At 40.6% G+C, this 60,948-nt stretch overlaps 2 protein-coding genes across 2 annotated transcripts; both read left to right on the top strand.

Moving 5' to 3' along the window:
- Positions 1-409: 409 nt before the first annotated feature.
- Positions 410-27,430, top strand: Boule (boule protein). The gene is made up of 4 exons (XM_028170903.2): positions 410-1,158; positions 23,133-23,195; positions 24,918-25,071; positions 25,900-27,430. The coding sequence occupies exons 1-4, from the start codon at positions 787-789 to the stop codon at positions 26,043-26,045; spliced, it is 735 nt and encodes a 244-aa protein (XP_028026704.2). The 5' UTR covers positions 410-786; the 3' UTR covers positions 26,046-27,430.
- A 6,108-nt stretch (positions 27,431-33,538) lies between these two features.
- On the top strand, positions 33,539-43,072 carry LOC149499452 (uncharacterized). The gene has a single exon (XM_089739791.1). It carries the CDS (start codon positions 34,063-34,065, stop codon positions 34,927-34,929), a length of 867 nt encoding a protein of 288 aa, XP_089595917.1. The 5' UTR covers positions 33,539-34,062; the 3' UTR covers positions 34,930-43,072.
- Positions 43,073-60,948: the final 17,876 nt, after the last annotated feature.

Genomic DNA, 60,948 nt, shown 5'->3' with positions numbered 1-60,948 from the left:
CAAACAATGTAGGTATATATAATTCACTGGATTTTGTTTACACTAATGTTTTAGTTACGCCTGTTGTCATTTAATTATTTAATATTCGTAGCGTTTTGAAGATAACAAAAAGCGTCTTGCTGCGTTGATATTAAAAAAAAGCATCCATCATAAAATGATTAAATGCACACCATTGAAATATAAACCATCGTGCTCTGACAATACTGACCATAACGTCTTGTCATTTACTAATATACGCCGCAAGTTTATTCAATTTACCACCAATAACTGTACGACAATCAAAACTGACACTTAAGCGTTTTTAAATAAAACTCGAAATTCCATTTTTCATATCGAACACTCGCTTCAGGGGTGCGATAAGATGTCAACCGAAAGATACTGCATGTCAGAAAAATGATAAATGATCGAAACACGTCACGGACTTAATCTCTCCGATAATACAAACCACAGCGCCACCTGTGCGCCACGAAACGAAAAAACCGAACGGCAAAGTCGCCTGTAGATGTCCACAACTGACCCAGTTACCTCGCTGGGCGAAAATAGCCAGTCACAATAGCTCACCAACTATTTTTAGTGTTCTTAAACATTTAAAAATAAAATAAATTAAATCGTTTTAAAATCAGTTGTGTGGTGTACTGTGGGGCGAAGCGGCGGCCCGTCTGGACTTGCGCGTTTCAGGCAGTCGTGATCGATACCTCGACGAGGGCACATCCGGACCCACGCCGCTTAGTAAACGCTAGATAATAGTTTAGTAAACAAGGGAACATGCACTAGTTTGGTTATAAAATGGAGAACGTAAAACGTTATATACGAAGCGAATCGGCGAGTTGCGCGCATATGGTCGAGGAAGGCTCCGCCAGCAATAGAAAGAGCGCCGACCCCCATGAAAAGCTGAAGGCTCTATTGAATTCCCCCGAAGACGACACAGAAGACACCTTGCCGCCCACCGATGCCCCTAAATTCGGGACGGTAATCCACAATCGGATATTTGTGGGGGGCTTCTCCCTGACGACCACTGATGAAGACCTGTGGAAGTTCTTCTCGACTTTCGCGACAGTGACGGCCGCGAGGGTCATCTACGATCGGGCAGGCGTTTCCAAGTGTTACGGGTTCGTGACATTCGCCAGTCCAAGAGTTGCGAAGCTCATCGTAAAGCAGGTTAGTACCGACTTAATGTTGTAAAATTTCAAGTAAAAGTATCAAGGTTTTCCTTCGCAATAGACCAATGTATTTAATTCCTTTGCCTTCACGAATTGTACCCAAGATTAAAATACGGCTTAATATACCGCTTATGTACCAATGTCGCTCACCTGATACAACGGAGCACTGAAGTCTTCAAACGTGGGATTAAAACGTAAATAATATAGACACGAAATTAAAACTCATAATTATCTTTTAATCAGACCTAAGATTGGGCCATAAAAGAAAATCACACTTAATTTGGGCAAACATTTTGCTCCGATCACGTGGTCTTTACAACAAAGAGTTTCACCAGTTGTTTGGGCGTATTCACTGATCAATATGGATGACTTTTTAACTCAATATTATCAATTTAATAATTTGAATTATATAGTAGTGATGTTACAAATAGCTATATTTATGGACTACAATAAATATAAGAATCATAGCACATAGTAATTAGTGGCATCTCATCCGGTAGGACTATTGGTAAATTTTAAGTGATTTTTTCTAGATTTAAACTGTTGTACTCAACATAAAGCTATCAATCAAAGCTTAGCTCAAAGAAGTCCTGTCAATTTCAAACATTTTAATGTATAATGATTTAAAAGACAAAGAAACTAAACGCCGCTCTAAGCTCGTGGGGGTTGTAAAGAACGTGCTTTTAAGCTCGGGGCTTTTACGTTGGGCTCGTCTTTAATCGTCGGCCGTTAGCCTACTGAAAGTAAGTTCGGACAGCTTGTCCTAGATAATAGAACTTTCTTATGTTTTCACTACCGGTCGATGGTATCAAAGTTAAAAAGTAAGATCAAGCTTAAACTATAGGTAGATCATTGTCTAGATTACGAAGTTCATAATCCAAATATTGCTGTAAACATCCAAAAGAAAAACATTTTTAATAGAATACTACTGAATAGTAAGGTAGTCATTTTAAATCGAATCAGGCAGCTAACCAACTAACCAAACTATGCACCGCGACCGGCAAAAATATAGGCATAGTCAAACTCATACACCTACCCATACGGGCTTACACGTCCGTCGATACTTACAATATTCCTATCTCCAGAGGTTTTTTATTGCTTATATGGGTGGACGAGCTCACAGTTCACCTGGTGTTAAGTGGTTACTGAAGCCCATAGAAATCTACAACGTAAATGCGCCACCCACCTTGAGATATAAGCTCTAAGGTCTCAAGTAATAACGGCTGCCCCACCCTACAAACTACCCGTGCGGACTCACAAGAGGTCCTACCACCAGTAAAAGTTGGAGTTTAGGGGTATAGGATACATAGGTGACTGCAATTATCAAATCGGTCTCTGCAAATAGAGCCGGATTCTATACACTTGCAAAGATGTCAACCATTTAATGACAAGCATTAGAATCGCCAAAAAATCACGTTCGACTTAAGAACTAACGGCGAATCTTCATCATGGAAACAAATATGAATAGAAGCAGAATCAAAACCTCAACACCGAACTAAACTGAAACTGTCTAAACATTGTCAATGTCCTTTACCATATAGGAGATAAAAAAAACTTTAGAAGAGGACCACAGGTTTAGACGAGTCATAAAGAATCAAGGGTATCTTGAGTAGGACATCATGGCAAAAGCCTAGATAGCCAAAAAATAATAATAATAATAATAAGATATTTTTTTTATTTGTTGGTTATATGGGTGGACGAGGAAATGAGTTCTAAGATCTCAGTATAGTCACAACGGCGCTGTCGCTCCCTTCAGACCGAAACGCATTACTGCTTCCCGGCAGAAATAGGCGGGGCGGTGGTACCTATCCGTGCGGACTTACGAGAGGTCCTACCACCGGTAATTACGCAAATTATAATTTTGAGGGTTTGGTTTTTATTACACGACGTTATTCCTTTACCGTGGGCGTCAATCGTGAACATTTGTTAAGTACGTATTTTGAACACCGGTGCATCGCTAGATACGAATTTATTAATACACTAGCTGTACCCTTCCGCTTCGCTGGGCATTTAAAATTAACATTATTATTTCTCACCCCCACAAAGATTCTCATCATTAACGCCCCCGCAGCTGGTGTAGGGAGTCCAACACTCATATAAATATTAGCCTATCCATTAAGTACAAGTGTTTTCTACATGGATACCAAGTTTCGAGTCAATCGGATGCACGGTTCAGTAGTTATAACGGAACATCCGTAAAAACCACTGTAGATTTATATATTAGTATAGATTTACGCAACAATTATAATTGCAAGGACAAGTTTGTGTATCGAGTGCTTTCGTATCGAGCGAGGCACTGGGGTTCGAATCCCGCAGGCGGGTACCAATTTTTCTAATGAAATACGTACTCAACAAATGTTCACGATTGACTTCCACGGTGAAGGAATAACATCGTGCAATAAAAATCAAACCCGCAAAATTATAATTTGCGTAATTACTGGTGGTAGGACCTCTTGTGAGTCCGCACGGGTAGGTACCACCGCCCCGCCTATTTCTGCCGTGAAGCAGTAATGCGTTTCGGTTTGAAGGATGGGGCATCCGTTGTGACTATACTGAGACCTTAGAACTATATCTCAAGGTGTGTGGCGCATTTACGTTATAGATGTCTATGGGCTCCAGTAACCACTTAACACCAGGTGGGCTGTGAGCTCGTCCACACATCTCAGCAATAAAAAAAAAAAAAAAGTTTAGTTAAATGAGAGCAATAATTAGTTTTGTTTCGGCGCTATAATGGCATTGAACTTCATTAAAGCTAAAACGTTATCACACTGTTATCTCTTATCACTGATAAGAGTGCTGGCAGCGCACCGCTCTAATGCAGATAAGTAGGTCAAAACACTTTTTTGAAGAATAGTTTCAGATGCTTTTAAATAAACGTGATTCGTGTTTGAAAATTCACGACCCGTTCTCAGCGGTTCTCAAGATAAGCATAGTGTCTAACTTTTTTATTTTATTGCTTTGATGGGTTGACGAGCTCACAGCCCACCTGGTGTTAAGTGGTTCTGGAGTCCATAGACATCTACAACGTAAATGTGCCACTCACCTTGAGATATAAGTTCTAAGGTCTCAGTATAGTTACAACGGTTGCCCCACCCTTCAAACCGAAACGCATTACTGCTTCACGGCCGAAATAGGCAGGGTGGTGGTACCCACCTGCGCGGATTCACAAGAGGTCCTGCCACCAGTAACTGATGGGAAATCGTCACCCTTGCTTATGGACATCAACAATGACAAGTCTCCTTACATCTCGTCTAAAGAAGCACATGTGGTAGCCCTCAGGAAACAACGTGGAAGGCAGTATTTATTTCACAGGTTATGATTAGTTTTTGTTTTGGTATGTTTGGTATGAAAAAAAAAAAAAAAACTACAATTGGGCGCGCGTGTTACTTAATTTTTCCAAAAAATTACTAAAATACGAATTAATATTTATATTGAAATTGCTAATATATATATTCGTTTTTATTGCCCTTGTAGGCAGACGAGCACACGGCCCACCTGATGGTGAGTGGTTACCGTCGCCCATGGAGTTCAGCAATGCCAGGGGCAGAGCCAAGCCGCTGCTTACCGATGATAATATTATTAGTATAAGGTGGTCTAATTATTTTGTTTCTTGCTATCGGGTTTTTCTGTCTATACTGCTACACTTTTTTAAAAAAAAAACATTAGTTTTACTGTGGCTCTATTAATGTTAATGAAAATGAGATGAACGATTTTTTGTATGCAGATATATGCCTCTTTCTGTACTTCTCATAAAGATACCTAGTGTTGAGTGATTACTGGAGCCTAGACATCACCTAGAGACATGATGTCGGTTTCGCGATAACAATTGATTGATTTAATCAATAACCAATCAGCTCAGGCATGGGCAACTTATAGTGACACTATTACGATCATAAATATCCACTAGTTCACAGCAGATCCGTAGATTTATTTTGCCGTAAAACAGCACCATTTATTTGGTAGAATTAGGGATACTATTGCCACTATAGACGGAACGTGGATAAGGGGCGGCAGTTCGTAAGGGCCAGGGTATTTTTTTCTACAAGCATGTTTCCAATAGTAACTTTACCTACATGGACTACACTTTAAATAGTGTGGTCGGAGACCCATGATTAACAAACCTGAATTATTCTTCAACGTACAACCTATTTCCATATCGAATATCGTCAAAATCGATTCAGCGTAACACAAAGTTAGAGGAAGTCTGAAAGTGGCGCCTGTGCCAGAGAAGTTGAGAAGTGCGCGTTTGGGAGGGTATGGACATGTGATGAGACGAAATGAAAATGAGGTTCGTAAGAGAGTGTTAACTATTAATGTGGTAGGAAATAGAGGAAGAGATAGACGTAAGAAAAAGCGGATGGATTGCGTGAAAGACGATATGGGTAAGAGAGGAGTGAGCGAAGATATGGTTTATGATAGAGGAGTATCATAGGAGAAAACATGTTGCGCCGACCCCAGGTGATTAGGAGAAGGCCAGGAGAATGATGATGAATCATGGCGTGAGTGTAAAAACGTGACAGCAAACACAGTTCACTCTCGTATTAATAATTTCGCTTTTATCTATCTGTGACATCTCTTACTATTTGAGATGGCTTAATGACAAGGGGAAGATTTTCCACCGAGCGGGCGATAATGCTCAGTAGAAAAATGGTTCGAATGTTCTTGTTTGGAACTTGTATTTATGTAAGCTAATGTTGTTTTTAGGAAGATTCAGGCATCTGTCAAATATCTTGTGTTCAATGATGGCTACCGCCAAACTATGTGTAGCATACATATCTGAAGTTGTCGTGGCCTAAAGGATAAAGACGTCCGGTGCATTCGTATTGAGCGATGCAACGGTGCTCGAATCTCAGGCGGGTACCAATTTTTCTAATGAAATACGTACTCAACAAATGTCCACGATTGACTTCCACGGTGAAGGAATAACATCGTATAATAAAAATCAAACCCGCAAAATTATAATTTGCGTAATTACTGGTGGTAGGACCTCTTGTGAGTCCGTGCGGGTTGGTACCACCACCCTGCCTGTTCTGCCGTGAAGCAGTAATGCGTTTCGGTTTGAAGGGTGGGACAGCCGTTTTAACTATACTTTAGACCATAAAACTGATATCTCAAGGTGGGTGGCGTATTTACGTCGTAGATATTTATGGGCTCCAATAACCACTTAACACCAGGTGGGCTGTGAGCTCGTCCTGCCACCTAAGCAATAAAAAAAAAATACATATTATATATATACAAATTTTAAAAAAATTAAGAAAAATGCCAGCGTAAAAGGTAAGACATTCAAATGCATCCCGCCTAAGCGAAATGCCAATCCGCTTGAGTGTACTGAAGTGGGTGCTTCCAGAAACCGCTTTGAACCACCAGTGAGAGCGACTCTCGGCGTCCCGAGTGGCATTCAAGCGATCTCTTCAACGGAGGCTTCGCATGGCATACTTATAGAATAACTTGTCGAAATAAAACAAGACGTGCATATTTTTGATCAGTAGACATGAAATTTTTGGACCATGGAAATTTGCGGTAGGCAGCGGCCTGGCTCTGCCCCTGGTATTGCTGAAGTCCATGGGCGACGGTAACCACTCACCATCAGGTGGGCCGTATGTTCGTCTGCCTACAAGGACAATAAAAAAACGACAACAATACATATTTACAGCAAAAAAATTTTTTATTAAAACACCACGAAATTAAGCCATAAAAAGTGGTTTTAGTAATCACGAAAGCCAAAGGAAATACTACACTTTCATCTCATGTTCGAAGGTGTGCGATGCCACTGCCTTTCTTACGTATTTTTTGTGTTATATTAATAAATACAAGCGCGAGATCAAACAATACAGTTTAAAATTACTATGTAGTACACACATGGATTTGTTGTTGTTTTCTGAAATAAAATAAATCATTCATTCATTTATTCAAAACATGAAGGACGGGGGGCAGCCGTTGTAACTATACTCGAGACCTTAGAACTTATATCTCAAGATGGGTAGCGCATTTACGTTTTAGATGTCTATGGGCTCCAGTAACCACTTAACACCAGGTGGGCTGTGAGCTCGTCCATCCATCTAAGCAAAAAAAAAGTAATTTAAAAATGGCGATACATATCTCGATGTTTTTTCTTCTGTTTTTGGTAAAACCACTTTTCCCGTGTTTCCGAGATTTATATTGTTTCGTTGTATACATCTGAACAGTAATCTTGATAAATTTGATTAATAACTAAGGCGTTCGTGACGCAGCATTAACAGCACGCAGCAGCAACGCATTAAGGACCATACCCACAGACACAGCCCACTGAATTTCTCGCCGGATCTTCACAATGGGTCGCGTTTCCGATCCGGTGGTAGATTCTGCGAAGCGCTGCTCTTGCTAGGGTCAGTATTAGCAACTCTCCGGTTGAGCCCCGCGAGCTCACCTACACGATAGGGCGAAGCTGATATAGCATCTCAAGGCTATCAGCATAGGTAGGAAAAAAAAGGACCATAGCCCACGTGATATTCGGCCATTACGTAGACAACAGGCATATAGACACAAAAACGCAAATTTCATTATCCACGTTGAGAGCTTAAATCATTATTGTATCAAGTAGCTGTAGTAACGTATTTTAAACCCGAATTATAATTTAGATGTTTAACTTATACCCGGGAAAAAAAGATTAAAAAAAAAAGATTTTCCGATACCCTGCGTCGAAGAATTCTTGAGTTTTTTGGTCGCGATGTTCAAAAAGATCTGTAGGTAAAAGAAGACCAAGAGGTCGCAGGTCAAACAAATAGACCGACCAAAGTCGGCAGTCAACACCGAGCTCCATTGTGCTCTCAGAGACATCAGTTGAAGTTTCTTCATCAAAGTGGAGTTAATCTCTCATCGAGGAATTTACGAACCTTAGTAATGAGTGTCTCTCTCGTTTCTGAAGCGAGGAGTGATGCGAGGCAAGCGCGTAAAATAAATCATATTTAGTTAAAGACTTACCCGACAGAGATATAAAAGAATACATCTTTTACACCCACGTGTACTCACGGAAATCTTTTAAAATTGTGCTACACAGAAGAATGTGCAATTTTTTATATTGCATAGATGGGTGGACGGATCCCACCTGTTAAGTGGTTACAGGAGCCTATAGACATCTACAACGTAAATGCCACCACCCACCTTGAGATATGAGTTCTAAGGTGTCAGTATAGTTACAACGGCTGCCCAGCCTTTCAAACCGAAACGCATTACTGTTTCACGGCAGAAATAGGCAGGGTGGTGGTATCTACCCGTGCGGATGGCCAGTCCCGTCGCATTTTGAACGTTTTGTAGCCTTTCAGTTCTGTAACGCGCAGCATGTGTTTGGAAAAAACCAGATTCTGATTTCATAGTTTGTTGTTAGTTTATCTCTGCAGTAAAACTGCAATGCAAATCAGTAGTATTGGTAGTTTATATTGCCTTTAGTGGCAAATGAGCGTATCTGCTGGTAAGCAGTCTCCGTCGATCATGGATTTCAATGCCACAGCCAAGCTACAGTAGCTTGACTGTGTCTTGCTGCCTACCACTCAGGAACACTCGGGGCACACCAAGGAGGGAGTTCTTTCGAGACCCGAATGGTATGTGGGAGAAAGATGTCTGGAGATGCACTGCTAATGAACGCAGCGATCCCTAATAGTATGTGTGCACTCTGCTTCGTTGGCGGAAGGTTGATGGTAAAAAAAAGTGCTAGCCGATAGCACATATTAGATTAAAAAGTTTTAGTTCAATTCAAATAATGCTTTTAGAGAAAAAAATACACTTCGATAGCATTACAAAATCTAGTATGCCTCGACCCAAGAAGTGGAAACTAAAATTCGTGGAGCGAGGTCAACGACACGACGCCGTCATGGCGGACCGGCCAACAAAAGTTATGTGTAGTCACTGTGATGGAATATTGGAAAAATAATTACATGCGGTACGAAATACAATAGTGAGCACGTTACTAGAGCAGAATCAATTTTCATTTTTTCGGAAATTGAAAATAGCGTTACGAAATAAAAAAACACTTTAGCTTTTTGTTTTTTCAAATCATGTTTATTACTACCACTACAGTAGGAATGCTTTCTGGTTATAAGTAATTATGATTACTAAAAGCCATCAGTAAACACGGGGATGATCTATACTAATGTTATAAAGCTGAAGGGTTTGTTTGTTTGAACGCGCTAATCTCAGGAACTACTGGCCCGATTTGAATTCCTTCAGTGTTAGATAGATAGTGATAGATATCGAGGAAAGCTATAGGCTATATAAAATCACGCTAAGACCAATGCAGGCGGGATTTTTTTCCCTTTTGAGGGCTTCCATTGCGTGCGCTGCGGAAACGGTTAAAGTTTCGCTAAAGAAATGTATGAAAAAATTGTTCCCCTTTAAAAGATCTAAAAAAAGTCCGCGACAGCATATGTCTATATGTTAAGGTTGGCTCACTGTAACGTTCTTTGATGCTAACCAAATTTGTTCTAAAATAAAGCATAATTGAACAATTTCTCAAGCATTTTTTGTCATTATTTATCAATTATTTTTTTCAAAACTCGAACAAGGTTGTCGATGAAAATTCTAGGAATACCCCGGAAGGCAATTCATTCCAGTCAGTGAGGAAGAGCTTTGTTCCAATGTCAAGGCACGTGATAGCAAGACGGAATCATCTTCGACAATTTCCTCAAAATGTGTTTGTTCAAGACAAATATTTCCTGTAAAGTATGAAACGTATTACCATGGTATTGTACTGGAGTTACTTGGCAACGTGCGGGCAATTATTTACATTGTTAATAGTAGGGAGACGGTTTCGCTAAGTCTGCTCGTCTGGTAAGGATATAAATATAAAGTAGTGGATATCAAGATGTTGTGTACGAAAAATACGCCGCTACGATGAAGGAATAACATGGTGTAATAAAAAACAGAAGCGGCGTCCTTGTTGCTACTAGTTTTTAGCGATAGTAAAAATATATGTATATAATAGATTAGGCTGGTCCCTGGATATTTTTAAATTGATGACGTCAGCGTTGCTGACGCCATTCTCTTCAATCATTGTCATTGCCTTCCATAGTGACAGTTACTAAGACTCACTTTTCCAATGAATTCCATTTATTACATTTCAAGTGTACAGCGATAACAGCCGAGAGCTCCGCTCCGTCCGGCTGCTCGAGCCAGAATGTTTTGTGCGACAATAGTCACTCATATTTATAGTAGAAAGTGGTGGTAGCTTAGTGATGAATTCTCTTGAATGCCGTCATAAGTAGTCGTTGACATGCGTAACATTAAGGAAACAGTTAACTTTAACTATTTTTAGTCAACTAAATAGTGACGTGCGCCCACATATATATTTTATATAGAAAGTGAGAAAAAGAGTATAGATGCTCTTGAAATGTGGTGCTGGAGAAGAACACTGCAGATATCCTGGACGGAGTTCACAACGAATCATTAAATTCTACAGGAACTCGGCATCAAGCAGCGTCTGTCCTCCATCGTTTAGGGTAGCATTCTCACTTTCTTCAGACATCTGTCGCGGTGGGGAGACGACTCAGTTGATCGTCTTGTGGTGCAGGGCATGATAGAGGGTACAAGACCGCGTGGCAGATCATCGTTACGATGGACCGATCAAATAAAGGCAACTCTAAGCGGTCCCGTCAACAAGTGCCCAAAAAAGGCCGCGGTACGCGAGGAATGGCGACGTCTGGTAAGCACACCACCACCTGAACTGATGACCACGACCACTCTGCTAAGAGTAGAAACGACCAAGAAAAAAATGTATTTACTGGTAGTAGGACGTCTTGTGAGTCCGCACGAGTAGGTACCACTACCCTACCATGAAGCAGAAATGCGTTTCGGTTTGAAGGGTGAGGCAGGAGTTGTACTGAAAAAAATGAGACTTCAGAACTCATGTCTCGAGATGGGTGGCGGCATTTACGTTGTAAATTCTATGGGCACCGGTAACCACTTAACAACGTACACCCCTCCAAGCAATAAATAATATGTATATAGTTGAAAAACCAAATAATAATGCTTAGGTCGCACTGGATTAACAATTACTTTCATTTTTATATTATGCAGTTAATATTGATATTACAGCGAAGTTATAAAATTATAGTATTGTCATCAGTGTATGATTATGACGCAATTTACACGTGTTCACGAATGACCTAAACTATGAAGGAGTAGCATCGTCTAATAAAAACCAAGAGCATCGCATTCCCTAACTGGCGTACTTTTCAGTATCACCATACTATTATGCCAACTATTGTTAAAGACACCAACAGGTCATTACGTATACTAAAGCACTTCCGTAAGTCTGCGAAGAACAGGAAAAAATATCCTCTACAAACGTAATGTAGGATTCCAAAACTTCCCACATTTATATACACACACGTTCTCCTTCTTGCTGTCCCGGACTATAAATACTCGACCGGGTCGAAATCTGGGCGGTTTTGATAATACAACGCTCACGGTTTGATATCGACCCGTCGTGCTGCTTAGGTGAAATCTGTAAGGTCGCTCCGTTGTTGGTCAAAACGTATATGCTTCGTATGAACTGCAAAATCACTACTGGAATACAGTCGATGATTCCGTATAATCTAGCTTGAGGCTTATTTTTTTTAATACTGTTGCTAAATTTTATAATTATCTGAACCGGATTCCAGTGGTTGTAAAGCCTTTTTAGACTCTCTTTTTAGGTTATTATTTTGGTGTTAGTGTGCATAATTTTTTTTTTATTGCTTAGAAGTGTTGGCGAGCTCACAGCCACCTGATGTTAAGTAGTAACTGGAACCAATAGACATTTACAACGTAAATGCGCCACCCACCTGGATATATAAGTCCTGCGATCTCAGTATAGTTACAACGGCTACCCCACCCTTCAAACCGAAACACATTACTGCTTCACGGCAGAAACAGGCAGGGCGGTAATACCTACCCGTACGGACCCACAAGAGGTCCTACCCCAAATAAATAAATCCCTCAACCCTCGGCTTTGTATGTATGTTTTTTTCATGTTGACAAGTCATTCCTAGCTTGCTCTACTATAGCTCCTAGTGAGTGACATGACGTGAGATCGCACTACTACCACCGTTCTCCCTAATCCTGCTATAAAGTAGAGTAGTTAGCACAGCCAGGTTACTTAGACTTGGTATTTCCAGCGTCTTGTTGTGGTTATAAGGACCCTCTACCTATAATACGGCTAAATATCACATGAGCGTGTATGCCCAACAGTGTGAGCAGAAAAAAACACATGTGATGTATCCTAGCATGTAACTTTGCAAGACTTACTGATCATTATTTAATGACACCACAATTATTGATTGGAAGCCACAGGAAGGAATAGGATTGAGTTTTAATAAGAACATATCAGAGTGCAGTTTTCACTGGCAACAAGGTCGGATATACGCGATATAATAATATGTTATAACAAATTATAATTTAAGTGTTCAGTTTGAAAAATTTTAATCCTGTATTTCCGATATTACGCCCCTGAAATAACTACATTGTGGTAAACAAACAGTATCGTGCGAAACCCTACATAGTTTGCCCATTTTGCAAGTGTCGTCAGATTCAAACGGGTTTGGTCTGAGTTTTCTTCACGGTAATTCAATTTGAATGTGCTTTTTAAAGATATGAAGTATAGGCTTACATACATATATAACTTATGTGGTTGAAATCACTATACAATGAGGGTAACTTTGAAATTTAAGCGTAACAACATGTGGTCCCTTTTGCCAAATATATGATTCGTAAGAGCTTACTGAAAATTTTAGCAAGTCTGAAATCCCGACAAGAAAAAGCTACGATAACTCCAAAAATCTCGTATATTTCATATTAACAACTCGAACAAAGCTTTTGCCCATTTCCCTCCGCTCGGTATCAAGTCCGCTCCGATTCCCTCGGGTTTTTAATTTCTTCGGTCGACCTTTTCCCCGTTTAAAGGTTTTTTTCATAAAATTTCAATAACGTGCTTGGTAACTTGCCTTTTTATTACAACGAAGCTTCGGAGAGAGTTTTCATCCGATTTTATTTGCTGACCAATTTTCGGAGAAGATTCCATGTTAACTGGGAATGAGTTCGAATTGCACAAATTTGAGGTGACAGAAATACTTCGATTTGACGGATTTTGCCACGATTTTTAAACTTTTTGATGTCGAGATATTTAAGCTTTGTTCTAAGAACTACAATTACAAGGACGTTCAGTATCTCGGTGTTATCAATGGAAATAAATAGCAAAAATTAACTCGCAAATTCACTTTTTCCTAATCGAAAGGCCAAATCATTGGAAAATCATATTAATAAGAAAATTATAATGAGGATTTGTATGTAGATCTAAGACTAACCACGGTAATATTTAATATAATTGTTTGTAATATGAGTATCGAAAAAAAAAATTAACATATAGAATTTGCTAGCGTTTGCATAAGTTCGAGAGCGTTAACTTTAATAATATTAGCTAAAGCGCATTTATTTATATCTAGATTTTACATGAAATCCAAGTTGAAAATTATTTTGAATCTTAATTACCGATATCCGAAAGAAAATTAAGTGAATTTTTTTGAAAAATAATTAAACGGAACTAGTTACACAAAATCTGTCGATTTGGTCTATGTATCAAAAATTTCTATTTTAACTAAGGTTGTCAGGGTTGGAATTATTCTTTTCGTACTGTCTTCCAGAAGGCTTAAAGGGAGGAAAATACTAAAAGGCTATCCTTTAAGTTTCTAGATTTTTCCTTTTAAGAACTACGCAAGAAACCAAATAAATATAAATCAACATTAATCCGTAATCTAGCTGTATTGCTGAGCTATTCCACATTTAGATAAATCGTTAGTCTGGTCACGTTTCGAACAAGACGCGTGACGATTCTCGGAGCGTCTACCCTCAAGATTTCTCTCAGCAAAGTCTAACAGAAACCCGTTGATATTATGTTTTCCTGTTATGACTGAAACACGGTTTGCTTGAGCCGGTATCAGCCGTTAGAATGTTTTGTATTTCCTGTATACAGAGACCCTTGAAGGTTCTGGATTTTAACGAATTAACTTCCTTACTAGACTCGTTATGTTAGTAGCTTTATACGTGCCTGTTTCAACGGTGTCTTTGTCATCAGTAAATTCGCAGATTCAAGCACATAATGATATTGTTTCAGTTCCTATAAAAAGGTGATGCAGTGTTATTTCTATAAGTATTATGTAAAAATTCTGACTTCTTCGAAATTCTACGAAATTTATATCTTCTTTCTTACAATTGTTGGCCAACTGCAGATCAAGATAAGACAGTCCACACTCTGCTTTCGCCGCGCACTCGAGTGCTTCGGTTATATTGCTCGGAAAGTACCGGATTGCTTAGAGAGACCATTCGTGACAGGGATGATCGCGCAGTCCGACAAGGTGGTTCGACCAAATCCGTACCACACTAGAGATCTTATTGCACGAACACGTTCATGTGGCTAATGATCGGAGGCGCTGGAGGGACATTACAAGGAGTAAAATCCTGTCGAAATATGATGGTTACGATCCTCAGCACTGAGGAAACGACGCGTGGATGTGGACAATTGTGAGCATAAATATACTTATAGCATGACTATAGTGACGTAAACTATTTTCCATGTTTTATGAACGGTTTTCTTGAATATCTCTAAACTTTTTGAGCGGCTTCCTGATTCTCAAGAAATTTGAAATTTATAATCTTCCCCCTCCAGTACCGCATAACAATCACGACCACTCTCTCAAGAGTGAGACGGATAAGAAGAAGAGGCAATTAAAATTCACTTAATGTATAGTCATGTTCTGAACAGTTTTTATTTTCCTGTTTCATAGCAATTAGAGAGCTCATGTTCCACTGGGTACTTAGTAGTTGTCAGGCGCTTGGACGTCGTAAAGTGAAATCCACGGTCCATCTTAGAGACAGGCTGGTCTCAAGTATGGGGGGCGCAATCTCATTGCCCTTTCCTGCTCCCTACACTGGATCGCAATGATGCTTGTTGTATAAACAAGGTTTGTTGAAAATAATTTAACTTCCAGAAAACTAATCCGACTAAAGGAAGGGGAAGGTACTCACAAAATGCGTGTTATCTTGATATGGTGGTCTTCTGTCCCCGGCGCACAAATTTGAATAGCAAAGTTCTTGCGAAAACAGTATTTTTTAATTATATCGATATTTTTTTGTTGCGCGCGCGGTGCGTAGCATCGACTTAGTTCATCTTCTTCGCCCGCTAGGAGGCGCTTTATAAATCTTCACAAAGCCGATAGATGGCGTGGATCAGGCAAAGGGATTTTTAGTCAGCTCCCTAACAATGTTTGATGCGAAAAAATATTTATTAATAAGGCCGTATAAGTTTACATTTCCATAATTCACCAGCCGCTTCGCAACTTTAAGTGGCAAACGAAAATTAAACACCGAAGTTGGCACGGAATCGGGGTGGCAGAATTTAAATTGCAATGTCTCGGAGAATCTCGCTGACTGAACTGAGAGTTTTTGAGTTTAACAATAGCCTGTTCGGTACGTGCTGCGAGCAACTGTTATTTCTGAAGTTTGACCGGGAGAATTTTAATTTTAATGTTTTTGCACACAGCTTATACTGCTGTGCCGAACTGATAAGTTCATAGCTCAGTTAAAAAAAAAGGGTAACAGTCCGAAATTCAGTCAAATTAATAAGATTTCATCATTTTGGCTGTGTTGTCTAAAATAACATTGCAGCTCCTCTTTCTGTTCTAAGAGGTTATTACTTCCACACATATAATATTTACTATCGGTAGGGCGTTTTAGAGGAGGTGCTTGTTTGAGTGGGTATCCCTTATTTTCAACATTGAGGCTTCCAGCGAGACCCTCACTCTTTTTATGCAAACTGCTCCGAAAAATGGCGAATGAGATACACAGGGTCACTAGCTGAACGTCCATGAAAAAAACTGTGTTAGGTCACTGGTCACCTAGTTTCTGGGTACTCTAGGAGATGAGTATTAGTCACCTACTCCATTACCTTGAACATCAAGTGAGCTATTACGATAGGCCTTATTGGGTCCAACCGGTCAATCTTCTTGGGGATAGAGTCTTCCTTTTTTACCCTATTTTCACTTCTTGCTTATAATGTATGAGTGTATTTTTTTTATGTCCTGCCTAACGTCAACCCTTCTTGGGAATGTTTTTTTTGACCTTGGGTCTGGGTTGTATTGGCTTTGGTCAGGCTTTGGCTCTTAGACGCCTTCTACGATACCCATGAGCTAAGTTTGGCTTGGGGGTACTCTTAGGTGCCCACCAAACGCACTAGAAAAAGAGGTACCTAGACCTAAGAAAAAGTGGATGGATTGCGTGAAAGAGGATGTGCGTAAGAGGGAAGTGAGCGAAGAAATGTTATATGATAGAGGAGTATGGAAGGAGAAAACATGTTGCGCTGACCCCAGGTGACTCGAGAAAGGGCAGGAGAATGATGATGATGATGTCTAATACTTCCTAGTACAACGATTTACCAGTCCGGCCTGGTAATACGAAGTGAACCGAAACCCTAAGACATAAAGTGGAAATTTCAGTAGATGTAATAATATTGTTTTAATGTTCAGACTGCTATGCATATCCCAAGCAGCAGGCATAATAGAAGGCTTAAAGGTCACTGCTGAAAATGACGGCATACTATTATCTCTGTACCCACAGAACGTCGCCACAATATCATTCCGAAGAAACCTTCCTTTGCAATATAGAAGTTCAATTGTCAGATCGGAAATCTCAATGATTTATTGTCTGGCTCGGATTTGTGAGCGTTTATTGTTCATCCAAGAGTTTTTAGCTCACTTGTGTTCGCTTCCAGAGAGACCGATTTTCTGTATGCGCAATCAATTTGGATTCTCGTACAGTTTTTTATGTCACGTCCCTGATAAAGTATATTGTAAGAATAACGTGTCGTTTATGTACGATGTATATTGACTCGGTGGTGTAATAGTTAGCGCCCTGATTGTTGCGCCGAGGGTCGTGGGTTCGATTCACATTTTTTTCCTACCTATGCCGATAGCCTTGAGAAGCCTCTCATCAGCTTCACCCTAACGTGTAGGTGAGCTCACGGGGCTCAAACTGGAGTGTTGCTAACACTGGCCCTAGCAAGAGCAGTGGTTTGCAGAATCTACCACCGGATCGGAAACGCGACCCACTGAGAAGATCCAGCGAGAAACTCAGCGGGCTGTGTGTCTGTGGGTTAAATAACATATTCCCATATCGGGCAAACTTTTTGTTATGAAGAAAATTGTGTTCTCTTTGTCTGGGTGCTAATTATTTGTATACGTTTTTTTTTATTGCTTCGCTGGGTGGACGATCTCACAGCCGACCTGGTGTTAAGAAGTTATTGGAGCCCATAGACATCTACAATGTAAATGCCGCCACTCACCTTGAGATATGAGTTCTAAGGTTTCAGTATATTTACAGCGGCTGAACCGCCCTTCAAACCGAAATGCATTACTGCTTCACGGCAGAAATAGGGAGGGTGGTGGTACCTAACTGTGCGGACTCACAACACGCCCTACCACCAGTAATTGCGCAAATTATTATTTTGCGGGTTTGATTTTTATTACACGATGTTATTCCTTCGCCGTGGAAGTCAATCATGAAGATTTCCTAAATACGTATTTCATTACAAAAATTGGTACTGTGGGATTCAAACACCGGTGCATCACTAGATACGAATGCACCGGAAGTGTTATCCTTTAGGCCACGACGACTTCAAAACATATATAAGTATGAATATATAACACAGAGAATCCTAATTTCGGCCCGGACAACCGTGCGTGATTTGTTTCCAGTTATTATTATTATTATTTTGACCGTTTTATTTGGTTGTCGATCGGTCTTAATATATTAAATATACTAGAGACGCACAATCCCGCCGCCGTCGAGCGGGGGCCAGGGAGGCGGATCTCGCCCAAGCCCTGGCCCTCTAAGTGTTTCGGGTCCCCCCTCATATGTCGTTCTGGGGACCGGCGAGGGGGGCCTAAGAAGACGACGTGCAAGCTGCTCTGCACGCGTTTTACGCAAGAGCATCCGGGTGATGGAAGGCCGGCTATCCTCGACCCACGCTGGTTCTGGTCCAGCGGGGTATTCCGTAGGATAGCTCACTCTAACCGGCGCCATCTAGGCGGGCTTCGGATAGCCTGCCGACCGAGAGGGCTGGTGGTCGTGGCGCCGACGACCGCCGGTCCGGCGTCCCGAGGGGGAGGGTGATGGGAGAGATGTGCTCCGCACTAAACGCTTCACTTTCCCCCCTTTGCCTCTTCATGAGTTCTGTCTCATGCGAGGTTTGGACGTTGGTTGTTGAGCGACAGGAGGTTTTAGTCAGTTCGACTCTGACATGCCCCGCCCTCTATCCCCAGTGGAGGGCGGAAGTCCGGCGATTTCCTCCTGACCAAAAAAAAAAAATCATATCTCATATCTCAAGGTGGGTGGCGGCATTTACATTGTAGATGTCTATGGGCTCCAATAACTTCTTAACACCAGGTGGGCTGTGAGATCGTCCACCCATCTAAGAAATAAAAAAAATATTTTTTTTTTTTTTTTTTTTCGTAATATGTTATTTTATCATTATGACATATTTAGTTCCTATCACAATCTGTTCTTTTCTGCATATTAAGCTTACAAAATAATGTATAATATGTTTCACATCTGCCAGGCGTCCCGTGACGGCTCACATTTTTTGTTACACAAAATCTGTAATTGATTGTGTATCCTAATAATTGTTCAAATTCACATTTGCTTTTTTTTAAATATATTAATAGTGAAAGCGTAATTAATATACCAAAAACCAGATCCAATTTCTTATTTATAATATTAGCCTTTTGACGTATGAATTATGGAAAACCCGTTATTACTGTATTGCTCAGTTTGAAGCTTAGAACAGTGTGAAATAATTTCTAAATAAATCTAACAGCAAAACGGAACATTGAAATGTCTACCAGAATTATGTTAGGAGCCAAATTCTGTGGGTAAGTATTGATCAGAAATGGGTCTGTACGATGCCTTCCTATCGATACCCTTCCGGCGGAGACGGGTCCGTATTTGGGAACACTTGAATCTACCTTCAGATATTCATGACACAATAATGTTATTTTCAGTGATTCTAACGAAAGAATTTGAGTTGGATTCAATATTGTTACAGTTTAATATCAGATTTTTATTTATTTATCACATTCTACGGGTATATTCTACCCTTATAGAGTTCTTTTTTTTAAATTATGAGCCAACTACGGACCGAGATACTTTTTTTTTATTGCTTAGATGGGTGGACGAGCTCACAGCCCACCTGGTGTTAAGTGGTTACTGGAGCCCATAGACATCTACAACGTAAATGCGCCACCCACCTTGAGGCATAAGTTCTAAGGTCTCAGGTATAGTTACAACGGCTGCCCCACCCTTCAAACCGAAACGCATTACTGCTTCACGGCAGAAATAAGCAGGGTGGTGGTACCTACCCGCGCGGACTCTAAAGAGGTCCTACCGCCAGTAAACGATAAAAACGTAAAAATACAAAATATTAAATTATGAAGTCCGTCCCTGTACGTCTGATATTTGGCGACGAGAAAACTAATCTCTTACTACAGGAATCGCTGTGGTATTTTTGCGATATTACAACGTTATAGAAAGGTTCCAAATTTTTTTATTACATTTTTTACCTTAGTTTTCTATTTTTCTGTCGGAAAAAGAATACAACCCTGGAGTACCTTCTAATGACGCTGCTTTTAACTTATGTAATAACTAAGTTGGCGAATAAATGATTTATTTATTTCTTTAAAAGTGGTCATGGTTTCTTGCGGACACAGGTATCAGAAAAATCACTACGAAGCTTTTGCTAGGGACTTTTTTACCAAAGTAACTACTGAAGGCGACTTCGGAGCTCGTTAAATTCCACCACCCGCCTATTTCTGGCTTTGAAACAGTAAGGCGATTCTGTTTGAAGGGTATGATAATTAGTCAACTGAAACTTAGACCTTGTGTTCTAAGCTATTAAACAAGCTCACCCAGAGCTTTTTTATTGGCTAGATGGGTGCATGAGCTAACGGCCCACCTGGTTTTAAGTAGTCCCTGGAGCACTTATCTTCAACGACATAAATTTCGACTTGGGATATGAGTTCTAAGTGTCAGTGCCATGGCTACCCCATCCTTCAAACCAAAAACGCATTACTGCTTCACAACAGTAATAGGTGGTACCTACCAGTGCAGACGAATTGTAATTTTTGCGGGTTCGATTTTGATCACACGATGTTAATATTCCTTCATCGTGGAAGTCATTTGTGAGCATTTCTTAACAGGTTAAGGACCAAGATTTTTTAACGATTATTGCTAAAAGTAATTAAATGCATATGGATAACGAATTACTCAAATAAACTATTCCTTCTTTTAGTTTTTTGATTATACAATTATATTATCGAATAGTCCCCCTTCAATATGTTATAGCTACTAGCCTAGATGAGCCATTGCGGTTCGCGTTTCTAACATATTCAATAGAAAACTTGCGGTCAGGGGTATTCTAGGAAGGTGAGTTGCGGCGGACCCAAGGGACCGCTAATTTTGTTTTGGCAAAGTAATGGTATCCACCCACAGGGAAACTCTCAGACACTGCCCACTGAGTTTCTCGCCGGATCTTCTCAGTGGGTCGCGTTTTCGATCCGGTGGTAGATTCTGCGAAGCACGGCTCTTGCTAGGGTTCGTGTTAGCAACGTCGTCAGGTTTGAGCCCCGTAAGCTCACCTACTAGTTAAGGTTACGCTGAAATAGCCTCTCAAGGCTCTCAGGTAGGTAGGAAAAAAAAACCACAGGGACCGCTCCGGTCCTTAACTTGTTAAGTACTTATTTCATTACAAAAATTAGTACTCATCTGCGGGATTCGAATACCGCACAGTCGCATCGCTCAATGCGAATGCACTCGACGTTTTATCCTTTACAACACGACGACTTCATCTGCCCATTTAATAAATAAAAGTAGGTAAGCATGGACTCAGACATGAGGAGGATTTACTTACAGCTGCTCGATTACCTCCGAATGAGACCAAACGGCTCAAGGGCAAATGCTTCAAATAAATGGACATTCGATGAGAAAGCGAGTTAATGTATGAGTTAGGTTTCATGTGGAACTCTCTGGCGAGTTCAACGAGTACGCTTACAAGGGTTCCTATGCTGACTTCTAGTGCTATAATTACAATGTTACTGGGTGTATCCGCAAGGACGTACCTAGGTTTCGACGGTTATGGCTCCTGCGTGAGCCAGAGTCGAGGATTAGTCAGCGGTGGCGAAAATGAGGCGATTTTCATGACGCATCGCTTTTTCGAAGTACCATTCCAACGCTAACTTCAAGCGTTTTCTGATGAATTCGAAACCTAGATCGTTTGTGAAATAGATGTACATAATGAATAACGATACTCCAACGGCTCTACTTGAAAAGTATGTAAGTTTAAAGTGTCTCCTTATTGCGAATGGACATTTTACTTCGCTTGCAGATAATGGGGTAAAGTTTGCCGAGGATAAACGTTACGCGATCGCGTACCGATTTTTTGTGTAGGCGAAATGTCACGGATCTGACGATTCTACTACTTCAAGAGGACGATCGGGGGTGTAAGATTCTTCGTCTAATGTGGGAGGAAATTCGCATTGGATTCTCTCTTTAAAAGAGCACGGCGTAATATCGAAGCGCCATTTTCGGAGCCACTGTCTGATTTGTGTTTAGAAATGTGTTTCTACTCAGTCCTCGTCACAGAGGGCTAGCAAAACAGTCATGCGCTATCGCAAAAAGAGTGGTATAACCATTAATTAATATAAGTTTGAAATTGACCTATTGTTTCAACGTATGCCACTCACGTTCTTATGTCGGTGACCATATAAATTGCATCCTATTTCGACACAAAAAATAATGTACCGAATACCTACCTGTGTTTCGGACACTGTTGTAAATCTCGTACAGCAGAAAGCACTTGGGGCCTTTGTCAAAGCGAAACCGAGGTCACGTACGAACCTCGGAAGTGGGCCTCGCCTTGAATACCTTAGAGGCCTTTTTTGTGGGGCGTATTGATACTTTTATACCTCTCAATTTTATGAGAATATAAGTAACTCCGGATTGGAGCACGACAGCTTACAATACATTGGTAAAAATTCCAGACTTCGTTTAAGTGAGAATTCGCAGTATACAATTTTTTTTTACCTACTTCAAAAAAGAGGAGGTTCTCAATTCGACTATTTTCTTTTAATTTTTTTTTATTGATCAGATATGTGGACGAGCTCACAGCGCACCTGGTGTTAAGTGGTTACTGGAGCCCATAGACATCTACAACGTAAATGCGCCACACACCTTGAGATATAAGGTCTAAGGTCTCAGTATAGACAACGGCTGTCCCACACTTCAAACCGAAACTCATTACTGCTTCACTGTAGAAATAGGCGGGGTGGTGGTACCTACCCGTGCGGACTCACAAGAGGTCCTACCACCAGTAGTAAATGTATGTATGTTTGTTACCTCATGACTTTTGACTGGATGAATCGATTTTGATGATTCTTTTTTTATTAGAAAGCTGACGCTTTCCGTGTGGTCTCATTTCGATTTAGTTCAGTTCTGATAATGGTATCCATGAGAAAACCATATAAGTCTTAAATTTGTATTAAGTACCTGCGTGACAAATAAATGAATAACTCAATATTGAACCAACCGATTTTGATGATTATTGTTTTTAGTGTACATTAATTTGTTTTGGAATATCATAACTATACTGAGACCTTAGAACTTATATCTCAAGGTGGGTGGCGTATTTACGATGTAGATGTCTATGGGCTCCAGTAACCACTTAACACCAGGTGGGCTATGAGCTCGTCCACCCATCCAAGCAATAAAATTTAAAAAATCTTTTTTTTTCTATTTGAAGTTAGTTCTTGTTAAAGCCTGTTTTAATTCCTGCCTTAGTTTTCTCACTCAACTTCAAAAGCCATGTAGCAAACGTATTTTCCATCAACATATTTCTCAATTTACATTCGCTCATTGTTTCAGAGTGGCGGAGTAATGTTTTCTCCGCTGGGGCGTTTGAGAGTCGCGCAGGCTGTCAGGAAACAGGTATGCACGACCTATTTAATACACCGAGGAAGTTTTATAGCCTTGCCGAGTTTAAAGTTGTTTGATTTATCTCTTAAGTCTAAAGATTTGCTTGTTATAAAGTTGCCGGGTAAAAGTAATTTCGAAAAATGTTGTTCTCGAAATGCAAGATTTAAGAATGTTGTGTTTCGTGTGAAGAACACCTAAAATCAATACACAATACACAACCTACCATCCTCTACCAATACTCTATCTACCATCCTGCCAACAGTAAACAGCACATATTATGTTTATATTACGACCATTAGCGGCATCAGCGTAGAAAAACAAAGCAACATGTGTTTGAAGAAAACTTAAAGTTTTTTAATACGCTTTTGTTAGCTTAGCCTGCCGACCCTTCTGTGCAACGGAACGTATCAAGTAAATTTTTAGCTTCATCTTCATCTTCAGTCCTTTGATACCGATTACCTCCATAGGCCTCCCCATTTTATGTGCCATAATATTTGCCCATAATATATTGCTTTATATAATCTCTAATATATTTATGCCATAATATTACCGGTCATTTTCATTCACGTCTGCTTCGAGTCCCGACTGTCATCGTTCCGTAGTGCTATAGGTCTTCCGGCGCCTCCACGACCTAATCTTGACCACCTTTCGGTGACTGTCCTATTTCATCTGCTATCATTTCACCTTGCTAAATATCCAGTTCAACTCCATTTCAGATCTGTTACTCTCCTACTAGTATTTGTAATTTTTAGCCGGCATCTAATCTGGGTATTTAGCAACTTCAAGATATCCCATTAATTTGAATTTAGCAATTAAGACTTGATGATCAGACGATTTTTTATTTATTTATTTATTTATTACACTTCATGTTAAAATTTACATTGGCGGACTTAATGCCTAAGGCATTCTCTACCAGTCAACCAAAGGTAGTGCAGAGTGAAAAGTGGTAGGTGCAATGAAATTTATTTTAAGTTATAAATACATACACACATACATACATATATACATACATACATACATACATACATATAATAGTTTTTTTTTTAGTTTAGTTTAGTTAAATTTTGTTAGTCGTTAATTTCTAACCTGGTCAACAAGGATCAAAAAAGATCCTGTAAGTTCCATTTGCTATTCAAGCATCTTATACTATATTTAGGTGTTTTCCAGGAAACAATATTAGGTACCCTAATTAAAATTAAGTAGGATATTTACGTTGTAAATTGGTTTCTCCTAATAACCTGTTGGGGCATGACATCATTTGCTCCTACAAACTATTGGTAGATCTTGTATGCACCCCTAAAATATATATAAATAAATAATAAATAAATAAATAAATAAATATATATTTAACAAACAATCACGCCACGTTAACTGGTCCCGTGCTAAGTTCGTAAAGAACTTGTGTTACAGGTACCATATAACGGAAATAAATGTAAGATTTTTATTATCAAATCAAATCGAAGATTTACACACATACATATAATATGTAATATACATCCAAAACCCTGGAAAAGACATTTTATATTTATCATACAAATATCTTCCCTTGGCGGGATTCGAACCCGCGACCCCTTGTGTAGTGACCATGTCACTTACCACTACACCGATTTGTTATTTGTTAAAGCAAATTCCCAATTACACGAAATTAATACGACCCAGATCGACCGACCAATATAGGAAAGCAATCTGGAGTTTATGGGAATCGCGTGCACCAAGCTACTATGAAATTTTCAGATAAGTCAACTCCCAGTCCTGGGAACTGAAGCTGCCCCACTACAAGCTCCGTTGTGCTACCAGCTGCTCTGTGCTCCACCTCTAGCTCCGCTCCCAACGTGTGGTCCATGCGAACTGCCACCACCGTATGCTGTGTATCCTTTGCCATTTGAGAGTGAGTAGACTTTAATCATTAATCAAATATATTTTGGAATTAGTGATCCCTTTCTAAATATCTGAAGTTGGTTTTAAAATAAGATGTTACAGTTTGAAGTTACTAAAAATAATAATAATTTAAAATTTATCCTATAACCCATAAGAATAGACTTTCAAATTACATGATTTTGGTGTCACTTAAATAAAGAACACACTTTATATTAAATTAAAGTATTAAGGAAACGTATTAAAAAAAACTATGTTAAAAATACACGTACAGACAGGGCAAAAACTTCGAAGTATTTAACGACATTTAAGTTTTGGCAGCGTGAAAGTATTTAAGTTACAAATGAAACATTATAGAAAAGAAGTGTACACGTATTTTATTACTATATCATGAAGTTAAGACTTAGGTACACTTATTAGTCAAATTTGGCGCATTATACTAAACAATTACAAAGATCTTTAGTACACGTTTCGTCTAATAGTTTAACTATTAATAATAAGGTCGAAATAAAGTCGGTCATCGTCCTCGTCGAACCCGTCGCTTGCGACGAAGGGCTCGGCGAGCAAATTAGCCCACAGACTCACTGAATTTCTTGCCGGATCTTCTCAGTGGGTCGCGTTTCTGATCCGGTGGTAGATTCTGCGAAGCACGACTCTTGCTAGCTAGCTTCGTGTTAGCAACAACGTCAGGCTTGAGCCCCATGACCTACTCGCCCGGTGACGCTGATATGGTCTCTCAAGACCATCAACTTATGTAGGAAAAAAAAAGAGTGTTTTTTTACGACAGAGAACGCGTCTAATTTTTAGATAATCTCCACGCTGTGGCTATTTTTTTCAACAGCTCCGGCTATATATGGTCCACCAGCCCAGTACACCTTGGTACCGGCCCCATATAGCGCCCCGTGCTGTGAGCCCACCTGCTGCACTCCACTCGATAAGCAGCCCAGGATTGCTCCGGCACCACTACATCCGGCGTTCATTTACTGAAACCTTCAGTTCCTTACGTCATTTTCATTTCGTGCGAGTCAATGATCGTTGATGTCATCCAAGCAACTTCAGAAATTGTGTTTGACGCATCCATGAATGACGAAATATCTACTTCGAAAGAATAAAGTTAATAGTGAAATGACAATTTGAGAAATTCACACTAAAAATCTTAATCGGTAATACAATCAAGTTAATGGTCAATCATCAATACGACAGCTTGAAGCTACAAAGTGCTTTAAAAAACAAATGATCATTGTCTCGCAAAACTTCTGGTACGTTTATAAAATAATTTGTATATTTCGCTTTGAACTTTGCTTCTTATTGTAAACGTTCGCAAGAAGCTTTTTGTAAAATTCCATATTTATTGCTCAAGTCTTCCAACCGATTCATGCTCAATACTATCTCACTCATAGATTGTTTCTTGAATACACGAAAACAAAATACGTTTTCTGGAGTGGTAAGCGGTAATAAATGTGTTCAATCTATTGTGGGAATTATCGATGAATTTTGGCCATTGTGCTGTTATTTTTTAAATTCTATCAGTTACTTTCGTAGCTCATTCAAGCGTTATAACATTCTCAAAGTGGTTTTAGATTCATCGAAAGAACTTATTGAACTGTTTTTCCAATAAGCCTCCAGTAAAAGGTCATAAAAGTAATTTAAGTTTTTAGAGTGGAACACTTTTCTTTATCTGATTTTAATCAATTGACTCACTTTAATAATGCCGAATTAATGTGTTTCGATACAGCAATGATAGTAGGTTTAATAAACTTTACTTCAAATCGGAACACAAAAATGCAAAAGAGTTTGATGAAATCCTTGATTAAGTGAATGAAAAAGATCCAAACTATGTGAAAAACGAAGTTGACAAACTTGTGCAAGAACCGGCACAAAATGATTAGTTGCTAGTTGTGTAGATAAAAATATTACCTCTCGTAAAAGACAAATATATTGCTTGTTATCCTTTTGAAGGATTTTGTTTCAATTTAGTGGTTAAGATTGATTTTTTAGGGTTCCCTCATAATCTAGAAAGCATAGGAGAAATAAATATTTTTTGTAACATATTCAGTTTTGGAAATGTTGCTGTTGTTTATATCTGGGTCCAAAGTGTGAGTGGGAACCGACTTAGGTTTGCAAAGTAATACAAAACTGGTTTGAAAATAAATAATAGATAATTATTGGTGTGATATTCATTGTGGGGACGGAACGTAAGCAATAACTTCCTAGCTAATAAAATAATACGTTGATGGGTTTGTTGTTTATTTGTGTGAATTTGAAAAACAAAAATATCGAGCTAAAAACGCGCTACACAAATATCGACAGCTTAGCAGCTGCACAACTTCAAGCTAATGAATAATTCAAGCTATTTAAATTGAAAAAGAAAACACAAGAATTTCGTTAATCCAACAATTTAGGACCAAAATTCTTGTTTCGAGTCGAAATATCGCGTCGTCATTTAAAAAAAAATCTTTTAATACGTAATATCGTTGTAATAATCATTTTTGATATAAACTATCTCTGTGTGCTACTTTTAGTGCTGTATGTGATCCATTTCCAGCTTCAAGAATTATTTTAATCTTAACACGCTCGTTATCTGTGTGTTGAACTTCAATGGATCAATCAAATATCATAGCTGGATCATGCGTACTAAGGCCTTTTGCCTGTAGTTTAAGGCTTTTGTCTCAATTATTACATTGTACATCATATACGACTAATTACTTGAAATTACGGTCAATTTAATGTCTTGAATTTCGATTACTATTTATTAGATAAGTCTGTAGCGTAAAAGTGATGCTTTGATGCCCAAAACATAAAATCGTTTCACAATAGGCTTCTATTGCGTTTCCTCTTAAATAATTCATATGGAATCTGAAATTTATGAAAGCAATAAATAATAAAGGTGAACATGTATTTTTGTGTTTTTAAGATATCGTTAGTAATTAGCTTATTATGAATCGTCTGATGTTTATCACTATTTACTAAAATTTCTAAATGTATAAATCACTTTTTTAGATTCTATTCTCGAGTACAATATTGATGTGTTGTAGTTTATAAGCTGTTTAATCTTATCACTGCTTTTACAATAACTTATATGAATATATAAAAAATACGCACTGGACTGTAATGTGAGCTTTCGGGTTTAAGCCTGATCGTAGTGTGAGCACGCTACTTAATGGTGCGTGTGTTGGATGATAATGGGAAATGATAGCGTTGGCAGCTTCAATCTGTATTCTAATTCAGAGGAGTTTGGATATATTTTCCAGTAGCACTATTTTTAATGCAGAGGCAAAAGTACGGGAATATATTTAATGTTATCTGATTCGCGAAGTATTAAATGATTCTTTTCTTAAATTCAAGTCTATACCCAAGCATAGACTTCTCTCCAAAGACAGTTAATTCGAAAGTTTACTGATGGTAGGACCTCTTGTGAGTCCGCGCGGGTAGGTACCACTACCCTGCCTATTTCTACCGTGAAGCAGTAATGCCTTTCGGTTTGAAGGGTGGGACAGCCGTTGTAACTATACTTTTTTTTTTTTTTTTTTTTTTTCCACAGGAGAAAATCGCCGGATCCCCACCCGCGCGGCAGGTGGGGTATGTGGGAGTTGAACCTCACTAAAAACTCCTGCCGCTCACAACCGGCGCCCTACCTCGGACCGGGCCGGAGCCCAGTCGGGGCTATTGAAACGGCGGGACAGGGTTGACGCAGAGCACATTACATCCATCCCACCGTCCCACGGACGCCGGACCGGTGGCCGCCAGCGACACGACCACCGGTTCCCTCGTTCAGCGGGCCGAGAGCCCGCTTTGATGGCGCCGCGTTACACCTTCCCCCAGAGCGGTCGGGGGAACGCGGTCTACCATCACCCGGCTTCCTATTGCGGGTGAGCGTGCAGAGCACGCCACCCCACGTCTGGGTCCCTCCCCGCACAAAACGGGTGGGACCCCTAGCTCTTAGGGGGCCAGGTCACGGATACGACCCCGGTCCCGACCCCCTGCTCGGCGGCGGCGGGTTTCTGCGTAGTGAGGAGAGCTTTCCCTCACTCGCCCCGCCGCCTCCTTCTGCGAGATGGTGCACTCGCAGAAGTCGAGCATAGCCTTCCATGACTCATCGCTGCCAAGCATCGACGCCACGACGCCAGGCAGCGACAAGTCAGGTCCTATCTTTGCGACCAGGACACGGCGCTGCACCTCCCAAGCGGGGCAGACAGCGAGCGTATGCTCCGCCGTGTCCAGGTCGTGTCCACAATGGTGACACCTCGTCGTCGGCTCAGCCCCTATCCGGCGCAGGTACTTCCCGAAGCATCCGTGCCCGGTCAGCACCTGCACCAGACGAAAGGTGAGACGTCCTTCGCCACGATTCACCCAGTCATCAAAGACCGGGTAAACCGCCTCGACGGTCCGTAGCCCCCACGTGGGGTTGGCCAATCGCCTCGACCACGACTCGAGCACGGACCGCCGAGAATGGGCCTTCCGCGCCCGCAGCTCACTTTCGGGGAGACGCGCCACGCCCCGAGCACGAAGCTCGCTGCGCCACCGATAGTCGGCAGCGAGCGACTCCGCCTCCAGCTCCCATGGCGGCGTCCCCGCCAAAACACACGCCGCCTCGAAGGAGACGGTGCGATATCCGCGAATGACCCTGATGGCAACGGTGCGTTGCGGCCGGCGCAGGAACCGAGCCATAGTGGCCCGGTTGCGCGGCTCAGCCCACACAGGTGCACCGTAAAGGGCCATCGATCGCACCACCCCCGCGTAGAGGCGGCGCACAACCTGATCCGGTCCCCCAATATTCGGGAGCAGCCGGCTCAAAGAACCGGCCGTCCCCATCAATCGGGGGACCAGCTCCGCAAAGTGAGCACGAAAAGCCCACCGGCTGTCCAACACGAGGCCGAGGTACTTCAACTGCACCCCGACCCCTATCCGGACGCCTCCAACCACGATGTGGGTGTCAACGGGTGGCGCCCCCGCGGCCCGTGAAACCACAGAGCCTCGGATTTATTGAGCGCCACGTCGAGACCCAGCCTCCTTATCCTTCCGACGACGAGGGCCACTCCCGCTGTGGCGAGACGGGCAGACTCCCTATAATCATCCCCCCGGGCCACGACCAACGTGTCGTCCGCGTAACAAATAACGCGGAGGCCCGGGAGGAGGGCGCCCCTCAGCACCCAGTCGTACCCGATATTCCACAAGAGGGGGCCGAGAACCGACCCCTGCGGAACACCACGCACGACCGGAAAACGATGAAGGGTCCCACCGTACCCGGTACATACGACCGACCTGGCCCACAAATAGGACCCAACCAGCCGGCGGAGGTAGAGGGGCACTCCATGCCTCTCCAGTGCCCCCCCTATCACGGTCCAGGGCAGAGTGTTAAATGCGTTGGCGATGTCAAGAGACACCGCCAGCGCCACCCCACCCCGAGAAACGGCCTCGTCCGAGAGGGACCGCACGCGCAGAATTGCATCCACGGTCGAACGGCCCTCCCGGAAGCCGTACTGCTCCGCCGACAGGTCAGGCCCCACCCCGACCAGGTGCCGAACGATGCGGGCAGCCAGAATACGTTCCAGCAATTTTCCCGCCTCGTCCAGCAGTACGATAGGACGATACCCAGCGGCTGTATCCACCGGGCGCCCCTCCTTCCTCAACAACACAAGTCTACCCGTCCGCCAGAGCGACGGAAACCGTCCCGACTCCAAGCAGCCATTATATAGCTCAAGGAGCCGGTCCCCCAGGGCACCGAGGGCCAAGGCCAATACCCGGCCGTGGACTCCGTCCGGGCCGGGGGCCGTGTCTTTCGCAGTCATCTTGACAACGGCCACCCGGAGCTCTGCCTCGGTAATACGGGGCACCTCAGCAGGAGCTTGGCCGTCGACGGTGTCAGACGGCCCGCCCATAGCGGGAGGGACAAAACCCTCCCGCTCCTGCGGGAACAACGCCGAGACGATGTCCCGCAGCTGCTGAGGCTGGAGGCGCTCAGTCATAGAGGGGGCCCACGGGCGTAACTTGCCGCGTACCAATTTGTATGGGCTCCCCCACGGATCCGCTTCGAGCGCCTCCAAGAGTCTCTCCATGCTCTGTTCCTTGGCCCGCCTGATGGCCAGCCGCAGGGCGTCCTTCGCAGCGCGATATTCGCGGTGCAGCCGAGCTTCCTCCTCCGCGAACGCGACAGGCTCGTCGCGCCGCAGGCGGCGGCGACGGCGGTGTCTAGTGCACTGGCGGCTCGCCCGAATGGAGACCGCACGCAGTCTTGCAATTTCGGGCGACCACCAGGGCGACTGTCGCCGTCCAGAATGCCGAGGGCCGACCCGGGGCATCGAGGCATCACATATGCGGTGCATCGCGCCCCGGAACCATTCGGCCTCGGTTTCCACATCGACAGGTTGTGGGCGCTTGGGCGCCCACGCCGCCACCATAGAGGCCTCCACCAGGAGCTCCCTGTTCAGGAGCTTCAGTGCCCACCTAGGGAATGACCGGGATGCACTCTGCGGGGGTCAACCCCGCGGGCACCTGCAGCCGGCGTCGGCGCGGGGGCAGAAAGATCGTACCGGATATACCGGTGATCGGACAACGATTCCGCCCCCACCACCACTCTCCAGCCGAGGATGCGCCGTGCGACGGGCGAGCTCGCGAACGTCAAGTCCACGATAGACTCGCCCGTCCACCGCACGCAAGTCGCGATCGAGCCCCTATTAACGATACAGAGACCGACCGCGACCGCCCACTCCTCCAGCAGCCTACCACGAGCGTCCGTGAATGGGGAACCCCAAGCGACAGACTTCGCATTGAAGTCCCCCGCCAGTATCACTGAACGGGGAGCGAGTTGACGAGCGATCACCTCTAGCCCATCCAGGAACCGCTCGAACTCGACGGTAGGCCGATTCGGAGAAAAGTACACCCCGATCACGACGATATTCTCTAATTGTACCGCGACGATCCCGGGGCCCCTGGTCACCATCACCAGGGGGGGAACCATCGCGGTTCTTCTGATATGTATGGCCGCCAAGCCATCAACGTCCCCAAACCAACAGTCATCCGCTGGGGGAACGAAGTATGGCTCGGCGACCACAGCCACGTCAATCGACCACTCCGCCATGGTCTGGAGCAACATATCCTGAGCCCCAGCGGAGTGGTTCAAGTTTCCTTGGAGGAAGCGATAGGTGTGATCCATTAAGGCTGGCCCACATCCATCGCCTCCTCCCCTACTCCATTGCCCCCGCTATCGGGCGCGAACGCCTCAGCGGGGGACAAAGTGCCGGCCGGTGCTCCCCCGGCCAACCGCTTCTTTTGACGCCGCTTAGCTTGGCGGCGCCGATTTCTTTCCGTGTTCTTGCTAGCCGGAGGGCAGGCCTTGCCCCCGGCCCGGTGGTCAGCCTTGCGCCCGGCCGCCGCACATAATAAGCAATGCGGCGCAGCCGAGCACACGGCCGCCTTGTGTCCCGGCTGACCACAGCGAAAGCACAATCCGCTGCGGTCAACCGCACTCACGCATTTAGCGAGGCAGTGCCCAGTGCTGAAGCATCTGAGGCACCGCCAGGCGCGTGGTTCGAGAAGGCGCACGCGGGCCGCTATCCAGCCCACGCGCAACCTGCCCGGTTCCCCCGACGGTCTCCCGGGCGGAGGAGCAGCCAAGGAGGTGGCCGCCTCTACCGGGCAACGCACCCAAACAGAGCCAGCCCCGGTATAACCGAGGCGCAGCTCGCCTACAGTTATATTCTCCAGGGCGCAGTTGCCCCGGGCAGCAATAGCCGCCGCCACCTCATCCTTAGTGGTGCAGTCGTCCAGGCCGGTCACTCTCAATTCAGCCATTTTGACCGGCCTGTGCACTCGAACCTCCTCCTCAGGCAGAACCGTACGGAGCTTCGCCGCCAGACGCTCCGCGATGCCGGAACTATCGGCACCGGGACACTCTAGTAGCTTGGCCCCATTGGCCGTCAGCCTACAGCGGAGGCCCTCCCCCGCCCCTATCTCGTCCAGATCAATAGCCGCGCGCGCCCGGGAGACTACATCTCCGTATGACATGCCCTTGGCCTCGGCGGCCGGCAGCAGCGTTAAGACCACTGCCGCCGACCGCGGCGCGCGCGACGACTTCTTCTTTGTCTTCTTTTTCTTGGCGGCCACAGGCGCTCGACCCTGTTGGGGAGCAGCCTGAGACGCCGCGGTGGCCGGTGCTCCGTCCACTTGTGGAGCTGTCGGTACGGCCCTCTTGGCACCCCGCCGGGCCACCACATTCCACCCCTCGTCCATGTTAGACGGGGGCGGAGGCAGCGGACGGGGTTGAGGCGCCTGCGATGTGCACTTCGCATTAGCGCCGCCCCCCCGCTTGGCTCTGTCTCGCCCCGGGCCCGCCCTAGTGGCTGGAGCCTGTACGGGGGTGGAGCGGGTCACCGCAGCACCCAACACCGCGGCAGGTGTAGGCGCAGGCCGCTCAGCGTCACCAGAGACAACACGCTTCGCCTCGAGAGCCGCCAGCCCGCCACCCAGCCTTTCCATTACAGCCTGGACGGTGCGGTCGATAATCTCGTCCAGGCTGTAGCAATTCGGTTCCGGCAGGCCCAAGATCCTTGGCCCCGCGGATCCCTGCTGCCGCTCGACGGCCGTCGCCTCTCTAGACCGCGGCGACGGGAGACGCGAACGCCGCTGTACCTCGCGCGATGGTGGTAGCACGGGCCACGGGTCGCCAGCCGCCGCTGAGGGACAGGGACCCCGAGGGACCCCGGAGACCAGCGGCGACACCGCCGGCACAGATGCCGGAGGAGTCCGCGACCCAGTGGCACGCGGCAATGCGGGCGACGACCTCGTCGCGGCTACCCGCTTGGTAGCAGCAACCTTGCCATCGGGCCGCTGCCGCGCCTGTAGCTGTGCTCGGAGCCTCGAATTCTCCGCCATCAGCTGCACCACCTGGTCATTGGCGGAAGCAACCGAAGGCAGAACCTTCGAGACTCGCGAGACGACTTCCCGCAGCCTGCGGCCAGCAGCTTTGGTTTTGGCACTGGTCGCCGCATACGACTTGACGGTCTTCATGGCCCTGCCTATGACCAAGGCAGGGTCCCGAAGACCGCCCTCCTCCTCGTCTGTCGTCCGCCCGTCCAGCGAGGCGACAGACATCGACGCCGATGACGGCGCCGGTGACGGTGCGCCCTTCCCCCGAGCGGGTCTCCCTTTAGGGGGCGGCATCTCCTCCGCGGCAGAGGCCGAATCGGAGACTACCACCACTTTCTCCGGTGGGGCATCCGTGTCAGAGGACGACGTTTGCCCCCCCTCCCCTTCGCGGGAAGAAACTCCCCTCGACTTTCTCTTCCGCCTAATTTTTCCTTTCGGGCCAGCCGCCTCGCAGTCGCTGACGAGCGCAGAGCGCGTCGAGCCAGCGCTGGCACACCTCGGTTCGACGGGTTTTCCGCTGCCCGTCGCACAGCCCCCTTCATCGTGGCATGCTTTGCCCCCCCCAGAATACGTGGGGCAGCATGCTCCCACCGAAGTGGAAGCACGGAGGGATTCTCCACCTAGAGTGGTACCCTCCTGGGGTAATGTTTTTTGTAAGTTTGCCATCATTCATTTCGTTCCTTTGGTATTTAACCAGGGGTCGGTCCCCTGGGACGGCCCTCACGACTGGACACCCTCCAGCCACTCATCCCATCACCGGGCACGTCACAGGCTTAGGATTAGGGCATTTTTTATAGAGGTTTGCATCCTCGCGGCCCCTACTAGGCAGCGGCCCCCGCCCCCCACCAAGTGGGGATTACGGTATGGGACAACCCTTGGGACTAGACTCCCTCCAGCCATTCATCCCATCGTCAGGTGTCAAAAACTTGGGATTGGGGCATTTTTTATAGAGGTTCGCATCCTCACGGCCCCTGCTAGGCAGCAGCCCCCGTCCCCTACTCGGTAGGGATTGCGGTGTGCTTCTTCGAAGCCACGCCGGTAAACCGGTACCCCCCCTTTGGGGGGCCTTCCCCTGTAGCCGCCAAGAGGCAGCCGGGGACATGGCAACCAGCGACCGGAAGGGAGTGCCCTCCGGTTCACTTCTCATCCACGTGGGGTCTACCATTACTGACAGACCCACACGTCTGACCACGGTGTGGCCACGCCGGCGTACCGGTACCCTCCTCTGGAGGGCCTTCCCCTTTAGCAGCCAAAGAGCTGCCGGGGACATGGCCTAGCATCCAAGAGGGCTCCAGAAGGAAGCCCTCTCCCGCTTCACGCTCCCTTTGTCCAGCAAAGGTGGGAAACGGGAACACGGTGTGCAGTCTTCTTTGTTCACGGCACCCCTGTGCAGACAACGCTGCTCCACGGTATCGGGGTGCACGCTTAAGCCCCACCGCCGCGACAAGGCGAGACCACGTTCGGTGGGGTTGTAACTATACTTGAGACCTTAGAACTTATATCTCAAGGTGGGTGGCGCATTTACGTTGTAGGTGTCTATGGGCTCCATTAACCACTTAACATCAGGTGGGCTGTAAAATCGTCCATTCACCTAAGCAATAAAAAAAAAGTTGCTTATTTCTTACATTTCAAATCTAATTCAGTAATTTATTTATTTTCTGCCACGTGGTCCTACTCTTCAATCAGATTGGCTCTGAACCGTAGATCGTATTACCCAAGAGGCGAAGCGTACATAAAATTCCCAATTTTCTATATATTCATATATTTAATTGTTCAACTGATATTATGTGGCCTAGTATCTATACTGCCTGACATATCGAGAAAATCAAAACGCTATAATAACTTATATTTTCTATGAAATCCTGCTCAGGATTTTCCTTTAGTATTGTGAGGAATGTAAATTAGACAATATTAAATAAAATATATAATATATAAAGATTTCATGAGTATTTACGTCACACGCGAATGGCTTACATATTTTATAGATGATAATGATTGTTGTACTTGTGTTAAGGTTGATGTACGTAGTTTTTCAATGTATTATAAGTGTTAAATGTTGTATTTTAATAGATATTTGTGATGTCAGCTTCTGTGTGCAGATCTTCAACGATTAGTATCTCAGTGTATACCATTGCTGTTTCTTGGAGCGTCTAATGGACTTATTCCTTCTGGTTTTGATAATTAATTTCAAAACAAAATATTCGAACGAAAAATTTTAACTGATTCCCAATTAAACTTTCGTCTTCACACTATGGGTATTCATTACAATGCCTTCAATAGTCAGCCGCTGAATTTTGGTGGAACCATGAGATCACCTAATCTTAAATAGCACAATATTAACAATTCCTGCCCCTAGAAACACGTATATCCTTACAAAAGCATAAGGTAGGCAGCGGCTTGGCTCTGCCCCTGGAATTGCTGAAGTCCATGGGCGACGGTAACCACTCACCATCAGGTGGGCTGTATGCTCGTCTGCCTACAAGGGCAATAAAAAAAAAGATTATTTGTGTTCTAATCCGAAGGTATAAGTCTTTTGAGATTGTGACATACAGATGCATCCGTCTCCTCACTCTTTACATTATCATACAGGGACGAAGACAATATAGTCAAATTTTAAGATATTCGGTAGATGTCCTCCAAGGATTAACGTGGGTCGAATAGTGACGTCCATTTAAATTCATTAATAACTAATTCAAATCTTGTTCTAACATCGTATTGAAGATATTTAATACAAAATGTCAAACCTCAAAAAAACTGACTACGACTATTATTGGTAGCAATGAAGTAAATTTAAAAAAGTAATTACACACTTAACCTCTTTTACTATCTAACAAAACCAAAGTTGTTCGAAATCCTGAATTATAACAAAGAAAAAAATTACTATGTTCCAAATTAAATAATGACATGAATAATGGTTATTGAAAGTAATGCTTCTGTATCTAATAATATAAGTAGAACAAGATTCTGAAAAAAAAAATTATTCAAGGCAATGTTATGATTTAATTTATTACAATAACTGGCATCATTTAATAACGCTTATCTAAAACGGCACAGCAGTCGCAGTGTTGAAAATTCGACGTTACACTATGTTACTACTTCTAATAATAAATGATTTATTTTTCATAATCTCCTTTTAGATGCTGATATTTTTGGTGTTCGTTTTTCTTTTACAGTGACCATTAAATTAATGAGTGTTGGACACAAAGTGACTTGTAAGATGGTGGTTGACTATTACCAAAGTCTATAGCTCAGCTCAGCTATAAACGGAGATATGATATTAAAAAATGTTTAAAAAAAATTATCGGTTTTCATAGTAAATTTCCCACTTTGGAAAAAAAACATGATTGTTAAGGGTATTGCGCTACTGAGAGACAACTACTCTTGACTTATTTCAATGAAATACAAATGTGGCACGTGAAAGTAACTTCGTCTTCTTCGTACTTTTTTCTTGTTCTAATTTCTGAGTCTAAAGAATGATATTTCGAAGTAATTCCAAAAGGAAAAATAAACTTAATCCCACAGGATATAACGTTTCTTATCATTTGAATGGAACCTTCAATGCCGATTGTTCATAAACAAATCTCAATTGCAAGAAAACCTGAAGGCTCTTTGAAAAATAGAACAAAATAATAAACAAATACAATAACCCCAAATGGTCACTCTAAAAAAAGAACCAGCAATCCTTTTGATATAATATTTACAACAGTCCAAGGAACTTAATTTAATAATAGTTGAGAATTTGAAAATTAAAATCATATATAACGTTGTTGAATTATTCGTCTTGTTACATTTTACATTTTTTATTGTTAACTACTTTTAAGAGATAAATTAGAACGCTGTACATCAAATTTATTACGACTCATTTAGTAGGGCGCGTCGAGCCCGTGTGGGCTGATAACAAAGTCCTGATTATTTCAATTTGAAAGTCATAGGATATCTGAAGGAGGAATGGCCAGTGATTAGTATAATGAGACCGATATAATTGAGATTTCTAGCATGTGTTATGGAGTCAGCCATTTTGTTTAAAGGCCCCGGTAACTCCTTAGTACTGAAGGGTAAGCTCATCTTCCAATCTTCACCAGTAAACAATATAACCGCATCCAAAATGCCTAAAGCTAAAATTAAACCTTTTCAGATATATCTTATTAGATTAATGCTATCTTCTCTAACTTACTATTTATAATAATTATTATCACAATGGTGTCTGTGAATTCGCTATTCTGTACGTACTTTATTAAACTGTGTGTTTAGTGATGTGATTCATAATATGTATGATAATCTTTATTAAATAAAAAAACATTTAATAATAAATTATAGTCGGGCTGTCGCTATCGTTATTCATGTATTCACGCACATTATTGTAATGATTAAATTATATTTTAAATATTAAAAATAATCACACAAAAATCGTATCATCGAAATAATAAAGTAAATAGGTATATTATTGTTGTAGTATTGTATTACGTAACAACAGGTATTGGCGCGATCATCAAATTTTTGCCAGAGCCCTCCAAATTTTACTTAATTGTGATTACAAATGGGTGCACAAAAATTTCGAACAGTTTTTAATTTTTGACAATCATTGTCAATTTTTGATTATTATTCAGTCCTATCACACCAAATGCTAAATACATTGTCGCTTCAATTATTTTGTTTTTATTGGTGATAAGACGTATTGTGAACTTGTACGGATAAATACTATCATCCAACTTGTTTCTGAGATGAAGTTATCACACACTCTAGTTTGAAGGGTCGGATATTTGGTATTACAATACTATTGTAATAACAAATCTCGTGTCGCCTGCCTGTATACGATAATCATTAAACACCAACACGATGGAAACAGGGAATTCGTATTGGATGTCGTCTTTAGAAATCCATGAAGCCATAATTTTATTAAATCCCTTCCGTATTTAATGATATTCATTTGCAATCTCACTATAAGATAAAAATAACAATGCTTCCGTTAACGCGACATGTCCTTTTGTAATGCGATACAATAATAACAACAAAACGAAAATTTATTATTGTTGATTATTATTATTATAATAAATGTCTAGTTAAAATATTAATGTATGTGATATTGTTATTGGAATGATAGATTTAAATGAAAATGCTATACATAATTCGATTATTAATGAACTATAAATTCTTCTTGTTGACGTGTGTATTAGGTGTAATGATATAAGAAGACATTAGTTTATAAGATAAATGTTTTAAATGATAAATGATACAATATGTTATTGGTATGAAGTATTTATTATGTAATGCTGATTGAATTTAATGGCGGCATAGTGTTTTCAACAAATAGATCCTCAAGAATCGTGTTGTTTAAAGAGTTTTTGTGGTACTTGTAATTTCATTTTAAAAACTATTTTTTGCATCTAGCTTTAAAAATATTTAGATATTTTTATGAAATCGTGAACCGTACAGACGAAACAGTATTTTTCATTTGCGAAGACTTTAATAATTCATGTTCTAACAACATGTTCTGTTTGTTTGTCATTGATGGAAGAGTTAAAAGTTAAAGTATCGAAAAACTGTCCTGTGTATTACCAAATTATACACAGACACTCATATCATTTTTTTTTCTATAGAAGTACCTACCTAACGCCTGCCCAAGGATGACTGCCATCATGAAGTAATAAAAAACTTTTTTGAACTAGCCTAGCAGCCGCTGGTATTGTGGGCTCGCCCATGTAGGTGAGACGGTACCTTTAGGTTTTAGATCTACCTCAAAGCAGTCTTTTCGGTTTGAATAACTAACTGTTATTATTATAACGCAATTGAGACTCCGACCACATGATTAATGGTGGCTGGTGGCATTCACGTTGTGATATCTATGCGCTTAGTGCGAGTTTTTTAACGGTATCGATAGCGTAAAAGTTAACTCAAATTTGTATGGAATTGGAACGTTTGCCTACGTTTGCCGCTAGGGGCGTTGTTCCAACTCCATAAGTTAACTTTTACGCTATCGAGAACGTTAAAAAACTCGCACTAAACACACTGTACACTCCAATCGACAGCCACTCGATACCAGTTTCAATATTTATGTTTGTTTTTAATATGTTAATCACAAACACAACTTCAAGTTATTTCATATATTAAGAATGAAGTTCCGTCACTTATCTAATCACTACATAAAACAAACTCGCTTTCTCTGTCCCTATATCTGTCCCTATGTATGCTTAAATCTTTAAAACTACGCAACGGATTTTGATGCGGTTTTTAATAGATAGAGTTATTAAAGAGGAAGGTTTATATGTATAATAACATCCATTAAATAGTGGAGAAATCAATAATAAATTACAGTTTCCGAAGCGAAGCGAGGGCGGGTCGCTAGTTTATTATATTATATCATAGAAGTAATGTAGCTTCCCAAAATGTCCCTGTTGAATTCATTCAGCATGACGGGCTGCGAAGAGTCCATTAAAATTGCTTAGCTCACATTATTATTGATGTGTTAATCTCTCGGCGTTGCTGACATAATTTCAATAACTTCAACCTACAAAACTAACATCGGTTCAAAGGTATTGTTTCTATTCGTATTCTTAATACAAAACAGTCAAGTTTTTTGTTTCTTTTGAGTATTTATCTTTTCTTATAGCTATTGAAGAGTTTGATTGTAATCAATAAATTATTTATGGAAATAAAAAGTTTGCCTCAAATTGTTAGTAACGAAATAGGAAAAGAAATTTATTGTATGCAATGATACGAAATTTTATGGTGTAATGATTTTGTTCTAAAAAGATCGAATGCCCAAGACAAGGCAAGTGCAATTTAAGTGAGATTTTTATTTCCAAAGTATTCATCCGACCTTACGGTTCTAATGTGGTAAACTACTACTAAACTGGTCCTACCACCAGTAGTTTACTTAGTAGTTTACTACCACTTGTGAGTCCGCGCGGGTAGGTACCACCGCCCTGCCTATTTCTGCCGTGAAGCAGTAATGCGTTTCGGTTTGAAGAGTGGGGCAGCCGTTGTAGCTATACTGAGACCTTAGAACTTATATCTCAAGGTGGGTGGCGTATTTACGTTGTGGATGTCTATGGGTTCCAGTAACCACTTAACACCAGGTGGGCTGTGAGCTCGTCCACCCATCTAAGCAATAAAAAAAAATAAAAAAAATTTAACCTATGGAATGTCATAAAACAAAACATTTCCAATTGATATTAATATTGTACTGCAATAGCGTGGTATTTATTTACGTTATCTACTTCGCAAGATCCATTTTCGATTACATTAGAAATAAAGACTATAAGAAATAAAAAAATGTTCTTAGACAAACGTTATGACATATCCTTCTTCAAACGAGGCTTGTGGAGAGTACATAACGGTAGGCAGCGGCTTGGCTCTGCCCCTGGCATTGCCGAAGTCCATGGGCGACGGTAACCGCTTACCATTAGGTGGGCTGTATGCTTGTCTGGCTACACGGGCAATAAAAATAAAAAACATTAGGGCGTGGGTCGAGCGACGAGTATGGTTTGATTTTGTAATCACTGAAACATCATTGATTAAGTAATCGAAACTATACTCCCTATAATAGCAGTTAAGGTATAAAATCCAATGACAGTCCTACATCAGCTCGTCCTCCCATTATCTTATCGGATATAAGTAGAGGATATCACCGCGTCTACGGGTAATCGGCTGTCGAAACAGAATGGCATCGACCTATAGGTCAATGTTTCATAGCATTATCCCACATCTGTCCGAATCATCGTTAGTCTGTAGTTAAAGGATAAGACGCCCGATGCATTCGTGTTGAGCAATGCACCGGTGTTCGAATCTCAGGCGGGTACCAATTTTTCTAATGAAATACGTACTCAACAAATGTTCACGATTGACTTCCACGGTGAAGAAATAACATCGTGTAATAAAAATCAAACCCGAAAAATTATAATTTGCGTAATTGTTGGAGTAGGACCTCTTGTGAGTCCGCGCGGGTAGGTAGAGTGGTGGCACCCTGCCTATTTCTGCCGTGAAGCAGTAATGCGTCTCGTTTTGTATAAAGGGTGGGGCAGCCGTTGTAACTATACTTGAGACCTTAAAACTTATATCTCAAGGTGGGTGGCGCATTTACATTGTAGATGTCTATGGGCTCCAGTAACCACTTAACACCGGGTGGGCTGTAAGCTCGTCCATCGATCTAAGCAATTAAAAAAAAATAGTTCGCGGCAAAATGGAACCGAAAATCCCATGCTCACAAAACACTTATAAGTCAGTGAGCGAAGTATACTTATAAATACACGCTATTGCATTACAATCATTACAATACTGTTTCTGTTTATTTTATCAGCTTAATGCAAACATTCAGGCTGTAATAATTGCACTGAATAATGACTGACTTAGTGGTGCGGTAGTTAGCGCATTGACTATTGCGCTCAGGGTCGTGGGTTCGATACTCACATCGGACAAACATTCGTGTGATGAACAGTTTCCTTTGCTCTTCGTCTGGAGATTTATTATTTATATATGTATACATAACCTATATATGTATAAATACATACATATTTTTAAACATATGTATGTATGTCAATCTCTGGTGGTCATAACACAAGGAATCCTAATTTGGGGCCGGATGACCGTGCGTAAGTTGTTCCCAATTATTTATTATTTATTTTAATAATATAATTAAGGCTATAGGTTGGTTTGTTCTCAGGATGTATTTATCAGAATTAGTAGCGTTGTTCCTCAAAGAAAGCGATCGTGAAGCATAATGTATAATAATTATAAGTTATCTTAAATTTTAAATAATACTACAAATAATTATTTTAATTGTAGGTATGTATGTAATTTTTTTTTAAATCCAAAAACGTAAATAAAATTTATTGTAATGAACATTTCGAATGTAAACTCAAAAACGGGACGATTTCATGTTTTTAAATAATGTTAACTGTTAAATAACGTTATTATTTATAACACTATTTAATAATTAACATTTTATTAATGTTTAAATAACAATTCTATTCGTTTTAATGATTATTAAAAGAGACAACGACTTATTTATTGTATTATTGTAAAATTATATTTATTTAATAATTCGTAGAAGTAAGTACAATAATGCACTTATTATTAATAAAAGCAATAAACGTGTCATAATATTATATTAAATTTTAAGTCACCTATAAAATAAAAATAATTAATGTATCCTTGGGTGTTTTATTTGAAACTTTTTATTTGTTAATAATTTAATTAATGTTGCTTTTTAATTGACTGCATAAAAGAGTTTATATTTAACTAATATTTACATAAATAAATACAGTACACTCGTTTTTTTTTCTTTTAAAATATTATTAAATAATTTCAGGGCTGACACTAATAAAGTTTTAATTAATTAATTGTTTTCAATAAAGATATTATATTCTATTCATAGACACAGTCCATGACCAAATTGAAATGTTTTTTCTGTGAGCATGGCTCAATCGGATATTAGGTGATCACCAGTACTCACGAACACTACAATGTCGCCACCCTTTGAGAACTAAGGCCGACTTTATTTTGTATAATGATCGTCTAATCACCGACGCAGCCCACTGAGTTTCTCGCCCTTCTTAGCGGGTCGCGATTCCGATCCGGTAGTAGATTCTGCGAAGCACTCTTGCTAAGAAAATTCTCTCAGTTTGAGCCCGTGAGTTCGCCTACCCACCTGGGCATAACTGAAATAGCCCCTTAGGCTACCAACGAATAGTTAGGAGAAAATAATAGCATACGCTACACTTTTTAAGCCATTACAGATAATTCTTTATATGGAGCGCTTCATCTAAAATTTATCAATAAAATTTAAAAATGAAACTTTTAAATCGCATTTCTACAGATGGTGCTTTTTCGACTTATCAGCTTCAGTATCTATAGTAATTTTATAAAGTTGAAGAGTTTGTTTATTTGAACGCGCTAATCTCAGGAACTACTGGTCCGATTTGAAAAATTCTTTCGGTGTTAGATAGCTCATTTATTGATGAAGGCTCTAGGCTATATAACATCACGGCAAGGCCAATACAAGTGGAGCGCCAATAAATAATGTTTCATAATAGTGGTTTAAATAACTCCTTAACATTCTATAATTCAAAAATATTTTCACTTTCTACGTAAATGAAGTGGAGGTAAAATTTAGTGTTATGCCAAAGTAACTATTCCACGCGGACGGAGTCGCGGGCAAAAGCTAGTAATAATAATAATAATAATGTTTTTATTGCAAGTAACCATGACTCATATAAATTGTTAATAAGACTTAGACCTATGTTAGTAGTTATATTTACATCACAATGAATTACTTTCGTAACATCCCATGGGAGATGGCAAAACAGCGACCCATGTATACACAGTCCAGCCTGCTTGCGATCATACTCAGGATACTGTTGGAGCTGGCCCTCACTCTGCTTACCAGAGATAATAATAATAATACAATCTGCTAAAACATAATAGTCTAACATTGTTGCTTAAATTTTTTTTTTTGTTTAAAAATAATTTGACTGTTTTTGATAATCATGTGCGAATACGATTTTTGCAAAATAAAATCTATTCGAGGCTAGACTGCATCGACAAAAGCGCAATCGTTGATGATAAAAAGATGTGATCTTACCGTCAGTTGTTATTTCAATCCAATCCGACTAAAAGCGATCCGATAGTGAGAACAGATCACTCAAGAATGTTATTTATTTCTTTATTTATTAGGCTCACAATACACATCACAAGCTAAGATACATAAAAAACACAAGTAAAAAGAAACAAAATCTGGTTTGCAGCATAGGTTATGTGCGCACGACAAAACAAGACATAGTGCTGAATATGTACAACAACGCTTCTTACATTTACGACAAAACAACACGTTTTTGAAGTCGTCGTGGCCTAAAGGATAAGACGTCCGGTGCATTCGTATGTAGCGATGCACCGGTGTTCGAATGCCGCAGGCGGGTACAAATTTTTCTAATGAAATACGTACTTAACAATTGTTCATGATTGACTTCCACGGTGAAGGAATAACATCGTGTAATAAAAATCAAAACCCGCAAAATTATAATTTGCATATTTACTGGTAGGACCTCTTGTGAGTCCGCACGGGTAGGTACCACCGCCCCGCCTATTTCTGCCGTGAAGCAGTAATGCGTTTTGGTTTGAAGGGTGGGGCAGCCGTTGTAACCATACTGAGACCTTAGAACTTATATCTCAAGGTGTGTGGCGCATTTACGTTGTAGATGTCTATGGGTTCCAGTAACCACTTAACACCAGGCGGACTGTGAGCTCGTCCACACATCTAGGCAATAAAAAAAAACGAAAACTAATCTAACTTAAAATGCAAGGGAAAAAAATATTCACAATATAATGCTTGTAGTATCAATTAGCTTTACTATCGCAACTTTGCTGGCATAAATTATAGGTACTCTATATCGCGTTAGTGGATATCCGTGCTCAGCCGTGGGATGGATTCCAAAGGATTAAACTATTTCTATACTGATTTCTGTTCAAAATCACTTCAGTGCTTTGGGCGTGAAAATGTAACAGACAACAAAAGCCATTTCTGTACGATTATATTAATCATACTAGCCCTTGCCCGCGACTTCGTCCGCGTGGAACAGTTGCTTTGGCAAATTTTACTTAATACTTTCGCTAAATTTTACCCGCCTCTTCATTTACGTAGAAAGTGAAAATATTTTTGAATAATAGAATGTTAAGGAGCTATTTAAGGTACCGAAATCATGCTTTTTAACCGACTTCAGAAGGAGGCTATCAATTCGACCACCATTTTATATCTATGTATGTTCACCGATTTCTCGAGAGTGCTTGAACAGATTCTGATAATAATTATTTTTTTGTTCGAAAGGGTTAAATTGATCTTAGCGTGATGTTATATAGCTTATAGCCTTTCTCGATAACTGGGCTATCTAACACTGAAATAATTTTTCAAATCGGACCAGTAGTTCCTGAGATTAGCGCGTTCAAACAAACAAACTCTTTAGCTTTATAATATTAAGTACAGATAACTTCTAGTATCTAATCAAAGTTCTTTATGTGTATCGATTTCTTAATACGCACGGCATATTTTTTATTTTTAAATAGGCTCTCAAAAATGCCATAACAGTTCATCATTCAGATGATTATTTGATTAGCCGCAATAAAAAGAGAGTGAGAGAGTGAGAGCTGGCTGCTCACCACGTCCCACAGCTAAACATAGGCTATCTTAATCCAATAAAGAAGCAGTTAAAACTACATTTTAATAGCAGTTAAGCCTGTAAGTGTAGCTTAAGAAAGGCGGTTTGTCTCTTCGGGAATCCATTGGCCCCTATCCAGATATATCATGGAGCACTGAAATTTGGATGTGGCATTTTTTTAGGACATTTACTAGTGGTAGGACCTCTTGTGAGTCCGTGCGGGTATGTACCACCACCCTGCCTATTTCGGCCGTGAAGCAGTAGCCGAAACGGGTTTGAAGGGTGGGGTAGCCGTTGTAACTATATTGAGACCTTAAAACTTATATCTCAAGGTGGGTGGCGCATTTACGTTGTAGATGTCTATGAGATCCAGTAACCACTTAACACCAGGTGGGCTATGAGCTCGTCTAACCATCTAAGCAGTAAAAAATAAAAAAAATCACGTGGGCTGTGAGCTCGTCCAGCCATCTAAGCAAAAAAAGACTCTTGGATAATATTAAATCTTATTACATTGTAATACAGGTTTTTTATAAAAACTTTAAATCTTCATGAATAGAAAAAAAAAACTTCCTTTTAAACTTTGAACTGAAAGCACCACATCAATTTTACAAAAGCTTCGCGCATCGGACATTGAACCCTTCCGAGGCACTTCCAAAGAATTTATTACACTGAAAAACGGACAATGTAAATTGTGAAAAAAATAATAAATATATATTGCAATTTTTATTATTTTTTTTATTTCACTTTTAATTTATCGGTGTTGGTTGAATTGTGTTTTTCGTAAACTCGAAAATGGTAAAAGTTTCGATTTGGGGTTACATTTTTTACTGTGAAATCCTATTTGAGCTTCGCTTTGATGATCGTTAAAGTGGTTAATGTAAGTCTAACGTACTCCGATATTAATGTTTGATTTCCAATCCGAGCGGTCTCTATGGAATAAATGAAGTATTACAGGTTTTGTTGTTGCAGCCTAAACTGCGGGTATGAATTTTCTGTAACAATAACAGGCAGCGGCTTGGCTCTGCCCTTGGCATTGCTGACGTCCATGAGCGACGGTGACCACTTACCATCAGGTGGGCCGTATGCTCGTCTGCCTACAAAGGCAATAAAAAAAAAACTAGCTCTTATCCGTTAAAACATAATATATCTAAACAAGTCACCTGTAGATTTTATTTATTTTATTATGTACAGGATTGCCAACAGCATTTACGCTACAAAATGATTAATAAAATATTTTGGTAAAATAGGTAATAAAATTTCTCCTTTTCCAATAAGCCTTCCACGCGTAGGATTTGTATGGTGACGTCATCATTCAACATTTTCAATCTCTCATGAAAAAAACCTGTTGTTTCCATGTCAGTACATTTTTTCTGAGTAATCAGATAACAAACTAGTCAACGCACTGATTCTGACTAATATAAAATATTGAATTAAAACGTATTTGTTCCGTCAGATTCCCGTAGAGTATTAATTAATAATATATCTGTACAGAACCCTGAATTGAATTACAAGCTCTTATGGCTAGGTTACATTTGGCAAGTTACAACTTTTCAAAATTGTTTAAATTATGTGTAGCTAGTATCTTTCTGCGACTGTGCTCGTGTATTTTGAAATCAAATTCAAATTCAATTCAAATTCAAAATCATTTATTTCAACTTAGATGTCAGTATAACACGCTTGTTGAATGTCAAAATATAAATAACATTAACTCTACCACCGGTTCCAAAAAAGCCACAGTCCTGAGAAGAACCGGCGAAACAAACTCAGCGGGTTTTTTTGTTGTTTTTTGTTTCTCTCAAAATATTTCCTTTTTTTTTAAATAAATAAAAAAAATTACAATAAAGGAAAAAACAAGTCAAAAAATACAATTAAAATAATAATAATAATGAAAAATTAAAATGATTATGCTTTTATACATAAACTAGCGACCCGCCCTCGCTTCGCTTCGGAAACATTAAAACACACATGAAACCAAAAAATAAAATTTTTAAAAAATAATAAAAAAGTAGCCTATGTTCATCAGGGACAATGTCGGCTTCTAATGGAAAAAGAATTTTTCAAATCGGTCCAGTAGTTTCGGAGCCTATTCGAAACAAACAAACAAACAAATTTTTCCTCTTTTTAATATTAAGTATAGATAGTTAACCGAAATCACAGTCCACATGGTGTTAAGTGGTTACTGGAGCCTACATAAATCACAGCGTGAATCCATCCAGTGAAGAGTGTGTGCTTCGACAGAAATGGAATTTCACAAATAATTTAACGTTAATGTAAGCTCAGCAATATGATGAGCTTCCGAATTATTATTTTTTTTTTATTTTTTTTTTTTTTTTTATTCCGAGTTTTATTAATGACTTCGCACGAACAATTTAATTAACATTAAGTTTTTTGTATTGAATAATTCATGGATACATTTATAAATACCAAAGGCGAAGTTTTCATAGTATGTATTATAATATTTACTAGAGGTCCCGCAGTAGTCGAAATTCGACTATAATTAATTGGAATTGTAAGTTTGTACACTATTATGATTGTATTTTATACTTCGATAATCACAAATTTCGCCAAGGCTACACTATAAAAAAATATTAACAAAGACAAACAATATTTAATCTATTCTCAATTTGACAACAGACGTCAAGAACAAAAGTTTGACAATAAATAAATAGTATGCATGCGTGTATGCGTCAAAAACATGGTATGTAGTGTGTGTAATGTTTTGTTTATTGATTTAATGTATCTTTTATGCATTATTTAAAAAAAATCTTAGCATTGTCCACTTCTTCTCTATATTCTCTATAAGCGTGGAAAATTTCATACTCCTCCGTCCGCGCAATTTTCGTAAAAAGGGATACAAAGTTTATGCTTCACGTATTAATATATAGATAAAAAGACGTTTAAAGTGTGAATCATAATTGTATTAAAAAAAAAGCTTTATTTAAACATATTACATTAAAAATAGACGCATTACGTCCCATAATTGAATAACTTTTTTTTATTTTTTATTACTCGATCAGGCAGACGAGCATACGGCCCACCTGATGGTAAGTGGTTACCGTCACTCATGGACGTCAGCAATGCTAGGGGCAGAGCCAAGCCGCTGCCTACCGCTTAACTTCTTTTTAATGGACTATTATTATATAATGTATTTAATTTAAAAATCTCCACTTATATAATATGTTCATTGAATACCACTCTCTCTGTATATACCTTATACTATGCCCGTGTTTACGAGCTTCTATTAGCTTCTAAATATTAGATGGACCTAGAGTCTGTCCGTACATCTCTACCAAGTAAGCAACGAGTGAACAAACAGACAGTTCTGTTCTGCTTTAATATTATTTTGGATCCTGTAACTTTTGGGCTTAAGCCAAACTCCTGACCGAATCGCAGAGGATTGAGCACTATCGAAGGGTTTTTGGGGTTGATTGAATTTGTTTTCGTGTATGTAGGTAATAGCTGAGAGTTCGATGTACTGCTAAAAGGGTTAAAACGCATTCACTGTAACCATAGTGATCAGATATTCCAAGCAATTGAGAAAAATAGTGTTTTCATAGCTTGCCGCTATCTGTCCAACAATAATGGTTATTAAAACTAGACGACAGATATTTTCGCTTATTTAAGCTCATAAAGCACAGACAACGAATCCCTTATGATCTAAATGACTGTTAGATTAACTCGCAGAGAGCCAAATAATTTTGGTAGGATTTAGTATTTTTATCTATTTTATTTTGCAAACATCTGATGTAGATTATATGGATCCATGTTAAAATTGATAAAATTAATTATGCTATCCACCTTGAGATGTGAGATCGTTATCTCAGTCTAATAAAAGAAACTGTTCTACTTTCCAAGATGGTACTCATGGCTGCTAATAATCTATCAGTCTGTGGACGGCAAGTGCTTAGCTTGGGTTTCTCTTAACGTTCACCTTAGTATTGGCTCTAATTCTGCCCGCCTTCTGCGGTTTATTTCCATTGCTAAGATGTATCAATGAGCATCTAGAATAACACATCTACTGAGGGCTTACGACGAAAAGAATATCTTCCACCGAGCGGGTGATATTGCTCGGTAAACCGACGGTCCGAATGTTGTTGTTCGGAACTTGTATATATGTAAGCTTACCTTGAAAATGTCGTAAGCGAGATTCAGGCATCTGTCAAATATCTTGCGTTCTGTGATGGCTCCACACTACTGTAATGTAAATGCCACCACCCACCTTGAGACGTAAATTCTAAGGTCTCAGTTTTAATAGTACAACGGCCCAGCCACCCTTCAAACCGAAATGCTGCTGCACGGTAGAAATAGGCAGGGTGGTAATACCTATCCGTACGGACTCACAAGATGCCCTACCGCCAGTTATTACGCAAATTATAATTTTGCGGGTTTGATTTTTATTAAACGACGTTATTCCTTCACCGCGAAAGTCATTCCTGAACATTTGTCAAGTTAGTATTTCATTAGAAAAATTGCAACCTGCCTGCGGGATATGAACATCGTCGCATTGTCAGTCACGAATGCACTGGGCGTTTTATTCTTTTGTGCCACGATGACTTCAAAATTCCAGCTCTCTATTAAGAATTTATATTTACACCAGTTTCATTTACAATGGTATTGCTTCATGTTCATCCACTCAGCCGAGGATAGGCAGGAGTGGCGCAGGATAATCCAGGAGAAATTTATAAGAAGAGGCCACGACCTTCAACATTGAGGATTATCGACGCAAGGATGGGTATTGCTTTATCTTAGAAGTCTTTCGTGAATTTGTTTTTGTCTATTGGCTTTGATGGTCGATAAATATACCCCCAACTGTTGGTCACCATAGTACGAAGAATCACAGTCAAGCTTCTGTCTATACGAAGAAACACCTTCAGAGTCACGTTCCAAACATATGCCTTGGTCAATTCTTGAAATGACACATACCTATAAGGCTAGGACCATCGATCTATCCATCTACAAAGCTCGTTCAGATTAATCTCTTACCTTATTCGAAAAGCCTGCTTATTAACGAAAATAATTTCTCTCACGTGCGTGATTAAATTATATAGTTTAGTCAAACCACACCTTGCTGATACTAACGATTATCGGCAAAGGGTGAGGCAGAGCCAAGCCTCTGTCTATTAGTTGAGCCTTTCCTTAAGCCAAGCTCGAAGAAGAACATGTCCAAGAGCTCGGGAAGCATATGGTAGGGGCGGTCTCATTCCAAAACTCCTGGGTGATCCGAGATAAAAAAGAAATACTAGGAGTATTCCACAATGAAAAAAGAATGGCTTTTGATATATTATGAAACAAATCTGAATAAAATTCTAGTTTCCTTATGACAATTACCTACTTACTAGCTGTCCGTTTCAATTTGTGAATATAAATTATAATTAATAGATAATAATAAGATATTTAAATATATAATTTTATGGCTTAAAGTTTGACAGCAATCAAAGTATTGTTGTGCAATCCAACACAGACTTGTCCGTTCCTAAGATGAAGAACCGATTCTTATACAATGCGAGATAAATTTTCCATGCTCTATAAATAATGTAATTCCCAAAAGTTTCTCCTGAATGAAAAGACGTATTCTTAACAGATCGAAAAATAGTGTCGATAATTATTTAGTGATTCAAAATATCCTTGAGTGATGATTGATACCTAGGCAATCGCAGACAGAGCTTTTAAAAAAAACAAGCTTTCTCCTTGCGGCTCTGAAGTACATATCTGGTAATTTAAAGCCTTATCTATAGGTATATATATAAAAATGAATTGCTGTTCGTTAGTCTCGCTAAAACTCGAGAACGGTTGGACCGATTTGGCTAATTTTGGTCTTGATTATTTGTGGAAGTCCAGAGAAGGTTTAAAAAGTAGATAAATAAGAAAATGCTCGGTATTGAATAAAAATAACAATTTTGTTTATCCTTTGATGTGTCCCCCGTCGGACGGATTCCTCTTGTTTGTTTTAAGTTTATTTTGTACAAAAGTTTAAGTCTTTTATTTAGCGATTGGCACACTACGAATTCTGTTGGGTTAGCTAGTTAATTATAGAAATAATTTTAGTAGCGTGAGCACACGATTAGTCTTCCAGTAATTATTACTATATGATTATAGTAATATATAATATAATAATTAACTGATGTTAAAATGTTAAGTGTTAAATGATTATTATTTTTCATGTATAATACAATGTTATAATCGTATTGTCTCCGTTTTCTTAGAGGACGCTTTGATCGAGCCCATCACACACCCCTGTCGTTGATGACCCAAGCAAATATCATCCTTATCAGAAAAAAAATTGTGAGCGTTTTTCTATGCCTTGCTTTCAGTCAACCAATTCAGGCGAATTTCATCTTTACGCCAGACTTTTTCAGCAGTAAAATCCCGTGGCACGGTCCTGTACTTAGGGTCTTTCAATGTCGTATAAGCTCTGTCGAGACTTAGCGGCGGCTTTCGCCCGGAGGAAATTTTACCACTTAATTTAGGGTTAAAATATACTTCACCCCTATTCGAGGGGAGGGGGTGTCAAGGTCACATAGAAATCTCGTCTCGTGTTGATCGTACATGGATCGACAGAACGACTCACTTGATGCTAATCGGTCACATAGATCCCAGACAGTCTGCGACGCGAATTTCCTTCGAATTTTCTTGTACTATTTTGGTAGCCCACGTACATGGTAGTGTGAGTGATACCACCCACAGAATGCGATCTAAGTTTTCATTTTTTCATTTCATATCCACTCTTGAAACTGCAAAGACTATCTTCTTTGCTGCAAAAGTAGACAGTTTTTTTTTTTCCCTTGTAGGCAGACGAGCATACGGCCCACCTGATGGTGAAGGGTTACCGTCGCCCATGGACTTCAGCAATGCCAGGAACAGAGCCAAGCCGCTGCCTACAATAACATGAAGTAAATGAATATAATTTTACAAGCGCTATTAGAGCGTCATGACTTGATCACTCATATTACGACCACAGTATTTGAGATTAAGATTTAAGCACTAAGTCTGAATTTTTTACGCGACATTATTCCTCATCGTAGAAACTACTAGTAAACATATTGAACTAGGTACATATTTCATTAGAAAAATTGTCACCTGCTCGCGGGATTCGAAGATTGACACAGTCTCATCGCTCGACACGACTACACCGGGCGTCTTATCTTTTCGGCCAAATTAATATGTCAGGTCGTAGTCCCAATTTTATTTCATAACGAATGGAATGCCTTAACTTTAAAACGCATCGCCGCTATGTCTTCCAATGTATTTGCCGTAGGCAGCGGCTTGAGTGGTAGGCAGCGGCTTGAGCGGTAGGCAACGGCTTGGCTCTGCCCCTGGCATTGCTGAAGTCCATGAGCGACGATAACCATTCATGGTGGGCCGTATACTCAACTGCCTACAAGGAAAAAAAATGTCGCAAAAAGCTTTAACAATGCCCATTGGAGACAACTTGTGAGGGCCGTACGCACCAGCGGAGTGCCCTAAGACTACAACAATAAATTGAAAGCTTGCGTGTAATTACGCACACACCGTAAATATCTGCCGTGAAGCAGTGATGCGTTTCTGTTTGAAGAGTCGGACAGCCGTTATACTACTTACTCTTACTGCTATTATAAGCTCGTCCGCCCATCTGAGAACTAAAAAAATATTAATGACACATCGACCAAATAACAGAAGATAAATGGGCCTTCATAACAAAAACATTTTCACCTCATAGCTCGATTTAATTAAAGTCACAAAATTGTAAAAAAAAACCTTAGACAATTACAGTTTACGTCCTATTTATATTGCACCGGATACCTATTGATGAACAAAATCCATCAGAAAGTACTGCTGCCGCTTCAATGTGAAGTATCTAAGATTTACATTTATTCTGGAAGCACAGGAACCATTTACATAAGAACCTATGGCTGCTAAATATATCCATCAAGGTCCCTAGAATGACAGGGACCATTTACATTAGAACCTATTATATTAGAACCTATGGCTACTAGATATACCCAGCAAAGTCCCTAGAACAACAGGGACCATGCACATTAGAGCCCATGGCTACTTCACCGCAGATATACCAGCAAGGTCCCTAGAATGACAGGGACCATTCACATTAAAACCCATGGCTCCTTCACCGTAGATATACCTAGCACGGTCCCGAATGTAGAAACTCCAATTCATATATTATTTTAAATTTAAAACAACCCTTCTTACAATGCACTAAATAATCGACCATTAAATCCAAAAATCCTTCTATTCATATCAGAAAACAGGGCACTGCGACAGCCTAGGCAGCCAAGCGGACAACGCCACCGAGAACCATACTCTCCCACAATAATAGGCACTATGCAGTTACTTTTATTTATGGCCCCAGATTTTAAAGGCTTCAAAGATTTATAATATCACAGCTCCGAGAATTATTACCATAAATAGCTCGTAGCTGTACACTACGGATTCTCGTAGCGCCCGCCTACGACAAATTGCTACGAATAATCAGAGGACTTTTTTTTCATACGAGACATCGTAAGTGATTTTCATATTAAAACGTCTGAGGAGTTTCGTACAAGACAATTTATGACCGGCAATTATAGAAATCAGACTAAAATAGTCTCAGTATCAAGATGACGAACCTATTTATTTTACTTTGAGCGTAAGTTTTGTCACGCATAATTTTATTTTGGAAGACAACGGCTCCGATAAAATCTCTGATTTAATTTATTAGACGCGTGACTTTGGCCCGTAATGGGAAAACTTGATTTTTTCATCTCGTCTCCACCGCTCATAATTTAACGAGAATACATGGCCATCTGGCTAATGAAACATCTGTATTCATGAACTTCTTCTAAAATTTCTGTGTTTCCGTCACGGAAACAACGACACGGAAAAAACAGAAAAAACAGACCTTAAACAGCCTGCAACAGAAACATGTGGATTGATTGTATCCAATGTTCATTGATATGGCCTCATATTCATAGGCGGAGGCGAAGAAGCGGCCAATGAAGGCTGATGCAATTATAGCCTGACTCGTGGCCAAAAAATAGGACTATGCGGCGTTCCGATTGCAGCGCGTAGTATTTTCTCCCGATTATCAGGGAGCGTTTGAAGGATGCAGCGGGGGACGGGGCGGGCGGCGGGGCGAGGCAGTCCGGCGCCTCAGTAGAGTCCCAACCGCCGCCACGGACGCGAGTGCCATGACTGTATAGAGATTACCAAATGAGTGCTTCGCGGACGCACCGCACGCGATCATCGGTGCCTTACAGAAGAACCTGTTCTATTTGACTGTGTTTTTTTTTTAATTTCCAAACCGAACTAGGATAAGACTTTTCTTGGATCGTACCGTTTGTGGCTAATGTGAGTTGATTTTTTTTGCGGCAGCGTGTCTGTATATCACGTGCCCTAGATTTGGAATATCGACGCTGGACCGCTCGATTTAGTTTTGTTTTTTTGCATTTACTTTTAAGCAACTAACTAATATTTCTGTTGTCTTAGTTATAAATCCTTCTTAAGTCATAATTTTGATATTTTTTTCGATCTCATGCCTTGAAATTTATGCCACATGTCTTAAACGCATGCGATTTGGCTGCCATAGATGATTTTTATGTTTGTTTAAACTTTGGGATGTTGCGAGTCAGATCAGCTTTCGTTTTATCATTTTGCGTTATATTTTCGCTAAATTGAATCCATATATTCCATATTTACATCATCCGACGATCTTCAAAGTAGCATAGCTTTAAAGCGGTAGCGTTAGAGTACAAATTTGAACGTATCTTTCACAATTGAGACATTATACCCGAATCTTGACAAATTCCTAATCTTTGCCTCTCCTTTTTTTAATTTCATCAATGCTAATGTAGTGACTTAATATATTTATGGAGTTTGTATATCACCAAGACGACGGCAAACATTCAATTTCAGCATGTAGAGTTCAAAAAGTTATATAAGTCGCTACATATTATTATGATAACGAAAGTCAAACACGTGGTTCACCTGATTGTAAATAATTGCTTCCACGTGGCTTTTAGCTCAATTAACTCGCCCCCTGTTGGGGTCGAAATGAACGCTTTCACTAATAGAAAAGCTTAACATAGCTTCGTGAAAGTTATAATTCCATGTAATTGGTATCGTTTTTCTAATTATGTATCTTAGGGTATATTTTACGATTTTAGTGTATCAATTATCTTGTAATTATAAAAAGGAATTGATATTAGGACTGGATATTATCCAATTCCATTAAAAATTAAACATGCCAAAAGATCCAAATGAAACGTTGGCTATTTTGAAAACACGTGTCGAATAAGTTAAGAATACACGGTGATAGAAACCTAATTGCTAATAACACATCCGAAACAACAATTACATTCCAATTACGATGACTATCCATTTCCGAGGGCATACATAGATGACTTATTATTCTACTCGGATCATTTGGCAACGCACATTAGATGGTCCCGCTGTGTGTGCGTGTCTGTGCGTCTACGCGCGCGGGTGTTTGTGTCTAGATGGGGGGTGCTATGGGGTGGGGGTGGGGTGTGTTGCGGGCTGGCTTCGGGCACATGGGCGATCGATGCGGCGCGCGTCGCGTATCATTTGCGTTTGGCGTCAGCCCCCCTCCCCCCTAGTTCTATAGGATGACCTGCCTCCAGCGACTAGCCTATAAAACCAGACTATCTGGACGTCTCGCATCACCGCCGTCGTGTAGAAATCGGCACGTGATTTTCACATGGTCCCATTTCTTATTTAGGGCGCCACCGAGACAAAATATGTTAGTTGATATTTTTTAACGGCATCGACATTCGCTTATTGGACAGACGATGTTGCCATTTTAGCTTTGATTAGTCTGGTACATTAATTTTAATGATCAGTTCTAGCCGAAACTGGGTTAGGTTAAAAATTATATTTAATACTTTAGTAGTTTATAATTAATATGTCTGAAATAACTTTATATTAGAAGTGTCTATGACAAATTTCAAATGTAGCAGCTAATAAATTTAAGACTTTTCTGGCTAGGGCGTATTGCGAACAGACATTAGGAGATTCCGCTATTATACCTATTTTGGCCATGAAGTAGCATGGGTTCTGGTCTGAAGGATACTTATTGGTCGTTTGCAGAGCGGAGACGGTGAAAGCATGACTCCTATGTAAGGAATATTATTATAGGTTGTACTATATCTATGAGCCTTCGTAGTCACTTTAAATATCAGAATTTTATTTATAATTCCTCCAAGTCCACATTGAGTAAGAATATAAAACACTTTTTTAAATATAAAATATATTTTTAATTTGGTGCTATCCGAAAGCTATGGTGGTAGATTGGAATTCAAAGTAATATTTTTTTACCGATTTCCATTAACTGTTCCAAGTTACAAAGATAGTTACAAAAATAAGTTCGAAGCGATCGAAACTATTATGAATCTCCAATGACAAACACTACTCAGTAAATGTCCAAAAGTCACAAAAAGTAGCAAGCTTGCAGGATATTTTTGAAATGTCAAAACTTTCAATTAATTTGAGAAAAGAAAAGAGTTATCGTATTGTATCGAATTATATTAGACTAGATTAGACTAGATTAGGGAGTCCAACACTCATATAAATATTAGCCTATCCATTAAGTACATATATTTTCTACATGGATACCAAGTTTCAAGTCAACCGGATGCATAGTTCAGTAGTTATAACGGAACATCCGTAAAAACCACTGTAGATTTGTATATTAATATAGATTAATAATAATTCAGAACTGCCTATTAAACTTTACTATATTTATGACAATTTCTAAAAAGCCGATTGAAGATTTTTTTCCGTCGATCGGTGAACATGCTCAAGGTTCACCTACTGTTAAGTCGTTACTGGAAGTCTACAGGTGTGACGAATGTACCGAGACGTATGATTGAAATCTTAATTGTACAGATTGGCTATTTGAATCCGGAACACATATGCTTCGTGGTGGCAATGTGCGGGATTGCGGTACTTACCTATCATCGGCGAATTAATTTTAGTTTTGTAGGTTTAACGATGAAGGGAAGATCTTCCACCGAGCGGGTGATATTGCTCGGTAGACCGACGGTCTAAATGTTGTTGTTCGGAACTTGTATATATGCAAGCTTATCTTGAAAATGTCGTAAGCGAGATTCAGGCATCCGTCAAATATCTTGTGTTCTGTGATGGTTACCCGCCACAGTTTCATTTTTATTGTACGACTAGCTGTAACCGTCCGCTTCGCTGGGCATTTAAAATTAACATCATTATTTCTCACCCCCACAAAGATTCTCATCATTAAGGCCACCGCAACTGGTGTAGAGAGTCCAACACTCATATAAATATTAGCCTATCCATTAAGTACATGTATTTTCTACATGGATACCAAGTTTCAAGTCAATCGGATGCACGGTTCAGTAGTTATAACGGAACATCCGTAAAAACCACTGTAGATTTATTTATTAGTTTAGATATTATTCTATCATCATGAAAAGTCGTTCTTGAACAATGTTTTTTCAATTCGCTCTTCTTTCTGGAATTCTATACAAGTATAATGATACTTTATAGCATCAGGCTTGATAAGACTACACCAGATGTCTTACTCTGTCTGATGTTTATGAATTTTCCATCACAGTGCCAGTCCAGTATTAGTTGCTAATGGTCAAATCTATATCAATCTTTCCCTATTATCTGCCGTGAGGTAATAATGTGTTTCGACTTAAAGGGTTGGGCAGCCGTTGTAATGTATCTTAGAACTCATATCTCAATGTGGGTGGCGGCATTTACGTTGTAGATGTCTATGGGCTCCGGTAACCAGTTAAAACCAGGCGGGCTGTAAGCTCGTCCATCCATGAATACAATAAAAAAAAACACGCAAGCAGCTTTATCTGTCAGTATATGCTAATATGAATCTCATATAATCCCGCGAATGCTTGGATTTCAAATAATAATATTAAACTAGATGGCGTTAGTAGTATGTTATATACAAGCATAGTAATAATTAATCTAATCTACTAATAATTTATTTTAACCTAACGACCGTTTTATTTGAAATAATGATATTTTATTATTTGTTTTTAACCGATCTTTCTATCTTTTACAGATATCTTAAATAATTTAAATAAAATATTACGAAAAATAATTAATACTACAGTATTGATAGCAGATGTCATTAGTTATTGTTTCATTAGATTTTTTTACTTTTTTTTGCTTAAATGGGTGCACGAGCTCACAGGCCACCTGGTGCTAAGTGGTTACTGGAGCCCATAGACATCCACAACGTAAATGCGCCACTCAGCTTGAAATATAAATTCTAAGGTCTCAGTATGTTACAACGGCTGCCCTACCCTACAAACTGAAACGCATTACTGCTTCACGGCAGAAATAGGCGGGGTCGTGGTACCTACTCGTGCGGACTCACGAGAGGCCCCCACCACCAGTAAAACCTTTACTGTCCATGTACTTTTGAAACCTGCTACCTATGATCATATATAAATTAAATGTTTGTTATACAAAATTTAGAATAATCTTTAGATATGAATAAGGACTGGTGGTATGGTGTATTTTGAGTTGCCCAAGTAGGAACTAAAGATTTTCCTCTTTCAACCGCCAAGCAGTCAAGCGTAATCATGAAATAGCCACTATACCAGACAGTTGAGAGCTCCGCCCCATATCTCTACGAGGGTGGCAATGTTGGTGTTGCCTATGGTCTCAAAAAAATAATGTATTTAACATTATCATAATTTACATTAGAAGTCTAGACGGAAAAGATATTGAGGTCAGACTTCCGAGCACTTATCTAGAAATCTGGGATTAGTGTCTAGTTACCAAGTTCGGAGTTGTGTCATTTAGACTGTTTATTGTCTCTTGTTAATGTCACGTCATAACAATTAATATAGATTGCTGTATGCGGTGTTGTTTAGGTATGTTAGCTTTTTTTTTATTGCTTAGATGGGTTCACAGCCCACCTGGTGTTAAGTAGTTACTGGAGCCCATAGACATCTACGACGTAATGCGCTACCCACCTTTAGATGTAAGTTCTAAGGTCTCAAGTATAGTTACAGCGGCTGCCCCACCCTTCAAACCGAAACGAATTACAGCTTCACGGCAGAAATAGGTAGGGTGGTGGTACCTACCCACGCGGACTCATAAGAGGCCCTACCACCAGTAAATGACGATTTCCCCTATAACTAAACTACATGATTAGAATAAATGCATTAATATGTATTGTTAGCATGCTTTCCGTAGAAAGGTATGGTGATTATTAGTAGGTACAGCGTTATTGTTAATTAGATAAAATGTTCATGTTACAAAAAAACGGTTAAAGCAATGCTTTTGTTGTAATGCATTTTTTATTTATTTATTGCTTCGATTGTTTGTCGAACTTATGGCTCGCCTATTGTTAAGTTTCCGGGGCTCATAGATACCAAGAACTTAAATGTATCTATTTATATGTGTATATATAATACCTGTCAAATATGCCTAAAATACCTGTCAATGACGCACCCCACCAAGCTACAGAACGGGATTGATGGAGACAACTAGTTGTCGCAATCGGACGGAGTCACGATCCTCAGCAATGAGGGACCGATTGATAAGAGAGAGAGAGACATATCTATCTGTCATCTTTGAGGACAAAGTATCTGAGTATTAGCAACTGCCCTTTAACTTTTCTGTATTGAGAGCACTTTACAGTAGGTTGGCTATGCCCCTCGCATTGCTGACGTCCATGGGCGATGGTAACCAGTGGTTACTAAACACTCAGCGTCAGGTGGATAATACACGCGACTGTCTACAAGGGCCATTAAAAAAAATGGAGATATTTTCGGATTGTTAATAATCAGGATGTCGTTTAATTAAATCTAAGTAATCAAGTTTGTATATGAATATGCGTGCCATATGTTACTATGTATGCCGGCAAACTCACTCAAGAC

The sequence above is a fragment of the Bombyx mandarina genome, chromosome A1, assembly GCF_030267445.1.
Source record: "Bombyx mandarina strain Sakado chromosome A1, ASM3026744v2".
Taxonomy (NCBI): Eukaryota; Metazoa; Arthropoda; class Insecta; order Lepidoptera; family Bombycidae; genus Bombyx; species Bombyx mandarina.
This window is presented reverse-complemented; position numbering and strand designations above follow the sequence as displayed.

Excerpts from the sequence above, each read along its gene's own strand:
- Boule (XM_028170903.2), top strand. The coding sequence starts at position 787 with ATGGAGAACGTAAAACGTTATATACGAAGCGAATCGGCGAGTTGCGCG. Across the intron at positions 23,196-24,917 it reads CGCAGGCTGTCAGGAAACAG|ATAAGTCAACTCCCAGTCCT; the intron begins GTATGCACGACC and ends TGAAATTTTCAG. Across the intron at positions 25,072-25,899 it reads GTATCCTTTGCCATTTGAGA|CTCCGGCTATATATGGTCCA; the intron begins GTGAGTAGACTT and ends TTTTTTCAACAG.
- LOC149499452 (XM_089739791.1), top strand. The coding sequence starts at position 34,063 with ATGGCCCTGCCTATGACCAAGGCAGGGTCCCGAAGACCGCCCTCCTCC.